The sequence below is a fragment of the Columba livia genome, chromosome 11, assembly GCF_036013475.1.
Source record: "Columba livia isolate bColLiv1 breed racing homer chromosome 11, bColLiv1.pat.W.v2, whole genome shotgun sequence".
Taxonomy (NCBI): Eukaryota; Metazoa; Chordata; class Aves; order Columbiformes; family Columbidae; genus Columba; species Columba livia.
The window spans coordinates 122,748-174,897 of NC_088612.1; the positions used below are offsets into that span (position 1 = coordinate 122,748).

Sequence of the window (52,150 nt, forward strand, 5' to 3'; positions counted from 1 at the left end):
TCAGTGAATTTGCCTGTCAGCTAAAGCTTCATATTAACTGCATTTTCCTGGAGAACCAGACACATGTTTTGGTAAACCTAGCAATGGAATGCAAACTTATTGATAAGCACAGATGGACATCTCGCGAGAGGGGCGACGAGAAACAAGTGAGCAAGAAACTGACCAACTGTGTATAACATTCCATTCACATGAATACTGCATATAAAAGTGGGAGATCACGAGGATCTCATGTGCTTTTCCCTTTTCCCTTCTGCTTATGGCCGACATTAGGAGAGGACCTTGCTAGTCGTCCCTGCGAACTGAGGCCTAGTGACAGACTGAATCCAGCTCCGGTTGGCTGCAGAGTCTAATCCAGGACTTTGGTTGCCGGCTCTGCAGTTGCTGAGACTTTCAAGATTGGTTTTGTATATTTTGTATTATTTTCTCTATTCTTATTAGTAGCATTAGTAAAACATCTTTAATTTTTTTCCAACTCTCTTCACTCTGTGCTTCTTTTCCTCCCAACCGCCTCTCCCTAGTGAAAAGGGGGGAGAGGGAGGGGGAAGTGTGGGGAGGGGGGGAGAGGGGGTTAGCAATACATCTGCCAGGGTTTTATTGTCACCCCGCAATCTTAACCCTCGATAATCACCCACAATACAAAAAGACATACACAATAATAAGCACTCAGATAGCGGTTGTCCACACTAGTTCCCTAGCCATCGTTCACCTTGACTGAGTTCTGGGAGTTACATTTGAATGATCTACCAGGGTCCACCGCACACTGCAAAGGTTCTGTGGACAACACACTGTTCTGTGGTGATCAGGGAGGCCATGAGCCACCCCGTAGCTTGAAAGACACTCTGCCTTATGGTCCTGCTGCTTCCTTCAGAAATGCTAAAACTCCACCTACAGATACGAGATGCTCATCCTAACCCCTGGTAGATAACCTGAGCATCCTAGGAGAAGAGATTATATCAGCAACTTGTTACACACTAATACAAACCAAGAATTAACACCCCATCTTCATTGCAATCAGGAATTTATGGAAAACACCAAGTACCAGGAATTGATGCAATAAATGAAAAATAGTTACAAACATACTTTCAACTACAGCTGCTATTGAAACTTTTCTGCTCCTGAAGGTCCTACCTCAAGCAGACATCTCCACTTCTCCAAACACATCTGTCCATGCAGCTTAAACAGCTCAAAAGCTGCCAACTGCTAAAGGAGCAGCAGAGAACCAGCACCCAAGCAGCCCAGCAGCAGAATGAGCTCCCCACCTGGGGACTGGGGCTCAAATACCCTGAGCCCCGCCCACCCCTTCCCACAATCCCCTGGGAAAGGGGAGGGGTCAATCACCCCAGGCCCCACACACCACCCTTATCAAATCACCTGGACCCTCACTGGAAGTGACAGCACCTGCACTCCTGTCGGGCTCTGTCAGACACTGTTGGTTTTTGTGAAGCCTTGTCGAGACCTCTTGGGGTCTGTCAGGCTTTGATGGGCTCTGTAGGGCCCTGTCGAGACCTGTTGGGGTCTGCTGAGCCCTGTCAAGATTTCTCAGGCTCTGTTGAGACCCCCAGGGCTCTGTCATACACATTGAGGCTCTATCAGGAACTGACAAGATTTGTCAGGCCCTGACGGGTCCTGTTGGGCTCTGCCAAGCTTTGTCAGGCTCTGTGAGGATCCGTCAAACTCTCTCGGGCCCTGTCAGGCTCTGTCGGACTTTCTCCAGCTCTCTCAGGCCCTGCCTGGCTCTGTTGGTCTTTCTTGAGCTTTGTCTGCCCCTGTCATGCCCTGTCGGGTACATGGCTCAGCAAGGGAGGGGAAGGAGTTGTAGGTCTGTAGGCCACACCCCCTGCAGGGAGCCCACCAATGGGGGTGGAAGTGTGGGCCAAGGGGGAGGAGCCCAGCTGGGAGGGTGGGGTACTTGGAAAGAGGGGGGGGCTGGTTGGGGCACACCCCTCCGGGAAGGCACATTGGGGAGAACTTGGGAGGGAGGTGGGGTTGGCAGTGGCCCCGCCCACATCTTCAGCCCCACCCTCAACCCTAAACCCCACCCCCAAATCCTTCACTGGAAATGGAAAAAACCACATGCTTAAGGTTTTTTTACATTATTTAATTTTATTGGGTGAGAATTGGCCCCAAAACCAGGTTAAAAATCCCCCAACATGGCCCTGAGGGAGCAACGTCAGGATGGCAGCAGCACAGCGCTGCCCTTTTCCAAGATGGCCGTCAGGGGTAAACAGAGCCACAGGCCCCACCACCCACCTTGGGCCCCACCCCAGAATGGCCGCCCTAGGCAGGCCCCGCCCACCTCAGCCCCACCCTTCCAGCACAGGCTTGGCAGCCATGACAGCCATGGCCCCGCCCACCAGCAGGGACACAGCAGCCGAGATGGCCACGCCCATCAGGGCAGCCACCTTGTTCCCATGGGCAGGGTGCAGGGCCACAGGAGCAGCCGATACAGCCGGGAGCTGCCGCCTGAGCTCGGCGCAGACCAACAGCCCCTCCGGCAGTGCCAGCATGGCTGCCAGCCCTCCCCCCCCAGCCATCTTGGATTCCAAGCAGGGTGGCGCCCAGCAGCCATGCTGTCCTCATTTTGTTGTGCACAGGGCCCCGTGCAGCATCGCAACCCAGGACAGCTGGTGGGGTGAGGGGACCCAGGAATCTCGATCTATGGGTGGAATGCAGCAGCTGTGGGGTGCTACATATCAATGGGGCAGAGTGCTGGAAGTATATGGTGCTGCAGCAGTGCTGTGGATGTATAGGGCAGACCAGCTGTGTGGGGTGCTGGGGGGCACTGCTGTGGGTCTATGGGGCAGGGTGCAGGAGCTAGTGTGCTGTAGGGCAGAACTGCTGGCCTATGGGCTACTGTGAAGAAGCTATGGTGTCTTCTGGGACAGTGCTGTTGATCTATAGGGCAGAGGAACTATGGGGTGCTGTAGGGTTACACTGTGGGTCTATAGGGCAGAGTGAACAAGATATGGGGTGCTGTGGGACAGCACTGTGTGTCTATGGGGCACAATGGACATACAGGGTGCTCTGGAGCAGTGCTGACCATTTATGGTGCAGAGTAAAAGCAGCTATGGGGTGCAGTGACTCTATAGGGCAGAGGGGCTATGAGCTGCTGTGGGTCACTGTGTGGGTCACTCACCTGTAGGGGGTTCAGCCACTTCAGGGGTGTTTCACCCCACAACAACCCCACTGACCCCACAGCCCCCCACACCGCCCCATAGACCCTTGTGACCCACCCATAGTGGGCAGTGCAGGCGCAGTCAGGAGGGAAGGGTGGTCAGGTGGACAGAGGTGTGGGGCGCTGTGGGGCAGCACTTTGCACCAATGGGGCAGAACACAGCACCTACAGGCTGCTGTGGGGCAGCTCTCTGGGTCTAAGGGGCAGAGTAGAGTCCTGTGCGGCAGCACTGTGGGTCTATGGGGAAGAGTAGAGTCACTATGGGGTGCTGTGGGGCACTCCTGTGGATGTATGGGGCAGAGTACAGGACCTATATGCTGCTGTGGGGCAGTACTGGGCATCCAGAGCAGGGTGCAGGAGCCATGGAGTGCTGTGGGGCACTCCTGTGTATGTATGGGGCAGAGTACAGGAGCTATATGGTGCTGTGGGGCAGTACTGGGCATCTACAGAGCAGAGTGCAAGAGCCATGGGGTGCTGGGGGGTACTACTCTGTATGTATGGGGCAGAGTACAGGACCTATATGGTGCTGTGGGGCAGTACTGGGCATCCATGGGGCAGAGTGCAGGAGCCATGGGGTGCTGCAGGGCACTCCTGTGGATATATGGGGCAGAGTACAGGACCTATATGGTGCTGTGGGGCAGTACTGGGCATCCATGGGGCAGAGTGCAGGAGCAATGGGGTGTTGTGAGGCAGTGTTGTGGGTCTATGGGGCAGAGTGTAGGAGCCATGGGGCATTGTAGGGCAGTACAGTGGGTCTATAGGCCAGATGAGCTATAGGGTGCTGTGGGACAGCACTGTAGATCTATGGGGCAGAGTACAGGAGCTATAGGGTGCTGTAGGGCAGCACTCTGCACCCATGGGGCAGAGTGGAAGACATATGAGGTACTCTGTGGCACTGCTGTAGACATATGGCGCAGAGTGGAGAAGCCATGGGGTGCTGTGGGATAGCAAGCAGGAGCTATAGGGGGCTGTGGGGCAGTGTTGTGGATCCATAGGGCAGAGTGGAGGTGCTATGGGGCACTGTGGGGCACTGTGTGGGTCACTCACCTGCAGGGTGTTCAGCCTCTTCAGGGGTGTTTCACCCCACAACAACCCCATTGACCCCACAGCCGCCCTGACCCCCACACCGCCCCATAGACCCTTGTGATCCCCCCCCACCCCATCCCCGCCATGGTGTGCAGTGGAGATGTGGCCAGCCGGAGGAGGTGGGGGGGGCGCACAGTCAGCAGGAGTGCAGTGGGGGGGGCACGCGGTCAGCCGGGGGGGGGGCGGGGGGGCACAGTCAGCCGCAGTTGGGGGGGGGCACGCGGTCAGCCGAGTTGCGGCGGGGGGGGGGGGGGGGGGCACGCGCGGTCAGCCGGAGCGGGGGGCGCGGTCAGCCGGAGGGGGCGTGGCCAGGCTGCCTTCGCTGTTCTCTGCGCAGGAGCTGCAGTGGGAAAGGGAAGGAAAGGGCCGTTATTTGTGTCACAGTCCTGGGAAACAGCCCCAAATCCCCCCGCTTCAGCATTAACCGAGTGAGCAAATTAACTGCCAAAAAAATGGATCTTGAAAGCTTCTTTGAGCACAAATTATCCAAAAAACAGCTCCAAAATGAAGTAAATTGAATTTGAGACCAAACAGCCTTAAAAATCTCAAAAACCCGCCCAAATATGGTCCCTCACAGCTTTATATAATAAGATATATATGTAAAAATAGATTAGATACATTACATAGTAATTATACATATTAATATACATAATATATATTAATATTTAATATTTAATGAATATCATTATTACAATAGTATGTTATAGATATCATCATTGTATTATGCCATTATATATTAATTATAAATTACATTATATAATATCAATGAATTAGTTGATCAGTTTATATCAGATTATATATTATATATATTTCTACTATTCATCACATTATATCATTTATAGTAGTATATTACTATATTGATTTTATCTATATATTTAATATTAAATTACAATTAATTTTAATAATTTAAGTTTAAATTAAATTAAAATTAAGTTAAATTACATTAAAATATATAAATAAATTTTAAAATAGAATGTAAACAATTACGTGGGTTTAGGGAGGCGGCGACCAATCAGCGCCTTTCTCTCCTCAGAGGCAGCGACCAATCAGCGCCTTTCTCTCCCTCGGAGACAGCCGAGCGGGGCTGAGCCGGGGGAGGCTTTCCCGCCAGACGGCACCGGCCAATCAGCGAGCGTCTCCTCGGCCCCTCAGCGTGAGGGAGAGCGGGACGGGGGAGACAAAATGGCGGCGGGTTAAAAAAGCCGAATTTGTTCCCGCTTACATATTAATTCGGTAAATTATAAATAAATAGATTTGTAAAGCTTTTTTGGGGGCCAAATCAGCAGCAGATCTGGGACCCCCAGCTCTAGACACGTTCAATGAAGTGAATTCAGCCCTAAAACCCCCCAAAAAGCAACGAAATGCCCCTCCCGGCTTTAAATACAATAACTTACACACTTATTTCAACAACTACTTACATTATTTTAACAATTAATAATTTAAACAATTAAGCGGCTTTAGGAGCCTCAGAACCGCCCAAAATGCTCAAAAAACCCTCATAAAACCTCAAAAAGCCCCGTTTAAATATAATAATTTAAATTAATAAGCGGTTAACAGAAAAAAAAAAGCATTTGGACTCGCAATCCTGGGAAACAGCCCCAAATCTCCCCCCGGGCTTTAAATATTAATCTATTGTATAAATTCTTATCAATAAGTAGATTCAAAAAGCTTTGAAGTCGCAAATCGGCCCCTCAAACTTTAAACGCGTTAAATAAACCTTTTAAAAAGCCGATTTAGACCCCAACGGCCCAAAAAACGGCTCCTCACAGCGCTAAATAATTGAAACAACTCAGCGTCTTCAGGAGCCCCGAACTGCAGTGAAATAATAAATCAAATAATAAACCAACAATTAAATCTTAGGAGCCTCAAACCCGCCCAAAATGTTCAAACAAAACCTCAAATAAACCCTTTAAGCATAATAATTTAAATAAATAAGGGCTCTAAAAAACCGATTTGGACTCAAAATCCCGGGGAAAAGCCCCAAATCTCCCCGAGCTTTAAACTTTAATTCTCCTGATAAACCCTCAGTAAACAGATTTTAAAGGCGCTTTTGGCACAAATCGGCATCCAAAATACCCAAAAATTACGTAAAAACATCTTTTAAAAGCCGAATTGGACCCAAACCAGCCCCGATTGCTGAGAAAAGCCCCGAACCGGCTCCTCCCGCTTCCAACACAACGATTTAAACCGCTAAAGCGGCCCCGGGAGCCTTAATCGCCCCCGCCCCCCCCATCACAAACCCGCGGCTTTAAAACCCCAATTTCAATCAAAACCCCCAGATACACCCCAGCCCGCCCGTCACTCATTAACCCGCCGAGCCGCAATTAACACCCGCACGATAATTACCGCCCTGACCCGCCCCGTTAACTGATTCCGGCCGCCGTTTCTGCCGCTTTCGGGTTTCCCGCCCGGGGGGGGGGGGGGACGGGACACACGCGGATGTGCTCGCAGTGCCACTGCCGCCTCCGCCTTTCTGGTCCTTCGCACGGTCTGCGCCGCCCTATTTATAACCTCGTTGTCCCGCCCGGTCCCGCCCCCAGTCCGCCCTCCGGCCAATGGACGAGCCGCCCCGTCAGCCGCGCTGCCCAATCAGCGCTTCGTTGCTGTGGGCTAATGTCGGCGGGGAAAACGGCAGCCAATCAGCGCCTTTTCTACCTCAGGGGCGCTAGCGAATCAGCGCCTGGTACTGGGAGGGCGAACTTCGGCGGAAAGTGACCAATCAGTGCCTTCCTCCCCTCAGCGACACGGTGACCAATCAGCGTCTTTCTCCTACCCCCTCGGAGAACCCCACGTGGGGATGAGCCAATGGGCGAATTCCGCGGCTGATACCGTCAGCCAATCAGCGAGCGTCTCCTCCCTCGGTATAAAAAAAGCGAAGGCGACCAGAAGGGTGAGACAAGATAGAGGAAGAGGAGAGGTCGTGGCGGCATGCAGCGGCGATTGAGGAGGAAGGAGGGGAGTCAGGGCTGGGCGGAAAAGCGGCGGCTCCTCCGGCCGCGGCAGCAGCAGCGATCGGGGGGTGTGGGGGCGGGAAACCGGCGGCTCCTCCGGCCGCGGCAGCAGCGATCGGGGGATGTGGGGGGGAAAACCGGCGGCTCCTCCGGCCGCAGCAGCACCGATCGGGGGATGTGGGGGGGAAAACCGGCGGCTCCTCTGGCCGCGGCAGCAGCGATCGGGGGATGTGGGGGGGAAAACCGGCGGCTCCTCTGGCCGCGGCAGCAGCGATCGGGGGGTGCGGGGGGGAAAACCGGCGGCTCCTCCGGCCGCGTCCAGGACGTGGCTTCACCGGCACCGCGGCCGCGAGGCCGCGCGCTGTGGGGCTGCGGGGCGGGTGTGGGGCCGGGGGCTCCAGGGGTCCCGCAGCGGCGGCCGTGGGGCGGGATGGGGCGGCTGCGGTGATAGCTGTGGGGCACTGAAGTAGCTGCTGTGGCGCTCTGCAGAGGCGTGTCTGGAGCTCTTGCGGGGCAGGAGCAGGGCTGCTGTAGCGGTACCTGTGGGGCAGCCATAGGGTTACTTAGGGGTCACGTATGGGTGGGGGGGCCGCGTGCGCAGCCCCACCTACGGGGTGGGATCCGTGCTGAGGGGCGTGGACTGGGAGGACACGCCCACTTGGAGGCCCACCTGGGGGAACTGGGCAGGGGGTGGGGCCTCCGTGTGTCACACCCCCATAGGAGGAGCCTCCTGGGGTAGGGAGAAGGACAGGCCCGAAGGGGGCGTAGCTTAGGAAGGGAGGGGTGGAGCCGAGAGAAGGGTGGGCTCTGCACAGCATGTGCTCGGGGGGGGCGTGGTTTAGCAGGGGCCGAGTTTGGAGGTGGAGCTGTGGGCGGGGCTCCAATGTATTATGCTGCTGGGGGGTGGGCGCGATGAAAGGGGAGGGGTCTGTAAGGGACACGCGCCTCAGGGAGGGCACAGACCGGCAGGGGCGGAGCTTGGACGAGGTGGAGTTGGGGGTGTGGCTTTCTCAGACCACGCCCTTGGAGGGAGAAGCCGGACTGGATAGCACACTGAAAAATTAAAATTAGCTGTTGTTAATCACATCTAGTTTGATGTCTTTTTATTTTAACTCAGAGGTAATTAATAGCGGTCATGTTTTTGCACAACCCCAAAAAAGCTGTGGTTAAACTCAGACTGTCATAACTGTTTTCTAATATTATTTTACATCTAAGTATCTTTTAGTGTTCTGTTGGGAATCATTACTGCCTGGGAACTTTTTAATACCTCTGTTTATAAACAGCCACTACTTCGTGGTTCCTTTATACTTCTCTTTAAAAAAAGAAATGTAACGTTTTGACTCTGTTTGGTTCTGAGCTTTGTTGCCTCCCATCTCGTGGGTCTGTTATAATTTAAATACTAAACACTCCCGATCACTTTCCAATGCTGTTTAAAATGTAAAGCTTCCTCACTTTGTTTCCTATGCAGTCATTCGTGTCTGCGGTTTATTTCATAACGATTGTTCAAATGAAGCTACCAATGACTCCACATTAGTTTTCTGCCTTTATCAGTTAAAAGGAATTCCAAACAATGTGTTTTTTAAACTAGCATTCAGATTGGGAACAACTGCTGCCTAGTTCACCAAGTAATAGCTGAAATTAAATTTACTTCTTGCTCATGCCTAAATAATTCCATTTATTTACACTTTAACATTTTTATCATTACATTACTACCAGGCGGATTAACTAGCACACATTATTTTTTATTATAAACTAGAAGGTTTTTTCTCTACAGGTATTACTTCCAATTAGTGCTCCAGCATTTATATTCCACTCTTTTAAATTTTACTACATAAATTGGGGATTATTACTGTCTGCCTTGGAATTACCTTGGAATTTCCAGGCAAACCCACCGCAGCGCCTCGACGTGTCAAGATTGTCGGTGCCGGCTCCGCCAACAACGCGTCCAGCGAACGCCGCGGTGCTGCCGGGGCTGCGGCAGCGCGACGGAACCGACCGGAGCGCGGGGAGGAGACTCAGCCCAGCAGGTACCACACGTAACGTGGAACACCGGGCGGCCCAACTTCATTTCAAAGGAGGAACACGCACACGGAGCACAAAGGATGCTCTTCTGCACGAGACGCGCTGTCCTTAGCAGCTGCACAGCGACGCTGTCTCTGTGATTGGGAGATCTGGTGGCAAATGAGGGAGCTCTGCACGTTGCACCTTTCAAACCTGCACAGTCACACTTCACCCCGCAGGTGACACCAGAAACTAGGAAGCCTCCAAAAAGAATTTACAGCCCCACACCCAAACCAGCTGCACTCACCTCCACCACCAATCCTGCTCTACACACACCTCCTTCTCCTTCACACACCTTTCAACAGCCAGATCCACAGCCATCTCCTCACGGTCATTCACTGCACTGAACGCAGCAGGGTAGGGGTGGAGGGGGGAGAAAGCTAAAGGAAATTTTTTAAAAACTCCCTGTGTTTCTTTCAGTGGCATTTTTGGCGTTATTTTTGTTGGGGGCCGGGGGACATGTTGGGGTGTTTTTAATTAAGGAAACTGCTGTTTCAGCCTGCAAGTGAAAACAAACCACAGGCACAAGGCTGGACACGGTCAAAGCAGCCCCAGCTCGTTCCGCAGTCGCTGACAGCGCGTCCATTCAGCCGTCTGCCCGCCCTGACGCGCTCCCCCAGCGTACCCGGCTGGACACACACACGTGTGCTGGGGAACTCGGACCAGCGCTGCGGTCTGGGGAGGAGTGAAGGACGAACCAGAAATAGATCCTGCAAGAATCCGTCTCTAAAACACTGTAGATCAACAACGACAGTTGTAAGTCACAGACACTCCTCCTTTTCTCTCGGACTCTCACAACAGTAATAAGTAAGTCCTGAAGGATGGAAAACACCAGGACAGGCTGGGAACAACAACAAAGGTAGGTAAAAGAAGGTAAATGGGGGCTCTCAGGGGCCCCAAAAGACAAGCTCAGCTGTCCTGAGAGGAGCAGATGGGAATCAGAGGAGTCCTGAGGGGATTGGGGTGGGGGCTGTCCTGGTTTCATTAAAAAACAAGTTTCTCTTTCAGTGAATTTGCCTGTCAGCTAAAGCTTCATATTAGCTGCCTTTTCCTGGAGAACCAGATACATACATGTTTTGATAAACACTGCAATGGAATGCTTACTTGTTGATAAGGACAGATTCACATCTTGCAAGAGGAGCAACAAGAAACAGGTGACCAACAAACTGACCAACCGTGTATAACATCCCCTTCACATGAATACTTCATATAGAAGTGGCAGATCATGAGGATCTTGTCCTCTTTGCCCCTTTTCGTCCCTGCTCCTTATGGTGACATTAGGAGAGGACCTTGCTAGTCGTCCCTGCAAACTGAGGCCTGCTGAGAGACTGAATCCAGCTCCGGTTGGCTGCAGAGTCCAGTCCAGGACGTCAGGTGCTGGCTCTGCAGTTGCTGAGACTTTCAGGATTGGTTTTGTATTATTTTCTCTACTCTTAATATAGCATTAGTAAAACATTGCCAGTTTTTCCAACTCTCTTCTCTGTGTCCTTCTTTCCCTCCGGATCGCCTGTCCTGAGTGGGAAGGGGGGAGAGGGAGGGGCAAAAGGGGGAAGTGGGGGGGAGACGGGGTTAACAATACATCTGCCAGGGTTTTACTGTCACCCCGCAATCTAAACCCTCGACAGGGGCCAACAGATGGGGGGTCCTGAGAGGAGACAAGAGGGGAAAATGAGGCCTCTGGCATGTGACAAGAGCAACTGGGGAAGTTTTGAGGGGAAGAGAGAAAAGAGGGGAATTTAACGGGGCAAAAGGTCAAACAGGCACCGTGATGCCACCAACGAGCCTGCAGGGACCCAAAGGCAGGCAGGGTAATCGCAGAGGAACTGGGAGGAAACGGGTTTTTTGAAGGAACAAGGTGGCGAGTGAGCTTGTGAGGGGTCCAGAGGCAAAGGGATGTGTCCCGAGGAGAACAAATAGAGAGGTTCTTACTCTGAGAAGTTGTCCTTGACTTTGTTCCACCAGCAGCCGTCCTGCAGTCTCGGCACAGCCTGGGGATCCCTGACCCGCACCACCACAACCTTTAACAGCACATCGGGCTGCTCTAGAACCGCAATGACAAACAGCAAGTACTTCTCTAGGACAGCTTTGATGTGGGATTGTTCTGTTTTCTCTGCAACGGACAGGGAGACATTTCTCCTCCCCACAGTACCACTAAACACCCCACCCATGATTGTTCAGGCGTTTTGGGGCTGAAAGCCCCCATCTCTCACCGGCCTGCTCCTCCAGTAACGTCATCGTCACCCCCCGAGTCCCCCCATTTATTCACTCAAAAAAAAAAAGGTAGAAAAGGAAAACAGCCCCAGCGGGCAGCACATTACTTTAAAACGCCATTTACCTATGTACATACCAGAGCGCCCAAAAATGGGGGGGCAGCGCCCCGAACAGCCGCAGCCACGTCCCACAGGCCGGCAGCCGCCCCCCGGCACGCTGGGGACGGAGGACGGAGCCGCGTCTCCCGCTCCGGCGCTGCTCCCCCCACCCGGGCTGGGGGGTCTGCTGAGCACGGGGCGGTCACAGCTCCCCCTCTGAAACACAGGAATTCCACATTAGAGTTCCGCGTTGGGGCGGCCGGGTGCAGCACCGCGCTTTGCCCGCAGCCTTTCCTTCCTTGTCCAATTTGTACAACGGCCTCGGCTCCTCAGATTCCGCCAGGGCTGCTCTCCTCGCATTCCCACCAGGTGGTTCCCCAATCCCTTTCCCGCGAGCTAAAATACCCCCAACGGGCTCTTGTGCAGAGCACCGCTACCGCGCCGTCCTCCCGTTACGCGTCACGCAGGACGACACGGCTCATCTAGTAACAGAGACAAGCAAGAACTACGAACGCTTCTAGCGGCACTCCACAGGCAATACTAAAACCTGCCCACGACGTACCGCCCTCACAAGTTGTGCTCCAAGTTTATCCCGCCCTCCCCCAAACAAAACAATTCCGGCACGCGGCTCAAGTCCGTCTAACGCTCAGCGCCGCGATCGGGACGCTCGGCCACACGGGCGGCTTCACGGTGCTCGCGCCCCTTGCACGCTAAAGCCACCGCAGCTTCCGCTGTAGGTTTTGGCGTTCGAGTGCACAGTCAGAGCCGAGGCCTATCCGAGAATCAAACCGAACTGCGGTACGCCTCACCGCTACGTACGGGGCCGGCTCTACACCGCGACGGAGCGCCGGAACAACCGACACCAAAAGCTGGCCGCACGAGCAACCACCGCACGCCTGTAAGGCGCTCGCAAGCCCGTGCGCGCGATCCTGCCTAAATTCCGTACCGCGACTTACGGACGCCCCGCGAGCGCGTGCCCGGTCCCGGCTCCCAGCGCAGAAAGACCCCTCGCCAGAGGTCCTCGTCCGTCCCCGCCGCGACGCGACCGAGACGAGGAGTCTCTCCAGAGAAACCCCCGGGGCGCGCCGACAGAGCCCTCGACTCCGCGGGCCCCGCGGCCGCACAGAGCGGGTCCTCCGGCCGCCTCGCCGGCTGAAACGGGGAAGGGAACGGGAACTTTCCCAGGGACAGAGGTGAGGCTGACCGGTCTCTAATTACCCGGGTCCTCCTTCTTGCCCTTTTTGAAGACTGCAGTGACATTCGCTTTCCTCCAATCCTCGGGCACCTCCCCTGTTTCCCAAGACTTGGCAAAGATGACGGAGAGCGGTCCAGCAGTGACTTCAGCCGGCTCCCTCAGCACCCGCGGGTGCATCCCATCCGGACCCGTGGATTTATGGATGTCCAGACTATTTAATTGCTCCCTAACCCAGTCCTCATCGACTAAAGCAAACTCCTCCACTGACCTGGCTTCATCCGGGGTCTCAGGGGTACAGGGCTCCCCAGGACGGCCTCCGGCAGAGTAGACAGAGACAAAGAAGGCATTCAGGAATTCTGCCTCCTCTGTATCTTCTGCCACCAGGGCACCCACCCCGTTCATCAGTGGGCCTACATTGCCTCTGGTGTTAGTTTTATCTGCTATGTATTTGAAAAAGTTCTTTTTGCTGTCCTTGACCCCTCTCGCCAGCTGTAATTCTAGGGGGCCTTGGCTATCCTAGCTGCCTTCCTGCATCCTCTAACAGCAGCCTTATATTCCTCCCAAGTGGCCAGCCCCTGCCTCCATGACCTGCAAACTCTCCTCTTCTGCTTGAGCATACCCAACAGGTCCCTGTTCAACCACGCAGGCCTCCTGGCTCCCTTCCTTGACTCCCTTCGTGTGGGGATGCTCTGATCCTGAGCGTGGAAGAAGCAATCTCTGAATGCAACCCAGCTATCGCGGGCCCCTTTTCCTTCAAGCAGTCTTGCCCATGGGATTTCCCCCAGCAATTGCTTGAAAAGGCCAAAGTTAGCCCTGCTAAAGTCCAGGGCTGCAATTCTACTTGCTATTCTGTTCCTGCCACCCAAGATGCTGAACTCCACCTTCTCGTGGTCACTGCAGCCCAGGCAGCCCTCAACCTTTACTGCTTCGACCAGACCCTCCTTGCTAGCGAGGATGAGATCCAGCAGTGCACCTCTCCCAGTCGGCTCCTCCACCACCTGCATGAGGCGGTTCTCACCGATGCACGGCAGGAACCTCCTGGACTGTGGCTGGCTGGCTGAACGGTCCTTCCAGCAAACACCAGGGAACTTAAAATCCCCCACAACAACCAGGGCCTGTGACCGTGAGGCCGCTCTCAGCTGCCCATAGAAGGCCTCATCAGCTTCCTCGGCCTGATCTGGTGGCCTGTAACAGACGCCCACAACAGTGTCACCCCTGCCAGCCTGCCCCTTGATCCCGACCCATACACTCTCAACTCGCTCCTCATCCGCTCCTGGGCAGAATTTAGTACACTGTAGCTGCTCTCTCACATAGAGAGCAACTCCACCACCACGCCTGGCTGGCCTGTCTTTACTTCATTTGATGAAGTTAGTTGTAATCGTTTAGTTTCTCGCTGACAACACGTCTCTTAATTATTAGTTAAATACAAACTAAGCTCTCAGCTCCTAAACGTGTTACTTAACCTTCCGTCTCCCTCTTGTCGTGCAGAAGGAGCTAAAAGGTTTTCTGGGCACGTTTCCCATTGCCTCGTTCGCACAGAGCTTCTAAACTCGCTCTTACCTGTTCGTCCGATCTCGACAGAGCGCTTCAGCTCCTCGCGCCGCGAGGCGCCGCTGCTCTCCCGTCGCCGGTGACGGCTCCTTTGGACCCTAATTCTGATCGGGCTATAAATCTCCTATTAATTGCTTATCCTCTTTGTTACAGTTTCCTGACGTTGGCTGGAGGACACGGCCACCTGGGCTCAGAGACGCGGCTTCCGTACCGGTCTCTGTCTTTTCGGTGGCTGGTTTTACAGCGGCGCCTGCCAATTTATTGCCAGTTTCCTGAGCAGCGTTTCCCTTCTGAGGCCCGTTGCAACGCGTGACGGCAACTCTCCTAGCAACAGCACAGCTTCCAGCAACCGGAGCATCACGTTTAATCTGCCTCCCTTGTGCCGTTAATACACTTTATTCTTTTCAAACGGCTTCAAGGGCCCGCACCCTTCAAGAAACCTGCTTAGAATCAGTGCAGCTATTAATCTTCTTCTCTTTGCGTAACTCTACAGCTCACGCGAGAGCAATTTCTTCAGCTTGCTGGGCAGAAGTCCCTGGAGGTAAAGCTTTAGCTTCCCTTACCTGCTGGGCGGTCGGCACCGCACGCCCGGCTTCACGTACCCCTCGCTTTACGCAAAGCTGCTCCCATCGCTGACCCGGGAGGCTTCGGCATCCTCCAGCGGCCGGTCCCTTCAATCCGCTTCTGCTGTTGCCGAGCAACCGCGGGCCACCGACTGCCGGACGGATCCCCTGAGGAAAGAAGCCGCGCCGACAACGTTAGCAGGAGCCATATTTACGTCATTAAACGTTTAAGGAGGCACCGAGGGAGGGGTGTCGTTTGCACACCAATGGGGACCTGACCCCCGTCGGGGGGGACGGACACCGGCACGCACAGACCCGACCGCGAACCCCCGCGGCTCGATCGGCGTCTCTGCCCCCCCCCTTGCCGGGCGCTGCAGTACCCGAGTTTCGCCACAGGGCGGCAGCACCGAGGCGCGCCGCGGCACCGCGTTGGGGCGGCCGGGTGCAGTACCGCGCTTTGCCCACAGGACGGCGCCACTGAGACCCGCCGCGGCAGCCCCGGGCGAGCGCTCGTGCCGCGTTTCGCGGGAATCCCGCCAAAAAACCCCCAAAAAACAAACGCGACCAAACAAAAAAGCGCACAGAGAGAGCCGCGGCGCGAAAGCCGCGCCCGCAGGACACGGAACCCGCCGGGGTTCGCCCCGAGCTCCCGCCGAAGCGGCGCCCCGCTCGCCACGCCACCCAGCCCGCCCGCAACCGCGCCTTAGCTCTGCTTGTAACCGTCCCCGCGACCGACGGGGGCTGCGCCGCTCCCGGAGGGGCTGCCGCACCGGGCACGGGCGCTGCGCCGGAGGGAGACGCGGCTCCGGACCGCACGCCTCCCAGCAGCTTCGCCAGCGCGGCCGTAAGGGCGGGGGGGGGGGGGAACCGGAACCGAACGCCTCCGCGCCGCGCCGGGCCGGCCCCTCCCGCTCCCCCCGTTCCAACGGCACGGTCACCCTCACCGCTGCCGCACTCACCTGCCGCCTCTTTCGCCGCTCCGTTCCCCTCGCGCTCCCCCGCCGTCCCGCCGGGCTCCGCGGGCACCGACAGCCGCCGCACCCCGAAGACGCCCGCGGCGGGAGGTCCCCGGCTGTCCCCTCCTTCCCCCCCGCCCTTCTGCCGCCTCCGGGAAACCTCACGAAGGGCGGCCCTGAGCCGCCCGCCTCCCGATGCCCGGGCGCCGGCCGCAGCGAGCGCTCCGCAGCCGCCCCGACCCCCGTTCCCGTTCGCTCCCGGTCTCTCCCCACGGCGCGGCACCGAGTCACCGCGGACCTATCAGCGCTCGCGGTTTGGGCATGCGCACTAGGGAGACCGCAGCACCCGCCCCTTGCCGCATCCCGGTTGGCTGCCCGGGACACGTCAATCACCTCTCTCGTCGCCTATCAGAGCTCGCGATTGGGGCATGCGCAGTAGGGAGACCGTAGCACCCGCCCCTTGCCGCATCCCGGTTGGCTGCCCGGTACACGTCAATCACCTCTCTCGCCGCCTATCAGCGCTCGCGATTGGGGCATGCGCAGTAGGGAGACCGCAGCTCCCGCCCCTTGCCGCATCCCGGTTGGCTCCCCGGGACACGTCAATCACCTCTCTCTCCGCCTATCAGAGCTCGCGATTGGGGCATGCGCACTAGGGAGACCGCAGCACCCGCCCCTTGCCGCATCCCGGTTGGCTCCCCGGTACACGTCAATCACCTCTCTCGCCGCCTATCAGCGATCGCGGCTGGAGCAGGCGCAGTAGAGACGCCGCAACGCCCGCCCCTTCAGCAACATCATTGGCTGCGGGCGGCACGCCAATCAGCATCTCTCCGCCTATCAGCGCTCGCTCTTTGGGGCATGCGCAGTACCCAGCCCTCGACGCCCGCCTCCCCGGCAATCTGATTGGCAGACAGAAAGGCAACTGACGTGCCTATGCAGCCAACCAGCAATCCGCTCCTTCAGCCCTCCAGCCCTCCCGCGCCATCTGATTGGCCCGCTCTGCATCCTCACCCGCCGGCTCGCCGCCCTGCCGGGACCCTCCCCCCCCGCGCCCTCCGTCCGCGCGGCTTGCCGCCGCCGCCGAGTTTAAAAGGCGACAACGAACCGCGCTCCTCTGCTTCACGCGGAAAAGGGGGGCGGCTGGTCACCCGCAGCAGGAAAAACCCTTCTGTCTTGCCTTGCCCTTCGCCCTTACCATTGCACGGCCGTGCGCTCCTCAACGTAAAGCAGCCGCCTGACAGACGCACGCTCAGAACTTGACTAGGCTGGCTGGGGTTTTTGTCTGTCTTACGCACACGGACTTGCACTTCTCCGAGGAAACACGTTCTTTTTTAAGCACAGCCTCCCCTCGGGGAAAAAACGTGCCCGCTCCGAGCTCCCCAACACCAGGGAGCCGCGGGGAAACCAGTGAAAGCCAAGACCCACAGCGGCAACGTCAAGTGCCATTTGGCTTCAATTCCGATCACGCACTTAAAAGCCTCTTTCGGCCCTACCAGTGACTGATCCTGTTCTGGAAGGACAAACTGTCTTACCTGAACATCCTAAACTGAAGGCTCCACGGAACAGAACGGGGATTGAGCCACAGGACAACGTGCCGTCCATTTACACTAATGGGGAAAAAAAAGCCTAGAATTCAAACCCAAATTTAAAACTGCACGTGTCTTTTCCAAGCAGAAGGAGCCTGTGATTCCACAAAAAAAGAAGGGCAAAGAGCAGGTCAGCTTATCACAGAAAGACAGGGACAGGGAGCAAGACAAGGTGACACAGAGAGAGGGAGAGAGAGGCAAAAGGGACGGAGAGGCCAAAATGAGCGCTCCACAGCCTCCCCTCCCTCGCCCCGACCCCCGTTTCCCCGTTAACTCCCGCTACCCGCCCCGGGACCCCACGGACGCGTTTGCCAGGGAGGCAGCTGTTCAAACGGGATTGAGACGGCGCGCTCTGATTGGCTGCTTTCCACCCCGCCGCGCCGTCCTCCTATTGGATGCTCCTTCCCGCGCTCCGCCCCCAGGTGCCCGCCTCAGCGTCGGACCTGACTGAGGACTGCGCAAGTTGGGCATGCGCAGTACACAGACCGCAACGCCCGCCCCTCCGGCAACCTCATTGGCTGCCTACGCACATCAATTGCCATTCTCCCCGCCTATCGGCGCTCCGCCCCTCCAGCCCTCCCGAGCGATCTGATTGGCCCGCTCTGCATCCTCACCCGCCTCGTCTGTCTTCTTCAAGCAAGTTCTGTTTCAAGCACAGCCTCTCCTTGGGGGAAAAAAAATGCCCGCTCCGAGCTCCCAAACACCAGGCAGCCGCGGGGAAACCACTGAAAGCCAAGACCCACGGCGGCAACGTCAAGTGCCATTTGGCTCCAATTCCGATCACGCGCTTAAAAGCCTCTCTCGGCCCTACCCACGACTGCTCCTTCTCTGGAAGGACAAGCTGAACATCCTAAACCGAAGGAACGCAACTCCACTGGCAGCCAATTTGCCTCTTCTCCGGCTTCCCCACGGAATATCTTGTAGCGCCCTCCAACTCGCAAACGTTCTTCCCCAGTCCACGGCCCCAGAGACGCGGCATCTCCCGAGCGGCGAGCGGAATCGACCGCGCGGGATTTTCTTCACGGCGCGGAGAAGGCCACGCTGGCTAAAAAGCAGGCCAGAGCACCTGAACCCGTCTGCCGCCCCCGGCCTGCGGCCCAGAGACCGGGAGCACCCTGCCCGAGGGGCCGCGCGCCCCGCGGCTCCGGCCGGCAGGTCTCTCTCCCCTCCGCCCCCCGGCACCGAGGAGGCGCTGCCGCCGCCTCGCCCGCGCCCCCCGGCAGCGGGGCCGCCCCGGGAGAGCCGGGGGACCCCGCCTCGCCGCCGCCCCCGGGAAGGGCGCAGGTTTAATCCCCGAGGGAGAGAGAGGCCGGGCTCCCCGCGCTCACCTCCCCAGGGAAAGCGCGGCCAACGGCCGCTCCAGCTCCGAGCGGCTCCAGCTCGTTGCCGCCGCAGGTCACTTCGGCTCCGCCGGACGCGGCCCCCGGGCAGCGCGCGCGCCCCCTCCGTCTGCCGCAGCTCTGGCTCGTCGAGGCCCCCCAGTTCCGCAGCTCCCGCTCCCGACGAGCTCTGTGCAGCAGCCTGGGCTTCCCGCGAGGTCACAGACCCACCGCTGCCAAAAGAACGAGGACTGGGATTAACCCTCCTAAGGAGCCATCGAGGGAGGGATGTCGTTTGCACACCAATGGGGACCTGACCCCCGTCGGGGGGACGGACACCGGCACGCACAGACCCGACCGCGAACCCCCGCGGCTCGATCGGCGTCTCTGCCCCCCCCCTTGCCGTGCGCTGCAGTACCCGAGTTTCGCCACAGGGCGGCAGCACCGAGGCGCGCCGCGGCACCGCGTTGGGGCGGCCGGGTGCAGTACCGCGCTTTGCCCACAGGACGGCGCCACTGAGACCCGCCGCGGCAGCCCCGGGCGAGCGGTCGTGCCGCGTTTCGCGGGAATCCCGCCAAAAAAAACCCACAAAGCAGCGGTTTTCGTGAGCCCGGCTGGACTACCCCTGTGGTCAGCCTTTGAGCGCTGCCTAAAGATGGGATAAGCACGCCGTCACCCAGCGGAGTGTGCTGGCTTGAGTCATAGCCTATGATTTAGAAGTCTCAGACTAAGTGACGAGGTTGGGTTGACTGGAAACTGTCTTTTTTTAGTAACAGGAGCACTCACCACTTGGTTTAGCATTCAAAGAGGTTTTAAGAGTTTGTGATGATTCTCTTCTGTAGCTCAGCTGGACCAAAACTTACAGCCCAGCCCTGCAGCTGCAGATAACTAAATGACAGGATTCCCGTAGGAACAGATGTATAGCACCCTAAAATGTCTGTCTGTAAATTTCAGAGTTTGAACTGTACCCACTAGGCATAATGCATGTCAAGCAATTTAATCCAGTTTGGTGTTTGCGGACAGATAATGCATATATTTTAAATAATTAGTTCCACATTCTTTTCTTGAAATCCTGGATTTCACATTAATTTTAGCCTGGGGATTAGGAAAGCTGCTCTCAGATGTAATGGGTGAGTGCAGCATCTGTGTAACTAGGTCACAGTGTTCTTAGGCATATTTAGTTATCTCTTCTTGTGTTCTTCCCTACTTTTGTTGCACAATAACCAAAAGAGGTAACTACGTTTGATTCATTATCTCCTCTTAAAGGATGGCAGAATTCTGATATTTCATTGTGGTGGGTTTTTTTACTGCGTTTTCTAACAAAGGTATGTTTGCGATATTTATTCTTTCATTGTGATTTTTTTTCCCCCTGCTTTAGCTGTATTTTCCTTTCATATTCTACAAACCCTCAAATTCAGACAGTAGTTGGTTCCTGCTTTCCAGCAGGTCCCCTATTATTCAAAGTTACTTGTTCAAAATAGAGGGTTCGTTACTGTATTCTGTTAAATATTTTCCTTAAAAACTGACTAGGCTATAGTTGCCAAAAAAAAAGACACAGCACATACTGTCGTGTAGCAGTCCCCTCGATTGTCCACTAACTACGTCTCCTTGTTACAAGATAAAGACAGGGAGATCACTTACCAGTTACCATCACAGGCAAAACAGACTTAACTTGGGGAAGATTGATTTATTGCTCCTGATCTGTACTCACAGAAGCCATCCTTGCAGCCCCCTTGCTACCGAAATCATGCCACCTGCAGCCAATACAAATGTTAATTATATTTTTGTACTGTTTGCTATTTAATATATAGCTGGCTTCTGAGCATCCTGCTCTTAATTTCAAAGAAATTGTAGTTGATTAACTCAACTACCGATCTGGATGGAGGGAAGGGTAAGTGATATAATTTGACTGAGGTGGCTGTAAAATTAATTGTTTCTCTAGACAGATATCTTCTTGCTAAAATCTGTCCCCATTCTTGACTCTCCATGTCCTTCCTAGAGAGATCAGGTATACCCCATAAATCTCAATACAGAGTCTTCTGAAGAGAAACTAGTACAGTAACATCAGAAACAGCAGGCCTCTAAATATGAATTGGAGTTTTATAACAGTGAGTTGAGCGACAGTATTTTGTCTCACTACTAATACAAGTTTGTTTTAATTGAAGGCAGTGAATCACAAATGCTCTTTGTGTGCTCTTTGATTATCGCAATGAGGTACTGATTCTCTTCCTTAGTGCAGAAAGCTGTTATTTACCCAATTGTAACGAGGGTTGGAGCAACTGTGGTGTGGCTAGAAGCTGCACATAGTGGTATCCCATAACCCAGAACAGTCTCTGGAGGTGCCAGGGGGAGGCTTTGCTATTCTCTCAGGGACTCTGCCCGATACTCTGAGCTGCAGTGTCCATGTGTGCTTCACTTTGACTGGACAAGCAGTCCTAGAACTTCACATTCAGGACTTCAGTCAGCAATATTCAATGGGTCTGAAGTATCCGAGAGACAGTGCCCTATGAGCTGCACTCTCCAAAACCATAAAAAGCAGTCCATAAAATGAAACAAATGCATTTTGTGTGTGTGTAACTTTCTATAACATACAGACCTTGTCAAATGAATGTGACCTGCAAAACTTTGTAAATAAGTAGTTTGTGGTGTGTAAGAGAAAAGCGGGTTCCTCTCACGCAGGCAGACAGGCACACGCGGGTCAGGAGCTCCGTGCACAGGGCTGAGAGGGGCGGACGGCCACGCAACCAGCCCGAGCCCGGAGAGCTGCTCCTGCAAGAGCCGCTGCTGCCTCTGGAGCTGGCGTTACCACTCCTTACGTTTTAGGCAAAGATTGCACTTTGGCAGTTCTGCAATGCAAACCTCAGAGGAGTCTTTGCCTAAATTTACTTACTTACAAATGCACCGATGCACAGGACAGCCCGGGACAAGGCTTCCTTGCTATTTACAGCACACAAACTTTATAACTTTGACTCAGCAAAGTCATTGACGGTGTCTGGATCCAAGAGCGGATTCATAACCCATTGTTGTAAAGATCAGCGTGGCCTCTGCAGAAAACTAGAAGGACTCTTGAGAGAACAGAGTAAGTCTAGGAATTAAATGCTTGCCTCTCTTTTCATCAAATCATGATAAACAGGAAAATATAAAGAATTAAAGATGGTAATCCAGAAATTGCATTTCTTTAATTTCCCCACAGAGTGTCCCCATTTCACTTTACATTGCTTGACAGGCAACCACTTTTTTGAGTAGGCAATCCATTTTGCAGAGTGGCCCACAAAGATTTGTTAAACATATAATTGTCCCTTTTAAAATGTATTATATTGATAAAGTTAGTGTGGCGAACTAAAAGGTCCCTTTTACTTTTCCTAGAGGAAAAAGGGAAAGAAATTTTATGTTCCTTGGTGACCTGAAGATCAGATGATTTTAATGCGTGTATATATACATACTGGATTTCTTGTCAAAACTTTTGTGCTTTGGTATATATAAATAAATACAATAATGAAACTCAAGTTCCTAGATAATCAATGTCTTTCTTCATGTTTTACATGCTTAGGTACTATAAGGTTTAAGATGCTATATTTTAAAACTGTTGGTCAATTGTAGGTTTCAGCTTTACAAGTCATAAGTGTTGTTGGCAAGAGCATGTGACTGCATAGATGTTGGAACGAATAAAGGACCCTGCACTCCGATTCAACGTGAATCACGCAAAGCCATTTATTACAGAAACAGGCCTCCTTATATATGCAACTACCCTCTGGTCACGCGTCCACACTCCGAACACACATTCACTGACAGTATCATCGATGCTCACGAGCTGTCCCCGCGCTGGAGTCTCACTGCTGGCAGGTCCGTTGATGCACATCATGTTGAGGCCTCGTTACTGCAGAACTGGCTCCCTCCCACAGCAGGTCCTGTTCTCAGCTTTCCGAGGTGGCCTTGAAATTCCTTTGGGCCTGGCCAGTTCAGTCACAAATCTCCATCTAATAGAAACCCATCCACACACAGAAGGTTTTTTTTCCTGAAGTATTTGAGCATGGCTGTATTTTAACTGTAAATTGAAAAGGCAAGTGTGCACTTAGAAAAAAACAAAAACCAAACAAACAAAAAAACAAAAACAAAAACAACAAAAAAAAACCAAAGAAAAGAAAAGAAAAGAAAAGAAAAGAAAAGAAAAGAAAAGAAAAGAAAAGAAAAGAAAAGAAAAGAAAAGAAAGAACCATCCTGCTGAGTTTCAGAACTAAGAGCTTGAACTTTAAAAATTTTGTTCCAGTATAGATACGACAATGGAGTTCCCTATGTGCACATTTCTGAGACATTTTTTGATTGGTCCACTAATAACTTGTCCCGCAAAGCTTAGAAAAATGGGTTTCATCAGCCAACTATTTGCTATGTGATTAGACAAAGGCATGATCATTATCAGGCTTTTTGCTTGATTTCAAGATATATCACGTATCTTATGGAAGAAAACTAATGCAATGGACTACAGGAAAAAAAAAAACATTCTTTAATGGACTAACTCATATAACAATCTGATCTGCATTTTTCCCTATGAACGGTTTTGTATTCATTCCAGATTAAAACTGAAACATGAACAGATAATTAGATTTTGTTTTGTACTTTATATTATGTGGATGAATGGTTAATGCAGAAGTTTAGACAGTCTTAATTTTTGCCAACTAAAAGCAGAAATGAAACAGATGTGGGCTCATCAGACCTGGTTTACATCACCTTAACAGATGTAGCATTCACCAGTAGGTAAGCAATTTGCAGTAAAATGGCTTCGACAACTTGTGCTCAAACTGTTTCAGTTACAGTCCCTGAGACTGGCAGAGAGATGCTCTACGTCTGACAGATCTGGAAGAGACCTGGTTAACACATTTTTCCAGAGCGATACCAGCTGCATAACCAGCTAGACTAAAAAGGCATAAACCCCACATCTCTGTGTAACTTACAAACATGCACGTCTTTAGTTTTATTACCCTGAAAAAGGGAGATGCAGAGGAGGAGAACAAATGAGTCTGGAGGAAGAAGTGTAACTAGCATAACAACAAAACCAGATGTTTAGTGTTGTCAGAGGCCTGACAGAAACTCCCTCCAACTTTGATAAATAGTTCTATTTATCATGGTAGTATTGTGAAACAGGCACAAGTATGTAGAACTAGCACGGAAATTTGCATAACATGAAAAGAGGCCTTTTAGAAAAATCAATCGTTGGTTTTTTTTTTTTCCCCTCATAGCAGGTGGGGGAATCAAATCTACTGACCGGAAGACTGTTATGAGCTAAGGCTAACACAACCCAGATTTCCTTAAATGTGTCCCTTTTCTCCAGCTCAACACCTTCTGTCCAGGTGGAAGGGAGACTGGCTGCTTGGCTTCTGTGTTCACAGCCTGAAAACCTGCGCAGATGCTTCCAGCTCTTGCTGTGCATGTGCAACACACTGACACGGCCCAGGCAGGCTGGACGTACCGCTCTTCCGTGAGAGTCTGCTGGGCTCCCAGCTCCATGTCCATTGCACAGGGGACCATTTCTGTCTCACTGTGCAGGAAATCTTCTGTGATGAATTGATAAATCACAATACCTTGATAGGTTAAAGCTGTGTGCGCTTTATCTTAGAACATATATGGCTTACATGAGAGGAGAACTTTTCTGATTTTCCCTGGTACTGGCGAAGTTATACAGTTCAGCCAGATTCCAGCTTTTTTCCTTCAGATGCCACGCTATCTTTTTTAATTTCCTAATTTTATTCCTCTGGGATGAAATCTTGGCCCCCACAAAATCAAACAGAACAAATCTTTCAGGTTTTCATTTTTTGAATTCCTTAAGCATCAGTAAATGTCCCTGAGGTGTTTGTATTTCTTTACCATGAACATATTTGCATATGTTTACATGTTGTCAAAATAGGCTTCTATGTTACTCTCAGCTTCCAAAATATGCGGTTGGTACATCTGACAAGATGCAGTAAAAACCCTTTAAACGTTAATGCTCCGTTGTGGATCCATGTCTCATTGATGTTTTTCTCCTAATAATGTAGTGCAGCGTTGAATGTCCAGACACTATAACAACGATTAGTATAAGAACTTTCTTTACCTACTGGCAGTTTGTAAAGAAAGGCTCTTATAGTAGCCTTATTTTTAACCTGAATTCAGAAGGAAAGGAACGTAGAAGTTGCAAAAACCAGCTCTTCTATACTTAAAAACATTTTTAGGCCTGATGTGTCACATGTGATTTAAGTTACTGTTATCCCAGGAAAGCCACCCTTTTCATCAGTCAGGGTCAGTTACAAAGTTTTAAACTGAAGGAGTATTTGTTCACAACCAGTACTCCCGCAAGGAGCTCCCATAAGAGCTTTCTGTGTGGTTGGTTATTGTTAAAAAGAAGGAAATTATTTCAGAATGACAGAATCATTATAGTTCAAAGGGACCTTGGGAGGTCTGGACTTTGAGTCCAACCTCCTGCACAAAGCAAGGTTAATGCTGAATGTGGTCCAGGCTATTCTGGGGGCTTGAAAACCTCACAGGATGGAGATTCCACAATCTGTTTAGTTCCTTGTCCTTACTTTGCAGCTTACTTAGCTGCAAAACAATTTCTCACCCCCTCATAAACAGCTGGAGCCTTATTTCAAATTATGACCACTGAGTCTCATTTTCCTGTTATGCAGGTCAGTAAAAAGCCCATCTCTCTTTTCTTGGTAACCTCCACTTAGGTGATGGAAGGTTACTACTAGATACCCTTAAGCTTCCTTAACTACTGCCAACTTTTGAGAAGATGCAATGTTGGAGTAATTTTATGGACAACCAAAAGCAGTGAAGCTATCAGGTAGTGAATGGTGCGTGATAGTAAGAACTTACACAGACATTTTGGGAATATTTGAGATGCCGGTGCAGGCACCTGAGCAAGTGAATTAGTTCCCTGCAGACACTGCATCAGCACTTTCCAGTGTAAGTTTAGAAGTGTAAAGTCAGTCCAACAGGATTCTCATAGGCCACTCACTAAAGACCTGAGTACAACTTAAAGCTGAATTTGGATGAAGTTGGGTTAAATCTGGATGGGTTAAATCTGAATTCCCTGCTTACATTTCTGCTGCAGATGATCTCCCCTTAGGAACCTTTATAGACTCAGTGACATGAATCTGTTCATCCATAATTACAGTCTACAACGCTATTACAAGGTAGCCTTGCACAAAAGTTCCTGCGGTCCTGGGAGAATCAAATAGGCCTACAGCGAGCACCACCACAGAAAATGCCAATCTCTTCACAGGTAAGACACGTCTTCCTCCAAATATAGACGAGCTCAGACTCACCTTGCTAATAATAGGCTATACTTCTCTTCAGCAAAATTACACAAAATTAACCAGCAGATCCCATGAGAATATTTGCAATATGGAATACTTGGAGGCACATGCACTCAGGGATTGTTGCAAAGAAAGACACTGCGGACAAGTAAAAACGATGTCTAGGAAAGGACAGCAATGAACATAAAAAAATTGAATTACTTTAGTAATTACTTTAGTATTACTAATTACTAATTACTTTAGTAATTACTTTAGTATTACTATAGTAATACCAATCCCTTAATCTTTACGCAAACAGCACTTTATTTTCTCCTCAGAAAAAGTTTTCCAAATACTGGAAAAGTACCAACTATTCATCTAACAAGAACGTATGTAGAGAAACAGCACCGCTAGGTATTGAGAAATGTGGTATATAAGCAAACCCCACACTGTACAGCTAGATGTTTTTATTGCAGTTCGCAGAGGATAAATCCATATTCAAAAGATAATTATTTTTAATACAGTTGATTAACAGCTTTGACCAAGGATGACGAATCCATTTTTAAGAAGACTGAAATGCAGCCACTTCAGAAGACGGTAAATTGTGGCAGAATGTGTTTCCACAAAAGTACAGCGACACCAGTAGTGATTTACTTACCATGTATTTTTCAAAGGTTCAGAGGAGTTAACCGACACTGCGAGGGCCACCAGTTGGGCCCGGGGGGCTGGGTCTCCTCTGCCCCCCCCTCGGGCCAGAGGCCAGACTGGAGAGTCATGCCTGTCTGGAAGGAGCCCCTCCTTGAAGAAGGTCTTCCAGCCACCGTGGACCGACCTGCTCGGCAGCCGCCGGAGCACCGCGCTTCAGCACTTCACACAAACGCCTGCGTGGACCGGGAGGAACCGGCGCTGCAGCCTGGAGGCGAGAAGAACCTGTTACACACGTGTCCCGTGACAGGTGAGCGGTGAAGTCGCTAGAAGCCCGGGGAGCCCCGCCGAGACCTGAGCAGTGCTTGCCCGTTCAGCGCCCGGCGGCGGCAACTGTGGCCCGGCGCTCGCTCCCGCCTTTCCCACCACTCGTGCCCCGGTCCCCGCCCTCACGCGCACTAACGGTCCTCGCGGTCGCGCGCCTGGAGCCGGCCTCGCCGCCCCGTGCCCGCCCCAGGGCCGGCGCCTCGCTTCGCGCATCCCGGTGGCCGCAGGCCCGCGGCGGCCGAGCCCGCCCCAGCGCGGCGTCTTTGTTTCGAGCGGCGGCGCGGGCCGGCGGGCGCGGCCGGGGCTGACAGACTCGCGGGAAGGGCCGCGGCCCGCCGCCCTCGTGGCGGGAGCGCGGGGAGTCCCGCGACGCGCTCCGCAGCCACGGGATTTGCAGCCTCTGCCCCTGGGGGCCCGGGAGCCGGCTGGCAACGGCAACCGGGTCACGACGCGGTGAGCGGCGCTGGTGACCGGCGGGGGCGCTGTGCGGGGCCGCGGGGCCTGGCAGCCCCGGCGGCGGGCGCCGAGCGAGGCGGGCGCCCGCAGCCCCTGGGCGCCCTGCCCGGCGCAGCTTGGCGCTCCGCCGGCCCCCGCGCAGCTCCCGGGCGGCGGCGCTCCGCTCGCCGGGGCCGCCTCCCCCAGCCCCCGCTGCAGGCCGCCGTGGAGCCCTCCCGCGCCCAAACTTTGCAAAGTCTGGCAGCTCCGCTGCTGGGGCTGCGGCGGCTACGGCAGCAGCGGGCGGGGGCGGGGCGGAGGAGGCGGGGGCGGAGGGGGCGGGGTGCGGGCCGGCGGCGGTGGCGGTGGCAGCATCAAAGAGCTCCGATTCCTAGAGCCCTGGGAGCCATGCGCTGCTGTCTGTAATGTCAGCGGAACAGGAGAAGGACCCCATCGCGCTGAAGAGATCTCGAGGTATGGGGGACTTAGCCGGGCCGGGGGGTGGCCGGTGCTAGGCCCTAACCCCCTTGGGGAGCGCTGGCCGTGCCTCGGGATGCGTGCTCCGGCCGGACCCGACCCGCTCGCCGCTGCCCGCCGGGCTCCCGCCGGCCGCCCGCGGTCCCTCCCTGCGGCTGGCGGTGGGGCCGGGCGGGCGGGAGCCGCGCTAACTTTGCACGGTGGGGCGCGGGCGGGCCCCGCGGGCTCCCGCAGCCTCCGGGCCTTGAAATGCAAAACACGGGGCTCGCTCTGCCCGCGGATGTGTCCCGCGAGGGGAGGCGGGCCGGTGGGTGCGTGGTTGTGTCTCTTGTGTTTTTCTGGGTGTGCTGCCCATTAGTATGCGGCGTGCATAGTGTTGGTGCAAGGGAATACGTCGGCAGTGCCACATGTCCGAGTTAGTGTTGATGCAGAGCCCATAAATTACACTTGAGTGTGCGCTCTTCCACCCCTGTTCTTGTGCTCGATTTTAGTTGGGATTTTGTTTTTCTCTTTTCGGGAAATGAAAAATTTATCGAAATATTATTCTTTGTTAATAGCACCGTTGTATGGCTCTAGTCAGGTTTGAAGTATGTCTTTCTTTGAAATGTGTAAGGAGAAGGGTAGAAATATGGTATCTCTTCTGACTTTGCCAGTGCAACTGACTTTAATAGCAGTAGCACATCAGTGTACATAGCAGTAGTTGTGTCATCACGGTCCTTAAAACCAGAAATGCATGTTTGAATTAAATTATGAAAGACAGCAGGGTGACTGAGTTGGGTGAAAATCATGGCAAAATGATAAGATCTGCGATTTATTGCTTCTCTTTTCCTCGCCTCCTGTTTTGCCCCTGGAACTCTATTGTTCTTGATGTTTTAAGCTCTTTTTTATGGTCGGTAAGCAGGGAAAGGTGTGGATTCTGCTATGCATATTGTCGTTGATTTACAATTTGCTTTTCCAAAACTGTTCTAGTAACAGTGGGGTTGCAACCTTGAGAATGAAAGAATGAAAATATGCAGCAGTGTTACAAAGGAGGCTGGGATTCATTAGACTCCTTCACTCTCACGCTCTGATGCTGCAAATATTTAAGCACATAGTTTCACATGCCTGAGTTACACACCAACTTCCATGCACTTACAGCTTAATATTAAAGCTGTATTAGGGCCACAGAATAGGCTCAACCAAATCTGGTTGAAATTAGACTATTTTTTTGTTTTCTGTGTATAATGAAAAGTTTATTCGGCCACTTACGTTGCCCCGGAAAATGTTCTTACTGAGATAAAGTACTGTTTAAAAAGTCTCTGGCATCCATCCTGTAAAAACCTAGACAGATTGGTCAGTGAGTATGAAAATACTCCATAGTGTACCTGCAGTATGTTAAATATGGCATAAATTACATGCAAAGTCATCATCTCTTAATATATAAATAACTACAAGTTGCAGTTCTCCTGACTAATACTGTAAATGTCTATCTTATGTATGTATGCAGTAAAAAAGAATATGGGACTTATCTCTTCTCCTTTTCCCAAATGTAATTGGCTGAAATACATTTTACCTATTATTGAATAACGAAATAGTTTCAGATATGTATTTATATCTCTAGATGCATTATATATGTGATGTCCTAGTCAAAACGATTGTATTTTTTCCTGGAAAATTAGTCTCGGAAAATGAAATAATTTTTCGCACCCTTAGTGCAAAGTTCCAAAATGCTTGGTACACCTTTTAATGAAAGTCTGTGTGGTAGGTACCAAAAGCGACTTTCTGAAAAGTTTATTTTGGCTGCATGAAAATGACCTGTATTCACTCTTTTTTTGGATGTGTGCTAGGACTAACATTCTGTTTCCTTTCATGTATAAATTAAATCATTATAAAATCCACAGGGAAAATATGAATTCGTAGGGCTAAATTAAATCATTGGCCTCATACAGCAAGAACTGAAAATACAAAAGCTTTGTACCTTTCTGGACGTAGGACTCGGTTCTGCAAACCTGGGTATATGAATGGCTTCAAACATGTAATTCATGTAGAAATTGGTGGAACTTATCACTGGAACTCTAGTCTTCATACGCTTATGTTTTTAAAGAATGATGGAGAGGGAATTTATATATAATTTTATAAAGTTTTAACTTATGCTACTGTAAAACAGTACTTGCCTATGATCCTCAGTAGTCTGCTTGGTCACAGATTTACTGATATCTGTGTTGCTAGTTGTTGAATTTATTGAAATAAATCTGGATATTTGTAGTATTTTGCTATAAGTGGTTAACATAATTTATGTATTAAGAGTACAGAGTCATGAACAGCAGTGTATTTTATGCAGTTGTGAGGAATGATCTTCACTGCACAGCTTGCCACGTAATTTATGATAAACTTGTTGGAATGCTGGAGAAGAAGCTGATGTGAAGTGCAGGGACAGTTTGGGGCAAATAGTTTATCAAGAAGATGATTGATAGAGTTGGAATATAAGGGAGATTTTTCATCATTCTTTATGTAAAACTTAATGGTGTAATTATTTAGTATCTACAGCTGATGCAGTGGCAGTGCTTCATAGCACACTAAATATATGCAGGTTAAAATTCCAAATCACAGCGAACGGGACTCCTCAAGGACTTCCCCCCTCCCCTTTTTTTTTTTTAGGCTATGCTCGAGTACGAGTCTGTTTTGAGAACATGGTTGTGTCTTCAAAACTCAAAATTTGATAGGTGTTGATTTGGGATGTTCACATATCTTCCTTATGTATAATGAAAAATGAAATTAAATTTCAACAATGATAGCCAAAAGTAATTCATTAAAGCAGAATTAGAACTGGATTCTTGCTTGAGGTAAGACTCAAAACAAGGAGCTGGGGGGGGGGGAAGGAAGTGCCAGGAGTGAAAATTTGTCAGGCTTCTTTTTGTCAGAAGCATTAGAAATAACTGCTGGTTATTTCAGTCGGTATACAGTAGGTCTGCTTCTTCCCTGTGAGAGGAGATTTTATGTTGCTTTGCTGAATAGACCTAAAGCTGGTTTAGCTGTCTGCTGGGAACGCTTGTCTAACATAGAGCAGTGTAATACCACACATTATGTTTCTTTGCATAATCCTGTTGATAATTCAGAGTTATCTTCAGGTTGCCCTTGGTAATAAAGATAAGCCTGTGTGTTTAGCTGAATACTTGCATCTTGATAAAGTTTGACTCATATTCTGAATATTAGTTTTAAACAAATAATATTAAAATTTTTAGATTGTATTGCCAACTTCTTACTGTTCTATACTGTCACTATGTAGATTTATTTTTTTTAAGGGGCAAATAAGCTGTTATCTTAATGGGCCTGGGAAAAAATGAATTAACATACAGTTTATTAATGTAATGATGTCAGTATCTTAACATGTATTGCTCTCAAAAGTGACTTTCATACTTGGGCTCAGAGTTTTCTTTGCACTCCCATGTGACGGCAAGTCCACTTGAGCCCCATGGAGGCAGACCAACTGGGATAATAAGGAATATACTAGAACTTCTGTGGTGGTTTGTTTGTTTGTTTTTCTATGGTCTAACTAGAGTTTTAAAAAGAAAAGCCATGATTTATACCGTTTTGAGAGCTTGTCCCACTGTTACGAAAGGTCACAACGAATCCCAGGTGAAGTACAGATATCTCTTTCTATTGCTCAGAGTCAAGTCTGATGAACATTCTTTAGTTCTTTCTGTGTCAGAGCAGCCGTGCACAATTATTCTGTGAAGTTTCTGCTAAGTAGGGCAGGTTCACTTAAAACTCCTCTAATTTTTGCTGGATATCTTTTTGTTTGATCAAGTCTTGGATTTAGTGAAATTTAGGTCTGATAAATTGGAGATCTTTCTAAACAACATGTCACGTTTTCAGCGGTTTTCATTCATGGATGCACTAGTGTTTGCTTTTTCCTTTGTGGTGTTTTGTAACATACTGTTTGATATTGGTACAGTGAGTTTGGTAAATGCTGAGTCTGTGTAAGTTAAATAGCATGTGAATCTTAGGCATGATTTTAAGCAGTTCTTTTTAAAGTTTTATGCATCATGCAAGCAAGAAATACTTGTAATTGGTGGAGGTGTTAAGAAACGAGGGATGGATATGGAGATGTTTATTCCAACTGTAATGAGCATGAATTGGATGTTAAAGTGGTAATAGAGCAAGACAGCTCTTTATGAGGGATGCTAACTTTTACCTCCAGATGTTTGCTCCTTAATGACTTGCAATGTAAGGCACCAGAGGTTAATGCAAGTTCAGTATTTGTAACAGATGCCTATTGCTATGACAGACAGAGGCAAACTTAAAATATGTTCTATAAGAAAACTAATGCAGTATTACACTGATTGAAATTTTGTAGGTGGTGACAGTGGATTGGATGGGTTAGGAGGACCAGGAGTTCAGCTTGGAAGCCCTGATAAGAAAAAGCGCAAAGCAAATACACAGGTAAATACCCTTTGGTTCTTTTGATTTCTTAATAAATAGTGCACTCAGTATGACTATCTCTTGTCGTTCAGAATATGTCTGTTCTCACAAATAGCAATTGCATACAAAATATTTCACTTGTACTGTGAATTTAAAATCTTCATAATAGTAGTTATTGTCACTGAAATTATTTTAATCTCTGTAGGTTGCCAAAGACCTATAAAGAGAAGTGCACAGTGAGACTGCAACAACTTGTACTTTACCATATGGATTTGATTCCAAGACAGACTTTATTTTAATGACTTTGTAGCCATTGGTAGGAATATGCACAGCATGAGTAGTTGCCATGAGACTACTTGTCTTCTTACTTTTATTCCTGTATGTGTAGGTTTGTGGGCTAATGGATCAGTACAGTTTGTTAATGCTTGGCACATTCCCCAAGGGATTTTTCAAGCAAAAGCTCTGAGGCAGGTTCAGCTCCTTTCCAGTGAATCTCTGCAATTTGGCATTTCTTTACAGTTTCTGTTTCCAGAAAAGGAAGCCTGAATACAAAACATCTAAAGCAATTAGCTGTCTGTAGTGCAGAATTGTCCTTTGTGTGTTCACTCAGCTTTGAGAGAGAGTATCTGTTAATTCGGTACTGCCCAGTGAGAGTGGCTTTATTTATGTGGGTCAAACAGATTCTGTTAAGATGTGGATCTGCTTTCTTAATTTTTGTTTCATTTTCAAGTAGTCATGGTGAAACCTACTATGAGAAGTTGATTTAAGGGTTTCAGATCTCTTTCTCGATGAAGCGTGTTCTGAAATGGTGTGAACCGTAGAGGGCACACAGATCAGTTTCCTCTCTTTCCTTACCAAGTTCAAAACTTGCACCACAGCAGAAGCTTTATTTTTTTTATTTTTTTTTTTGAGGGATGGGAGGGAAATGTTCAGTCTTAGTTTTTTAGTATTTAGGAGGAAATGCTTTCTGCGAGCACAGTTAGTGTGAGGGTAAACCAGCTAGGTGTTCCCCGCAGGCTAGTCTAGAATGAAATTCAATTGTATAGCCACTCTGATGACATTTAAACAGCCTCTGGGCTCCATTAAACACTTGATTATGCTCTGTAACCAGAAATCCTTGTATTTTGTACATACCGACTACGCTTTGCAGACTGTCCACAGTCACTGAATGCTCATAAGGGACACTTCTGTTTGGTGCACGGAATATAGCAAATTCTTAGATGCAGACTCCTAGATACCTTTTTTTTTTTTTTTAAGAGTTGTAGTAACATTACGTTTGTATATCCTGATAGAAATGGGGTATCTTGAGATGTATATTCTGTAAAATGAACCCAAAATGAAATTAAGGAAATGCTTCAAATCTGCTCTTCAACATTTGGAAATATCTTTTGCATGTGTTGAAGTGACATATTGCTTTCTGTACTCTTGCTTTTCTTATGTGAAATGTTAAGACAGAAGTCACATAGCAAGTAGTATTTTCAGGTACATGGTTGTGCAACTGCACAATTTTTAAAACACTGAGATTACTATAAATCACCGTATTATCTGGAGGCCAAACTCCTCTCTTGCCTCTGTGCTGAAATTTCAGACAGCCTGGCAGGGTACAGTGGGTGAGCCTTACACAGCAGCTGAACAGTTCTTGTAGCAGCAGAGCTGCTAATCCAGGACCGTTGAGGTTGGTCTGTCTTGCAGGGAAATACTAAAACTAATTTAAATGTTGTATTTAAAATATTTTTAGGGATCATCATTTCCTCCTCCATCCGAATATGCTCCACCACCGAATCCAAGCTCTGACCACCTTGTAGCTGCAAATCCATTTGATGACAACTATAATACTGTGTCTTATAAACCACTTCCTTCAGGAAATCCATATTTTAGTAATCCTGGTTATCCTGGCTTTGGAGGCTATAGCACTTTCAGAATGCCACCCCACATGCTGCCCAGAGTGTCCTCACCATATGGTGGTTCTTACTCCCTCAGAAACCAACCGCATCCCCTTCCTCAAAATCCTGTGGGAATGGGTTTTAGTCGACCCCACTCTTTCAGCTTCGGTCCACATGATAACCCAGGTTTTGGGAATCAGCCACCTTATAGTAGTGGTCAGATAAATCAAAATGTCAGTATGCCTGGTCAGCATTTCAGACCAAATCCTGGTGAGAACTTTGTCCATTCTGGTCAGATGCCTCACCCTGATGTGCCGTCTAACTTTGGCCCTGGAAACAATCCAAATTTTCCAAATTCTCAGCTAGAGTCAAACCATTCTTTTGCTCCTCCACCAAACACTTACAATCAGACAAAACCGTCAGCACAAAAGCAAGACTTTAGTCAAGGTGCAAGCAAAGCATCCAACCAGAACACTGTTGCTCATCAGCATCATCACAGGACAGAGGACATTGTGAGTCAAGGGAACAGTGACCTCAAAAATGTCACTCGAAACAATGTGGTAAATCAGGATAATAGCCATTCTAACAGTGCCGATAACACTAATGCTGGTCATTCAAATGGGACTCAGAGTAAGTCCCGCCAGCCTCGAGGTACTGCTGAAGGATGCAACTCTGAAAAGAGCAGCAAAACACCCTTTCATCCCAGTCGTCATGGTCACTCGTCCTCTGAACCTGTCTATCCATGTGGAATTTGTACACATGAAGTTAATGATGACCAGGATGCCATCCTGTGTGAAGCCTCTTGTCAAAAATGGTTTCATCGGATCTGTACAGGCATGACTGAGTCAGCTTATGGCCTTCTTACAGCAGAAGCATCAGCAGTATGGGGCTGTGATACTTGCATGGCTGACAAAGATGTCCAGTTAATGCGCACAAGAGAGACTGCAGGGCCACCTGCATTGAATACAGATGGCTAACAACGGGAATTGGTGGTAGCGATTGAAATACTTGCTATGAAGACTTGGTTACAAATTGGGTACTTCACTTTCTGCAGACAATCAATTGTGTTTGATTGCTGTAATCTCTTTTTCCCTAATCTGTTTTTGTTCATAAACTGCCAACCTAGCTTTTGTACTCATAGTTTTATGTGTGGACATGTTTTACAGGATGGAATATTTTTTTTTGTTTCTCACTAAACTGTAAAACGTAACTGACAACTTATCAGAAGTAGGATGTACATTGGTAATTTTATCAAAGGCAAAAATGTGCCTGTATGAATAGCCTGTAGTTTGCTAGTGTTAATATGTTTGCTAACACTAGCATTTAGTTCTTGGCTTTAATGGTACTATATTTGCAAATACTCATTACGTTTTATTTTTTTGGGTCAATGTCCATTACTGATATTCTTGCTATCCTTTTTTTTTTAATTTAGTAGGGATGACATGGAGGAATGTGCAGTACTAATAGTTTTATTTTAGTGTAAATCATATGTGCTTTTTCCTATTTTTGAAGTAAAGCATTAACACACTATTCAAAAATTGATGACTTCATGCTTAGTAACTCACAGTGAAACCTGCCAGCTTTTACGCATTTGTGTTTCCTTGAAAAGGCAATGATCTCTTTCGACTTTTCAGCAAATACTTGCTGAAGACTCTTGCTAGGTCTTGCAATATTTGGAAATAGTTCCAAATATGTTTACATTGGAAAAAGAACACATCAAGTTTATGAAGTCCAGGGCTTTAAATCTAGAGAGTACCAAAGCACATACATCAGGATACAGTCTCTGCATCTGTAACGGTTGTGCAATCATGCCCCTCTCTCATCCTTTCTCATTGATGGTTCTAGTCTCCCACCTCAGTGCTGCCGGAGAGTCATGAATGAACTAGTGCAGGGAAAGTCCTGCCCATCTTCTAGGGCTTTCAGCTGGAGCCTGCTCTGTCATCCTGAGCTCGCACAGTCCTCTTGGCATGAAGGAGCGCGCAAGGCAGCGCGATGTGCTCAGCACAGGCTCTGAATTGCAAGATAATTTGGCCAGCAGAGTGTTAAAACTGAATTCCTACAACTGCCTCAGCAAGTCTTGCAGCGAGGGGGTGGAAAATCTAGGGTGAAGAACACACATCAGGTGTGTTTAGCTCATATTGGGAGCAAGGAATCAGAAGTTTAGCTTCTTTGCGAAATGATATCCTACTGACAAGTATGAATAGCATTAGAGCTTCGTGTGCTAAGCATTCTATTTTAATATGGGTAATTTGATCTTATTCTTGATCTCAAATATGCACCCCCCCCTTTTTTTTAATGTGGGGAAACATCTAGTCTTGAAGACTTCAGCCTTCGCAGGGTGATAAAGTTGCATATGCAACTGAGTGTTTCTGTAGAAAGAAGTGCTGTTTTAACTTAATAAAAACGGTAGCACTGTAATAACAGACTCTGCTTGTAATACCACTGTGCTGGAAACTTCTAGACTGTCAGCAGTTAAATCATATGTCAAGCATTACAGGTTCTAGTCATGTTCCTTAATGTGATAAATTGTTCAGATCTATGGTGAAGAGTGATGTAGGAACCTATATAGAATAGAGTCATCTATATAGAGAGGTATTTTTTATGGTAAGCTATGCTCATGAGTGAAAAGGCCTGTTTGCTAGTTCACCATTGTGTTTTATTTTAAACAGGCTCTACTGTGGTCTGTAAGATACTGTGCAGATCTACATAACTGTCCCATACTCTCTTACTGGAGAAGTGCAGTATTGCCTTCCTTTTTTGTCTATCTTTAGATAGATTTGTTCCTCTGGGAATCAGTTCAATCTCTGCAACAATTTGCACTGTAAAGGTAGTGGAGCTGGTTCAGGCATACAGCAATGTAAATTAAATACAAAATTTTGCTCCGTGAAAATTCAACAAAACCTGTGATTATGATACTGGTATCCAAGTGTGCTGTTGACAATACCTTTCCCATTCCCAAACGCCATTCCTGTTGTGAGATTATGTTCGGGGCAGCTGTTCTTTAAAGTCCAATTAATATTCTATCATTTTGGAGCAGACATTCTATATTAGCTAGCAAGATACTAGAATTTAAATATAGTGATTTTGCAAACTTAAAATCAACTGGAATATTATTTCATAAGGCCTTACATTGTATGTTTACAAAAGGTACTCTTAACAATTTACTTCAGTTTTTCTAAACTAGTACTATATTGGGTTTGTAACCCAGTACATTTTCTGTGTTGTTTAACCTACAAATTCAAGACATTAGCAAATGCCAATTATATCAAATAAAACCAAAAGAACAACAAAACCAAACTTGTTATCACACTGATCATAGAGATATGACTGATGAGGATCTCCAGAAGTCATCCAGTCAGCGTGCTTGCCCTACTGGTGCACTCTTGGCATACCTGGAATCTTTATCTCGAGAGAGGGTTATACTTTGTTTTTCTCTGCATGTATTGACTAGTAGTACTTCAAGTATGCACAGGAAAAACAACCACCATGTTTTGTTAGTAAGGAACTAGGAAAATGTCAGCTGGTTAGAATTAGAAATTAGTTATAGACGGGTGGGCGGGACGGAGGGCTGTTTAGCATAGGTGAGGGGTTTTGTAATACTCTACAGGCAACAATTTGTATTGAACTATCGTGTGCTTCTTTCATTACTAGTGATTTAGACTGTACTGGTGCTGCACACCAAAAATATTGCAAAGATTTTGTAAATCTTACAGACCTTAACATTTTTGTGGGAAGTGCCTGTGTCCTTTTTAAGTAGCTCCTTGTTATGGCCAGAAATGCAGCCTATATTGCCTAAAATGTCCTTTTTTTTTTTTTTTTAAATTTATTTCCCCTAGGCTAAAATAAATAGGTATCATCTGGATTGAACTGTCCTTAATACTTAGTTTTGTGTTTGTTTGTTTATTTGTTCCAGAGACAAGTTTTAAATGAGAAAATACGTAATTTTCTCGTTAAGATACTTGTTTTATTGGTGTTAGGGTAGGTGACAGTGCTGCATACAGGCTAGCCGCTAGAGGGTAGCTATCAAAAACCCTGTTTCTGGTTGTTTTAGTGATCCCTTCTACAACTTGAGACAAGCAGGTTAACTGCTTCAGTCTCCTCTGTCAGAAGATCAGGCTAATGCTTCCCAGGGTGTTTAGAGGCCTATTTATTATTTGAGATCTTCAGATGAAAGAGACGAGAGAAAAGTAATTAAGTTTGCTTGATTTAAAACAAAAATGTAATTTTGGGGCTGCTCAAAGAAAAATGTTCTTTGTGACCTCTGAAGTTTTTCATCGGAGAACCAGTCTTGTAATCGCATTTTGCAGGCTTCACTTGAAGCAAGTGAGAATTGACAAAGTCAGTGGAACTGCACGCACACAGTCAATAACATTGCAAAGTCTGTGCAGTTCGGGACATATGATATTTGCAAGTGAAATGGTTTTTATGGTTTGAGTTCTTTACAAAATCAGTGGTGTTCATATACATGTAGCACCTCTTTAACATTTGTCTTTATTCCAACTTAATAGAATAATACATCCGCATTAAATATATCTCCTTCATTTTATAAATAAACATTGCCTGGCAGTAGAAGTATTGGTGTAACATTTTTTAAAAAGGAAGTGAGGCTTCTCATCATGTTGTATGTGACTTAAATGACTGTTTCATATTAAAACTAATCTTTCCTTATGTACTGCTTAAATATACCTGTTTTGGCATATCAGTTCAGTACTTTTTATACAATCTTGAATGTGTTCCACATTGGTGACATGTATTTTTGCAACAACTTTTTTGTTTTGACTTTAAATTAGAGCATGTCTGAAGTAATACATGCAGTAGTGCTGTGGTGTGTGGCAAAGTTAATGTATGTAATTCAAATTGGAAGAAAGTTTCCAGACTTTGTCCAACATTAGCCTTGTGGCCAGGGATTAAATTACTATGTAATACCAATTATTTCATATCATGATGTGGTTTAAGCTACTCTATGAAGTATGTGAAATACTATTGTTTAGGGATTGGTAGCTGGCGTGGTGTCTTGCATAGAAGGAGGTATGATAGATGGTAGCAATTCATGGCAATTAAAACTGACTACCTTTCTGAACACTCATCACTTATGTGCATTCTAATCTTGTTGCTGTAACTGTTAGTATGAATTTCTTAATATTATCCACTGACAAATAGTTGAACATTTGGTAATAAGCTCAAGTGTTTGAAAATTCTATTCTAATGCTCTTTACTTGGTTTATAAAACATGTATTTTTTTTTAATCTATTGGATGTGATTAGATACATGCAGGAGTACGTAGAACTGCATTCTAAAATTACTCTGCAATTACCGAGTTTTGTCTGAAGCTTTCTATATTAGAATAGACTGTTCCTTAAAACTGGAAAATTAAGTGTATTTAGCAGAACTCTTAAGGCAATATAACTATCTTACACTACAATTTGAGTTATGCACATTCACTTCTCTGTATGGAACTCCTCTGATTTCTTGTTGGCTTATGCTTGATATGGGAATACAGGGTCCTTTTAGTGCCCTAGTGTTGTGTGTCATCAGTCCTGAGGTAATGAGCTTTGAATGATGTTCAGCCCCTTAGAGGTGCTGCCTGTAGCTTTGAGTATTCAGTGTCGCCCTTAGTTTCCTGGTTCAGAAATGGCTTATCCCAACACCATAGGGAAAACCTATTTTAGTATTGTTTGCCATATGTGATTGATTTTCTTTTTCATGTTCAAACAGTCTGTCTGTCTCAAAATATTTTTTTGATCCAACTCAACCTTTTTACTCTGAGGTTTGTGCACTGTGACTTAGGAATTGCTGTATTGGATCCCGTTTCCGATCGGAATAACGAAAGATGTGTCTATTCCTAGACACTCGTCTCATCAGCTAAAGGATGGTCTAAATCTGAAGTTCACATAATTTAATTTTAAATAATTGTTTTTGTCTCCTTTCTTGATAGCTTTTTCTGAAATGTGAAATAATATGGTGTTATTGAGGAATTTTTGCTTGAAAGACAATCTCTCCACCAAGCTTTTGCATGTGGCCTCTAGAGCAGACACTCTTCTTTAGGGGCTTCTGACTTGGAATTTTTTTTGTCTGCATTCTCTTTTCAGTGTTAAAGACAAGTTGAATAAGGCAAGTTACCAATCTACTGCCATCCAAACAATGCAAAATACAAGCTGATTAAGATTGTTGACTTTTTTTTTTTTGTTAATAATGTGATATTTTTACCTTGAGAAGAACATATATTAGAATCTGATTCAAGTGTTCTTGGAAAATGTATATGGTATATTTTGTCCAGCACTGTATGTAACTTCATTGCTTTCTGTTGTCTGGTTTCAGTTTCTTTTAAAATAAAGATAATTTTTGCGGGGAAGTTGCCTGTTGATTTTTATGAAGATGACATAATGTCTAGATTAACTCTTCTGTTGTTTTGCCCGTGAGAATGCATTTGGATCAGGTGTAATCCTGCAAGAAACAGTATGAGGTCATATTGATCAGAAAATACAGCTCCTGTCTCTCTTGGGAGAGGTCTGCTGCTCTGTAAAGGCATTAATCTGAAGTCACTTCAAAGCAGATTAGAAGGGGTCTCGCACCATAAACCAGATTTCTTTCTTACAGAATGGGAGGGAAAGTGTAGGCACCATTTGGCTGAATAGATTTTTTTTAGAGATTTCTGTACTTGAGATTATGCAAAGAATTATTTATTCTAAATCATGAAATTATTACTAAGCTATTCCTGTTTGTTGAACTGCCAGAACTAACACGTACCAAATCAGTGCCTTGCCAACAATTTTTAAAAGCAACCGGTATTGTTGGTCCCAATTCACACATGCAAAACAGTTCATTGAAATAAACAGCATCTCATAAAATGTTTCTGCTCTTCTTAAAAAATATGGAGGGATGGGAGTAATGAGAGAGAAGGGATGGGAGGAAAAAAGGCTATTCATTAAACTAAAGAAAATGTAAACTATTTAAAGGATTATTTTTCTTCAATATATTAAAACTTCTGAAGCCACTAGAAGTGGAGTAACCCCTGGGAGAGCTGTATGTATGTATTGGCAACTGGAAGGTTCAGACTATTAGTAATATTATTAAGATATGACAGGAATATGAAGCACATATATATAAATCACATGAGATAGGAATTTAAGAATAAAGTTTTCCAGGGAAGATGTTATCTCCTTTCAGTAGAAAGTTTTTTGCACTTCTGACTGATGAATTAGTGCCAACGGAAGGAAGATCCTGAATGGGCCTCTCTTAGCGTATTTTGCAAAACTGTCATAGTGAGAGCTCAGTTACTTGTCCAAAGCAGCTCGCAATGTGTATGACAGATACACATCCATACAAGACTTGTAAAGTTGTTTCAAGTCTCTGCTCAATCCCTTTTGTGTCTTTCAGCAGCTAAATCTGCTACTTTGACTTAGAAATGTGTTAGTGACATTCACTATATCTTATATGAATGAAATACATAGCTTTTAAGTAAACAGATTCTGTTGTTGTTGTTGTTGTTAATGTATCGGAGCTATTTTGTGTGACTTGGAAACACCAAGTACAGGTGACTCTAACTGTCCTAGCTTGTGAAGTGTGTAGACATAGTATGTTCTTTCTGGCAGGAATAAATAATAAGCTGCTTCATTCCAGTATATTCTCTGTGATTAAACTAAAAATGCCACCTGGATGACCAAGGCAGAAGACCAGCACTCAACAAGTCTAAGACTCTTACTGTCTGTGAATGAAATATCCGAAACTGAAGGATGCATTCTGGATGACTACAGCTGCATTCTGGAGCGGTAGGAGATTTTGAGTTACTATTATATTATAAACATTCTAGCCAATGCTGCTATTGGAACACCCTGATTTAAAACTAAAGAAAACACTATCTGCTCCAACCCCCAGTTCTTCCATTACTTCATCTAGGAAGCAGGCAAATAGAATTTTGACTATGGTGTGCAGTTTTGGCCTCTCCATTTTCAACTGGGAAAGCTTCAGGGGTCAGCAAGGAAGATAAAGCTGTGTCAAAAAACGTAAGCAAGCTAAGAGTCTTTCTAGGAAACAAGACCATCTCTTAGAGTGGAGAAAGGTCACAGAAGGAATGTTTAGAACTTCTTGTTTGCACTTGCCTGAAGTTTGTCTTGCAATACAGACAACTGGGGGATATTAAATAAAGGTAACACTAGAGAAGTTTAAAACAAACAGGAGGAGTTTTGTTCTCACAGTGAGAATCTTTCCTCAGCTTTTCTTATTTATTTTCTCTTACAGTTTCTTAGAGTAATAGCAGTCTGTTTATGGAGACGTCATGGTTTAAGTCTGGGTTCAGAACTATGAACTACAGAAGTCTTCTGCAGCTGACAGCAAGGCTCCCTATCCCATGGTGCAGCTCCTGCTGTAGACTGAAATACATATCATGCAAGGTTTGAAAAATCACATGCCAAAAATACCTAAAGCGTTTTGACTTTAAGTTAAATCTCTTTCCTCTTGTACTTTTGAACACTCTTGAAATGGGAAATTTAATTCAGTTCTCAGATTCCAGTCGATGCAAGCATTCATCCAGATGATATTGATGTGAGTGAGGGTGGAGAATAACCCAGAAATCATATCAATTATGATGAATTTCTTGCTCTGAAAAAGTTTTAAACCCCTACTTACACATCTGCTTATGTGTATTATACTAAATAGTAACCACTGCCATTTGAACATTGCTTTGGAACATAGGTAACAGAACACAAAAATTAAATCACATGATACACACCAGAGATCCTAGCTAATGTGTGCAATATTAAACTCATTTTTTTCTCAGTCATGTGTTAAAAGAAAGAAAAGTGGGACAACGGGACTTCTTGGTTTGTTTTTTTTTTTTTTCCAAGTAGTTGTAAGTACTTACATACTTTCAAGGAACTTAAACATACCTGAATCTTTATCCACATGTATTTGGCTTGCCTTTCAACCCATACTCCCCAGAAGCAGTTGCTTTCTATGTATAATGGACTTTATTTTTGTAGATACTGTGTTACTGTGTGTTTGAGGAAGGCTGAGCAACAATGTGCAAATTACCTCCTGAGATTTTGGCAAAGGCAGCAAAGTAGACAATAGCGGGAGGCAGCAGCATGGAGCTGCCAGTATGACCTAATTCTTTTTGGAGAACATCTGGAAGTTTCAGTGATTTGCTAAATCAGTCTTCAGCTTTTACTAGTTTTTACCAGAAATTCTCCAAGTAACAGCAGTTTGTCTGTTCATGGAGACATCACTGGGTAACAAGAGCCACGTTCCTCCTGCTCTGCCTGCGCGAGCCGTGAGCAGCAGCAGGGCCCTTCCGCCGGCCAGGGCTTGGTAAGTCAACTAATCTCGCCAAGTTTTAGCGAGTCGGAAGTTCGTACAGGCACACAAGCTGCTGAACTGCCCGCGTTGTAACTTTGAGCCCCAGGGGCCGTTTTTGCTGTTTTAAGCTGGCTACAGGACTTGAAGGACAGCGCTTCCCCCGCATGGCGTGGCGGCCGCGGGAGCTCCAGCGCCGGGTTTCCCTCCGCCCGGCCGCTGCGGAACCACGACTCCCAGCGTGCGCTGCGCCGCGGGGCGCCATTGGCTGAAGCCGGGGTCGGGCCTGCCAGCGGCTTCCGGGAGCTGCGGGGAGGGGCACCGGAAGTGTTATCGTAGAGCACCGGAAGCTGTCCTGCCCGTAGCAACGCGGCCGTGCGCCCGAGCACCAGGCGCGGCCATGCCGGTGTGGCTGCGGGAGTTCCGCTGGCGGCAGAGCCCCGCGGCCGTCTACCTCTCGCTGCCCTTGCGCGGCGTTCGCGTCACCTCCGCCAACATCTTCTGCACTGACCGGTACCTGAAGGTGGGGCGGCCGCGTCCCGCGCCCTCGGCCGTCTCACGGGGCTTCTTTGGTGCAGAATCGCCGCCGTGGGATGCGTTGTGCCCGCGCTGGCCTGGCGCGATTTTATAGTTCTCTTAAAAACCACACACTTGATTCACCGTGGCAGTGCTGTCAAGTTAATAATCTTTTATTACATTTAATCTATAATTTTTCTTTGTAAGCTGCAGGCTGTTAAATAGCTGTCCCACTAGAGAGAATGGCTTTACTACTGTTCGTTCTCTCCACTAATGTTTTTGCTGCTCAGTAGGCGTCAGCTGCTTTTCCTCTTACAAGTGGCCTTATACACATCTGCTAATATTATGACTATTAATTACAAAGCTGGGGTCTACAGCTCCTGTTGCAGTGCCGAACAACCAACCTTTTCAATGTCTTCTATCATTTCTAATAAAATATTTAACCTCCATACTGCATACTAAACAAATTAGTTTTGTCAATAACATGTTTCTTGAGGTTTGCTGTATGCCTGTGCTGGATATTTTGAATATGTGAGATTTAAATAAAAATTGAAAATATTAGTACAAATTAATTATATTTTTGTAGGTAAGCGTCCCTCCCTTTTTATTTGAAGCCATTTTATATGCTCCTATTGATGACACAAATAGCACAGCAAAGATTGGAAATGGAATAATTTTCTTCACTTTGTATAAAAAAGAAGTGGCCATGTGGGATTACCTAACTCTATCAAATGGTAAGTTCTCTATCGTGAAAAGTAGGTTGCATGTAAGAAACCCAAATCTTTACATACGGTAATAGCCATCATGAAACTTCTGCCACTAGATACCTGCTAAATTAAACCTTCTTGTTCATTGTTAAACATAGAAAGTACATGAAAACAGACAAAACATCTGCTGGCTCTAGTGCGCACAAAACAAAACTATGTTTCTTATAAAACTTACATTTCGTGTGTAAGCAAGTCCTGGCTTTGTTAGGGATGGGCTCAATAGGGGCTGATTTGTGGAATTTGAACCATGTTGGGTTTTCTGAGACGAAGTAACAAAAGGAATCATGCTTTTATTAATACCGTCTGTAGCAGCAGAACTTCAGGCCTGAATTACCAAGGTAGTTTTTACTTGTTTTTTAAGCTAACAAGGAGAAACTGCAGTATCTGAGAGAGAATGCTGTTCTAAAATCCCATGAAAAGGCAAAGGAGGAGACAGAAGCAAAAAAAGTTACAAAACAGGAACACAAAAAATACACTTTGGAGGCCACAATGAAGGTAAACTTAAAAGGAACAAGACACATACATGTGAACAATTACTAACCTGGCAGCTGTTTAGTTAAAAGCACCTTAAAAATATGAAAAGTACTCATTTTTGTTACAGTGGTGGAGAAATATATCTGTTACCAAATATGAAAATGAAGAGCTCAGATTTTTGTAGTAGACTACAATAATGTGGCAAAACTGTATTCTTTGGTGCCCTTTGCATCAGTGCAAGTGTTTAGTCATTTGGCACTGTCAAAAATACTGATCAAAAAAAACCACCTTATCTATTAATTGTTATATTTTATATTAGATTTGCTGTTTATATTTTTTGTTAAAAGATAAGACTTTTACAAGCTAATCAGAGATCTGTACTCTCCCAGTCATTTTTAAGCATCTTTCATAACTCTGCTTGTACGATCACATTAACGATGACGCTGTGCTTGGGATATGAAACTGGGAAAATAATGGTAGCTTTTACTTATTCGTCTTACTGTTATCAGATGTTACATGTCTCATAGATTTATCATTCAAACAGCTAGAAGAAGCAGAAAGAAAAAGAATTGAAGATCTGAAAGAAAAGGAGAGGCTGAAGGTCATGAAGGAGTTGGAGCTATGGAGAAAAGAGCAAAAAGATAGTGAGAAACAAAAGAGGGTACAAAAAGAAGAGGAATTATGTCAAGAAGCAGAGCAATTAAAGGAGAAGAAAAAGGAAAAAATGAACAAAGCTGCGATTCCTAATGAAGGAACTTCTGAGACCAGACTCAAACCTACTAAAGGTTGTATTATTGGAGTGTATTTTATTATTCTTCAAAGTGTGGGTATACCTTTATTGTTAGATGTTTCTAATTCACCCTTGTCTTTGTCTCTACCATACTGAACTAATTCTCTTTTAGTTTGCAGTTATTTTAGAGTCTTCATTTTCTGCCAATTTTTCAAGCTAAAGCATGAGAGTTCTTAGCTCTTGTTTAAGTCTTTGGAAATAGAAGGACAGGTTTTGTTCTGAGCTTTAGAAAAACAAAACAAAAAGCCTTTCTGGCAGTGTAATGCAGACTTTCTGAGGTGGAGTTCATGTTACCCGGAGTTACCTCATTGTTGGTTTTCACGGAAATACACAATTTCCTTTCATTCTCTCTATGCCATGTCTTTGCCCCACAGAGAGCTAACTCAGGGAACTGAACCGACAGGAAACATTTCCATTTTGGTTTGTTCGCTTGTTTTGGTAAAGTTAGTGTTAGCTCTTGCAGTTGCCCTGTCAGAGAATTCTATAAGTGACATAGTGGTGTAGGAGGAGTTTAAGTTCATCTGTGACAGATAATCTAGCCAGTCAATAGATGGCATGATACAGCAAGAACAAACATTTTTTGAACCTTCCCTTCAAAATAACAAGTCTAAACCTTTCTCAAGCCATTAGAGGTCTAGTTCTAATGTGCATAATTTCTAAAGTAAGTGTACTTTGGACTTTGGTAGAAAAGTAGAAAACTCCCTTTGCTTAATTTTTCATTTTCATTACTCCAATTCTTTTCATAGGTTGTGGTTCCTTTAGTATGTTTTCAGAAAATTTAAAGGAAGAACGGTTACCGGCTCCTCGATCTGCTGCTACAATTAAAATCAACTTTACACCACGAGTTTTTCCTACAGCTCTGCGAGAATCTCGTGTTGCAGAAGAGGAGGAGGTAAGGATTGCCCTCTGGTTTAGTGTGAGGCTTCTGCTGTCTTCCAAGGTGGTGAGTTATTTACCGCTTCTTTAGTAAGATGACAGAAATGTTGCCTGTGCCAAGGAACGTTGCCTGTGCAATATTCTTTCAAAGAAGGCAGTCTTATTTAAACTAAGATTTACATAAACACTTATATAGAAATTATTTTTACCAAGCATATGATTGTGCAGATTAATAAATAGTATGTTCCTTCTTTTTTGGGGGGGGGAGGGTAGGGCGGGGAGAGGAGAGGTGAAGGCAGGAATATTAATTTAATTCCTTGAAGTACAAAACTTAAAATGTCTTTACTTTTATATTTAAGGTACTTTAAGTTCTGTCTTCTTACAAAGAAGTTTGCAATCAGCTCTTTTGAGCTTTATTGAGTGAACACAAAGAGTCATTTTGGAAGTTCCAAAACAAACAAGCAAACAAAAATGTTTTAGTAATGCAATAACCTTACATAGTAATGAAATATTTGGGGAAACTTGGAAGTTTTTCATATCTGACAGATATTTCTCTCTGTTCAAAATATGTGGCAAATAGAATTCTTTTGGTAGGAGTGAGTCCATAGATGAAAGCAAAATACTTTTTTGGATTTGAATTTTCCTTCAGGAAGAATACTTTCATATTGTGTATTTACAGTGGCTACGTAAACAAGCAGAAGCTCGAAGAACGATAAATGCTGATTTGTCTGAGCTGGAAGACTTAAAAGAAGAGGAGAAGAATCCAGACTGGTTGAAGGACAAAGGAAAGTAAGTTAGATTCCATTTGAAGGTGTATTTAAATGAAATATTAGTTACATAGTGTGTGCCTATTTTTTTAGTTTGGGTATTTTCTATTTATCCTTGACACAGATGGTGAAAGTCTACATAGTAGAGAACTTATTGACAGCTTATGGGGTTTGAATGCGATAAAGTCATGAGATGCAACTGCTGAAGCTCATGATGAACAAAATCATTGTCAGTGCATAATGCGTATTCTTCCATGAGGACAGTTAAATCAGTGCAATATTATATCCAGGTGGCTTTCCTTTCATTTGTGCTCTTTATTGAGAGGTTAAACATAGGTCTAAAATGAACTTTAGGAATTTGATAAAAATATTGGTAAGTTTATATAGCTGTGTTATATAGAAAGGTTTGATTAGGCAATCATAATGAGATACACGGCTTTCAAAATTAGTCCCATGTCTGCACAGATGTGTCACCCTCTTGCTGTTCTTCGTTGCTTTTGAGGAGTGACTATTTCTGTGAAGTTGTGTGTCTAAATGCTCTATTGTCAGCATCAAGTTTGGCTGACCTTTGGCTGCGTTTTTCTTGGGAAAGGCTATAAATGGCCATTTCCAAGGAAAAGCTGCTAAAACTTTTTTTTTTTTTTTTTTTTTTTTTTAAGTGAGTTGTTAACAATAAATTTTGTTTGGGGTTTGTTTTTTTTTTTTTGATGTATCACCTTGTTTAAAGTGCATGTTTTCCTTTTTGTTTTATACTTAGCAAAATGTTTGCAACAGGAAACTACCTCGCAGCTGTAAACGCGTATAACCTCGCAGTGCGGCTAAACAATAAGCTTCCCCTGCTGTACCTGAATCGTGCTGCTTGCCACCTGAAACTGAGAAATTTACATAAAGCTATTGAAGATTCCTCTAAGGTATAAAAACATAGGTTCTCAGACTGTCATCTTATACACGATTGTGGTTTATTGCTGTGATGCTTCTGTTTCAAGCAGACCTGTAAATACTTATTAGCACAATTCAAAATTTTTAAATTCGAAATTGATATAATGAAGCCATAGTGAAATATTAAAATCTGATAGCAAGCGATTAATGAACTTTCAGAAATTTTAAAACGAAACAACACCACCCTCCCCCAGCCATGCTTCCTCATGTTTGCGCTGAATGGCCACGTGTTGACCTGGGACATGATTCTTTGCACGTGAAATACCGTAGCAATACATAAACTTGAAAAATAAGGACAACTTGGAGCAGAAAATAATTGTATCAATGTTTTAGCAGCCACTATTTGTGCAGCGGGAGAGAAGTGATCTCAAATACCGTCTGAGCAGTTTGGAGAAAGTTGTCCCAGAATTATTATTTTTTGAACTAATAAATACTTGAGGCTTGAAACTTGTTTTTTCTAGTAACTACTGCTATAACACATGGGCTTTTATAGGGCTGCTTTTTTTGTAGCATGGTATGTAATGTCGTGTATGAAAATAGAGTACATTATTTGACTGCAATAATCATTTAGCACAGTATTTGTCAGTTTTTAGCCATGGCAATGAAACTGTATTTAGCAAACTGTGGAATGACAGATAAAAATCATAAGGGCTAGATTCACAAGCCATATGAATTTGAATAGTTATTTTCCATTTCTCTTTGAATAGTTACTGTGTTCCTGTTAAATAATAGTAATTAGGTGAAAGAAGTGTGTGTAAATGAGGTGAAAAAATTACGGAAAATCTACCTCTAAATATTTTGAGTGTTTTCATTTGTGAAGGCACTAGAACTGCTTACACCACCTGTTCCTGATAATGAGAATGCTCGAGTAAAAGCATATGTGAGACGTGGAACTGCGTTTTGTCAGCTGGAGTTATTTACTGAAGGTGAGACTTTGATTTCTTGAAAACATGCACATGAATTTATAGTGACATGAAAGTAATTCTGTCTAGCTCAATGAGACTGCTCACACTTTATTTTTCTGGCAGAGATGTAAAAGGAGACCTACACAATCTATGTCTCTTTTTGATATGAACCTTTATACCACTTTTTTTTTTAAATTTAGTGGCCGATTGTGGTCTTTCTGTACATGCTGCCAGCTAGTGACCACAGCAGCTGGGTGGCCATGGAAGGTATTAAGTGAGAAACGAATGAGAGGTCAGAGGTGAGGTATTTGCATTGGGAAGCATTCAAATGTAGTGTGCAAACTGATATGAAACTAGGTTGCGATAGTCTTGCTGTTCAGGAAGCGATGTTTTATTGGTTTTGAGATTGTATTTACAGTATTTCCAGCAATACAACAAATTAACTTAAAATAACCTGAAATATTTCTAAATTATTTGCTTGTGAAGTGCTTAGTAACATATCTTTTTAAAATGATGGATGAAACCTATATTGACCAGCAAAATGTTTCATCTAGTAATGTGGTTTGTGTGACTATATCTGAATTAACAGTGTCCCTGCTGAGTTCTCCAAGAGTATCAGTTCAGATTTGTAAGGCAAATTTACAAGTGAAAGTGGATAATAGAAAAAGAAGATTATGGAAAATGTTAACCTTGAAATACTAAGCTTTTCACATCGGTTACCTTTTTCTACTTCGGAATCCCTTTGTCGTTACCTTACAGCTTCGTTTGCACTTGGGAACCTTATTAAAAAAAGACAAGTTACTTCCTGCACTCGTGGTTTGCATTTTTTTTTCTCAAGCTCTGACATTCATGGTTCGTGGGGTTTTTTTCCTTGTTTTCATGCATTTTCATTCTGTTATTCAATTTTTCTCTCTTCTACAGAACACTTGAGCATTCCTGTCATGCATGTGCACATATATAGGTATATATGCATATAGATATGAATGAAGAGGCTCTGTTTTCATGTTTCAATATCTGAAAATGTTTATATAGTAGAGTGTTTCCACTAAAATGTTTTGTAAAATAATATAAATTTATTTATTGATAAAAGTTAAACCTAGTGTCACTCTGATTCCACCTTGCTCAACAGCAAAACTCAAGATCAATACTTTACACATGTGATTAGAGACCAGTTATTTCCAGTTAGTTGCTAAGGAGGATGCCCTTGCATTATTGATTCACATTCTCATTAATGTGTCTATCTCAGGTCTCCAGGACTATGAAGCAGCTCTCAAGATCGATCCTAAAAATAAAACTATAGAAAAAGATGCTGAGAAGATTCGACACCTAATTCAAGGAACGCCACAAGATTCTTAATTGAAAACAAAAACAGCCTTTGAGAGGGATGCCTTTTGAGGGCATCAGAATGAATCTTAGTTCTCTTCAATGTGTTGTTAGCTAGACATTTTCCTGTTTCACTCAAAACACCTACAGAATTGGTAAAAGACTGGGTATATGAATTACTATTTTTGAAAGTATATTATTATAACAAATATTATTAGTTTTATTTTATGTAATTTTTATACAAGGTTATAACATTTTTGCTTTCTGTGAAATATTGGGGGGCTGAATATTAAAACATGCTCTTCATACTTGATTCAAAGTTACTTATAACTAAATGAAACGTTTGTCTGGAAATATCTGCTGAATATAGAAAATGTGTTTTCAAACAACTTCAGAAGCTCCATATAGTCAACACTGTTAACTTCTTAGCTTTTTATTCTACACCAAAGCTGAAACCGTTCTGTGTTACATAGTTCTGGTTACATGTTTTTCTCTCTTCTTATTGTTCATGGTGTTTGGCATGTCTGAAACTAAGACGGTGAATTTAGATAGTTTATTTCAGGCATCTCATTTGGAAAACCTCCACCTGGACGCATAGAGGTAGATTTTATGTAGTGCAGAACATTCTTTTTAACATTAAGCAATGTGCATTGAATATTTTTAGACTGTTTTGAAACATGTGTTTGGGCTGACCAAACAAAGAACTGGAAAAAATTACAAAATTACACACACACAGAATCAACTGGGTTGGAAAAGCCCTCAGAGATCATCCAGTCCAACCCTTGGTCCAACTCCAGCCCATTGACTGGACATGGCACTTAGTGCCATGATCTAATCTCAGTTTCAAAACCTCCAGGATGGTGAGTCCAGCACCTCCCTGGGCAGCCATTCCAATGCCTGACCACTCTCTCTGCAGAGAATTGCTTTCTCATCTCCAGCCTCAATTTCCCCTGGCAGAGTTGAAGCCCATGGCCCCTTGTCCTATTGCTGATGCCTGGGAGAAGAGACCAATCCCCACCTGGCTAGAACTGCCCTTCAGGTGGTTCTAGAGAGTGCTGAGCTCAGCTCTAAGCCTCCTCTTCTCCAGACCGAACAAGCCCAGCTCCCTCAGCCTCTCCCCATAGGGCTTGTGTTCAAGTCCCTTCCCCAGTCTTGTTGCTCTTCTCTGGACCCGCTCCAGCACTTCAATCTCTTTCCTGGGCTGAGGGGCCCAGAACTGAACACAACACTCCAGGTGTGGCCTCCCCAATGCAGAGCACAGGGGAAGGATCACTGCCCTTGTCCTGCTGACCACGCTGGTTTGGATACAGGACAGGA

At 46.4% G+C, this 52,150-nt stretch overlaps 2 protein-coding genes and 1 long non-coding RNA gene across 6 annotated transcripts; 2 read left to right on the forward strand and 1 right to left on the reverse strand.

The window, feature by feature from the left end:
- Positions 1-22,435: 22,435 nt before the first annotated feature.
- Positions 22,436-27,693, reverse strand: LOC135580543 (uncharacterized). The gene is made up of 2 exons (XR_010475308.1): positions 26,676-27,693; positions 22,436-22,794 (listed from the first exon to the last, which is right to left on the reverse strand). It is a non-coding gene; the product is annotated as an uncharacterized LOC135580543 (long non-coding RNA).
- Positions 27,694-27,703: 10 nt separating this feature from the next.
- Positions 27,704-40,537, forward strand: PYGO1 (pygopus family PHD finger 1). The gene is made up of 3 exons (XM_065076380.1): positions 27,704-27,898; positions 32,238-32,323; positions 34,041-40,537. The coding sequence occupies exons 1-3, from the start codon at positions 27,850-27,852 to the stop codon at positions 35,160-35,162; spliced, it is 1,257 nt and encodes a 418-aa protein (XP_064932452.1). The 5' UTR covers positions 27,704-27,849; the 3' UTR covers positions 35,163-40,537.
- Positions 40,538-41,788: 1,251 nt separating this feature from the next.
- Positions 41,789-51,146, forward strand: DNAAF4 (dynein axonemal assembly factor 4). 4 transcript variants are annotated; one of them, XM_021300859.2, is made up of 10 exons: positions 41,789-41,954; positions 42,424-42,575; positions 44,579-44,726; positions 45,121-45,254; positions 45,778-46,018; positions 46,770-46,915; positions 47,579-47,688; positions 48,424-48,577; positions 49,426-49,531; positions 50,757-51,146. In XM_021300859.2, the coding sequence occupies exons 2-10, from the start codon at positions 42,450-42,452 to the stop codon at positions 50,864-50,866; spliced, it is 1,275 nt and encodes a 424-aa protein (XP_021156534.1). In that variant the 5' UTR covers positions 41,789-41,954; positions 42,424-42,449; the 3' UTR covers positions 50,867-51,146. The 4 variants fall into 4 exon arrangements, with proteins under 4 accessions (XP_021156534.1, XP_064932450.1, XP_021156535.1 ...); XM_065076378.1 differs by lacking the exons at positions 41,789-41,954; positions 42,424-42,575 and adding an exon at positions 42,595-43,999; XM_021300860.2 differs by lacking the exons at positions 41,789-41,954; positions 42,424-42,575 and adding an exon at positions 42,598-44,153.
- The last annotated feature ends 1,004 nt before the right edge of the window (positions 51,147-52,150 follow it).

Coding starts and splice junctions, on each gene's coding strand:
- PYGO1 (XM_065076380.1), top strand. CDS start 27,850: ATGTCAGCGGAACAGGAGAAGGACCCCATCGCGCTGAAGAGATCTCGA. Junction 27,899..32,237: donor CGCGCTGAAGAGATCTCGAG/GTATGGGGGACT, acceptor GAAATTTTGTAG/GTGGTGACAGTGGATTGGAT. Junction 32,324..34,040: donor AGCGCAAAGCAAATACACAG/GTAAATACCCTT, acceptor AAATATTTTTAG/GGATCATCATTTCCTCCTCC.
- DNAAF4 (XM_021300859.2), top strand. CDS start 42,450: ATGGAGACGTCATGGTTTAAGTCTGGGTTCAGAACTATGAACTACAGA. Junction 44,727..45,120: donor TTACCTAACTCTATCAAATG/GTAAGTTCTCTA, acceptor TTGTTTTTTAAG/CTAACAAGGAGAAACTGCAG. Junction 45,255..45,777: donor CTTTGGAGGCCACAATGAAG/GTAAACTTAAAA, acceptor TCATTCAAACAG/CTAGAAGAAGCAGAAAGAAA.